Source organism: Mobula birostris, chromosome 4, assembly GCF_030028105.1.
Source record: "Mobula birostris isolate sMobBir1 chromosome 4, sMobBir1.hap1, whole genome shotgun sequence".
In the NCBI taxonomy this organism is placed as follows: domain Eukaryota; kingdom Metazoa; phylum Chordata; class Chondrichthyes; order Myliobatiformes; family Myliobatidae; genus Mobula; species Mobula birostris.
Window position 1 is genome coordinate 140554734 of NC_092373.1, and position 72089 is coordinate 140626822.

The window sequence follows — 72089 nt, forward strand, 5'->3', positions numbered from 1 at the left end:
ATAACCACATGTTGCAACATTGGGTGTGCAGAAGAACATCTCTGAAAGCACAACATGTCGAACCTTGAAATGGATGGGTTACAGCACCACGAACATACACTCAGTGGCCTCTTTATTAGGTACAGGAGGTACTGAATAAAATGGCCTCTGAGTGTATATTTCAATTCTGTAATGAGTTTGTTATATATACACATGGCATTGAGAACACTTCGATGATAGACCATGAAGCAGGAGGAATCTTTAGGTAACTTTAACCTCACTGTTTTGGCAATGTTGTCTGTGGTAACAAGATGGCAGATAGTGGTAGTTTCTCAGTTAATAAGACTGTTGGTTACCAGTAATCATGATTACATAAATTTAGTATTATATATCTTTCTTTTTAGATTATGAAGACACAGAGTCCTCTTTTATTGTCATTTAGTGATGCATGCATTAAAAAATGATACAATATTTCCTCCGGTGTGATATCACAAAACACAGGACAGACCAAGACTGAAAAAAACTAACAAAACCACATAATTATAACGTGTAGTTACAACAGTGCAACAATACCATAACTTGATGAAGAAGTCCATGAGCACAGTAAAAGTTCAAAGTCTCTCCAATGTCCCACATCTCATGCAGACAGGAGAGAAGGAAGAAAAACTCTCCCTGTCATACCCGACCACGGTCCGACTCTGAGTCATCCGAAAACTTCGAGCTCTGATCAGCTCTCCAACACCAAGTACTGAGCGCCATCTCTATCCGAATGATTCGACCTCCTTCTCGGTCACCAACAGCAGGCAAGGCTGGGATTTTGAGGCATACTCTCTGAAAGATTCCCGGCTGCGCAGTAACGACAGCAGCGAACGAGCGTTTCAGAAATTTCTCCAGATGTTCCTCTGTGCTTCAACGTCTAGAAGGGTAGTTTTGTTTATGCACAGAGTATTGCATTTCCTCAGTCTATTTATCAAATTGGTAAATACCTAAAAAAACAGGACACTGAGTTTACAAAACTACAGTGCCACCCTGACAACCATTCTGAATATTGACCTTTAACTAGGTATTTGTGAAAATGTGCCAGGAGAAATATATACACCCTGTCCATAAGTTAAAAAAGACCTTTAGTGTTATAATTCCAGGTTCATCTGTCAGTAATTATTTGATAACCAGTATCCTTATTAACTGAGAAACTGCCACTAGCAGGCATCTGTTACCACAGCCAGCACAGGAAAGACAATTAGAAGTTAAGATTAAAGTTACTTCAGAGTCTAACTGAAAATCCTAGCTGCATTTTAAAATGAGCTAATCCACTTGATATTCAAATAAAGCCAAATTCTGACCACAGCACTATGTTAAAAATCCTTAGTGAATGCTCATATCCTCTGTGGTGAAACGTGAGGTTATCGACTTTAGAAGGAAAAATAGCAGAACAAAATATTGTTTTAATAGAGAGACACAACAGAGTGCTTCATTATGGAGATACCCTTATACATGAAGCACAAAGTTAACCTGTAGTCAAGGGCGAAGGAAGAAGGAATCTGATAGAAGAGGAGAGTGGACCATGGGAGAAAGGGAAGGAGGAGGCCATGGGCAAGTGAGGTCATAGGCAAGAGAGAAGAGAAGGGGAAGAGGGGAGGCATAATTTGGGAATGGAAAAATGGAGAAAGGGAGGGAGAGGAATCACCAGAAGTTAGAGAAATTGATGTTTATGCCATCAGCTTAGAGGCTAGCCACATGAAATATGAGGTACTGCTCCTCCTGAATGTATCCTCATTGAAGCATTACAGGAGGCCATGGACTGGCATTTTGGAATGGGAATGAGAAGTCAAATTGAAATGGGTGGTCACTGGGAAATCTCACAGGTGCCTCAATCTATGTCAGGTCTCACCGGTGTCAAGGAGACCGCACTGGGAGCACCTGGTGAAACAGATGAACCCCCTGTAGGCTTGCAGGGAAGTGTTGCCTCATCTGGAAGGACTGTTTGGAGCCCTGAATGGTGGTGAGGTGTAGGGGAAAGGTAGCATCAATCTTCCTTGCGGACACATGAATATGCAGCGAATGGAGTTTAAAGCACAAAGTTTTAAGTGTATTTATTTAGATTCCTTTTCGTGTGGGCAATCACAGCAAATGCACGAAACACAATAGAATCAATGAAAGACCACATCCAACACCAATGTGCAAAAAACCCCATAAAAAACTGTGCAAATACAAAAAAGTAATAACAAATAAATAAGCAATAAATACGAGAACATGAGGTGAAGAGCCCTTGAAAATGAGTTCAGTTCAGTGAGAATAGTTCACTGATGGGACAAGTGAAGTTAACACCTCTGATGGTTGAGGGGTAAGAACTGTTCCTGAAGCTGTTGGTGTGGGTACTGATGCCCCTGCATCTTCTTCCTGATGGCAGTTGTGAGGACAGAGCATAGCCTGGGATGCTGGGGGTCCTTGATAACGGATGTTACTTCCTTGCGACAGCGCTCCATGTAGACGTGCTCAGTGGCGTGAAGGGCTTTATCTGTGATGGACTGGACTGTATCCACTACTTTTTGTAGGCTTTTCCGTACAAGGGCAAAGATGTTTCCAAGCCAGGCTGTGATACAACCAGTTAATATATACTCTCCAGCACATATCTAAAGAAGTCTGTCAAAGTTTTGGATGATGTGCCAAACCGACGTAAACTTGGGATACTGCAGTGCTTTCTTCATAAAACACTTATGTGCTGGATTCAGGACAGATCCTCTGAAATGATAACACCGAGGAATTTAAAGTTGACGACCCTCTCCACCTCTGATTCCCCAAAGATACGGATCATGTTCAGGTGGAAGGGATTAGTTTAATTTGGCATCATACTTAGCACAGACATCGTGGGCCAAAGGCCTTTTCCTTTTCTGTACTGTTCTATGTTCTATATCTATCCACTGGAGTTCAGTAGAATGGGGGATGATCTTTCTGATACACCTAATATTCACAGGAGGATTGATAAAGAAAGATTAGCCTACTAAGCTAATGAGGGGGAACGCTTTCCCTCAGAAGTTCATGAATCTTTGGAATTCTTTACACCAGAGTGTTTTTAATACGATTCGTTGAATATTAAAGGCTGAGATTGATTTTTTGAATACAGAGCTTTCAAGTGTTACAGGGAACAGGCAACAAAATGGGGTAGAAACCAAGATAAAATCAGCTGTGATCATCTTGAATTGCAAAGGTCTCATGCAATGTACTCTAGCTCCTTCTTCTTATGTCACTTGCTACACCTTTCCCACATAAATAATTACAACTGTTAGCCTCACTGCTATTTCGATAGCAAAATCTAGCACTAGTTGTCAAAAGCTTCAGGACTGTGATAGAAACGTGAACATTACTAAATCTGTTTTTATCAGTCATATAATATGAGTAATTGAATCAAAACAGTTTCTGCCACACATTAACTTTTCATCCAATCAATAAGAATACACATTGCTTTATAGTTTCTGAGACTGACCATCAGTGTTCTAAATCAAAATGCAAAGAGCGTGACAGAATAATGGGGTCTGCAAGAGGTTACAAGGATTTCCATGAATGAAAACGCAATACTCATGGAGCAGGCATTTGGCATGCCTTAAACAACAACTTTAAAGCCTTGATAACTCAAGTAATATTTTAGAGTTTTTCATGGAAAATATTAAATTTTGTGAGACCAAGCTGCATTCTTTTAAGGTAATAGCCTAGAATTCTGCAGACAACAATGGAAGAGCTGGACTATGATCCTCACAAGGATGTAGGTACAGACAGGAAATGGAGCTGCTGTCAAGAAGATATTTTCTGGCTTCCACACTGGTGACTATGAGTGAAGTTTAGGTTGGTGGATTGGATGCACTGGACAACAAAGATGTTTCTTCCTGAATACTTCTGGTTATATCATATGGATTTTAGGCTGCAGATCATGAAAACTACCATGAAATTTCCCTATCACACACCATTCTTTTGAAATTGTCTATATTTGTTATTTCAATTCATAATTCAAGTCAGTTGAAAAGTTTTCTATCTTGCCCAAGCATGCCTTGGAATGCTTAGGCAGGGCAAATACTGATGGTAGGACAGGCTTTAGAAAGACTATAAATTTCCATGAAGGATTTTAATATTTCAGACAGATATTTCCCAGAATAACTGATGCCAAGATTAAGGAAGGCATTTTTGTTTGCCCACAAATCAAACAGGCAATTCAAAGAATTTCTAGTGGGACTAGAGAAAATCGCATGGAAGGCATTCAAGAATGCTGTGGAAATTTTTCTTGGCAACTACAGAGCACCAAGCTCCATACAGCTGGTTGACAACATGCTTCAAACATACACAACTACAAAGTGAAACTTGTCACTGAAGATTCATTTTCTGCATTCCCATTTAGACTTTTTCCCTACAAATCTCGATGCCGTCAGTAATGAGCATGGTAAAAATTTTCACCGGAACATTGTTGTCAGTGAGAAATGGTATCAGGGCAATGAGAATCCACTTATGCTGGCTGATTATTGTTGGACACTGAAGCAAGAAGCCTCAGACACTGAGTACAAATGGAATTGATCAACAGAACATTTTAGCTTAGTTGAACTATTGCAAAATGTCAGCACCATTATGTAATTAATTGCATTATATTCAATAAAAGTTAATTTCTTGTTTCTCTAAATTCCTATGTGATACAAGTGGTCTGAAATTAGAAACAAAAAAAAATTCTGAGAAAGCAACATCTTAGAAAAAATTTGTTGACCAGTGATATCAATAGGTGGAATAAATTGTCCTGCATGTTATTCAGCTTGTCCAAGCAAGCCACAATTAATAGTGTGTTTCCAATAGTGAATCATGGCTAGTAAGGTGGCTGGTCACTTGTCACTGTACATCCAACATTCATTCTTTGGTATTGGTATTGGAGGGTAGGATTCAAGTTTGACTCTCTGGTTCACAATGACCTCCAGATTTCTGATGCTGTGAGACTCAGTGACTGTAGCATTACTGAATATTAAACTGTTTACTTTGCCTGACATTTTGAAAGACAGGCAAGTTATTGTTTGTATTCTGAATGTTGTCTAGGTCTGGCTGATCTTACCACTTAGACCTTTATTTTCTGAAGAACTCTAAATGGAACAGAACACTGTACAATTATTAGTGAGCCTTTGGCCTGAGGGTAGAAGGAATTAGATCAAAGATGTAGCTGAAGATGGCTAGGGGTTTTTATAGAGATGTCCACAGAACAACACTTCACAAACTTAATGACCTCTTTTGGAGGATGACTTCAGAAAGTGGGGAGATTTTGTCATGATTTGCTGTTACCATAAGACCATAAGACATCGAGGAGAATTAGGCCACTCAGCCCATTGTGTCCATTCCTGCATTCCATCATGGCTGATATATTATCCCTTCTCTCTGTACCCTTTGACACCCTGACTAATCAAGAACATATGAACCTCTGCTTTAAATATACCCAATGACTTGACCTTCACATCCATCCGCGGTGAGGAATTCCACAGATTCACTACTTTATAGCTAAAGAAATTCCTCCTAAACTGTGTTGTAAATGCACATCTCTCTGTTCTGAGGCTGTGCCCTATGGTGCTAGACTCAATCACTATATGGAACATCCTCTCCGCATCCACTTTATCAATATTCAATAGGTTTCAATGAGAACTCCCTTATTCTTCTGAACTCCTGTGACTACAGACCCAGAGACATCAAACACCCCACATACATTAATCCTTTCATTTCTGGAATCATTCTCGTAAACCACCTCTGAACCTTCTCCAATGCCAGCACATCTTTTCTTAAATAAGGGACTCAGAACTACTCATGATGCTCTACTGTAAGTGTGGTCTGATCAATGCCTTATAAAACCTCAGCATCAGATCCCTATATTCCACTGCTAATGAAATGAATGCTAACATTGCATTTGCTTTTCTTACCACTGACTCATCCTGCAAGTGAACCTTTAGGGTAGCCCACACAAGAACTCCCATGTCCCCCTGGACCTCAGATTTTTGAATTTTCACCCCATTTAGAAAATAGTCTATCCCTTTATTCCTTCTACCAAAGTGCATGACCATGCACTTTCCTAACTTTAATCAGTCTTCTTGATGCCACACTTGATTAACTTCTGCCTTGAGGTCAGTGGTAGACCTTTTCACTTTGCCTCTGAAATTCAGATCTTTTGTTTATGTTTGAACCTTAGCTGTAATGAGGTATGTAGCTGAATGCTCTTGCCAAAACCTAGAGAGGATGAGTGCTGTGTTTGTTGCAATGACAACAGAACCCATGACATCTTCCATTATCTTGCTCAAGACTGGTTATGTGGTAATTAGCTGGATTAAATTTGATTGTTGTTTTCTGCACTGCCTAAGCATCTTTCAAAATTGCTAGGCAATGTCAGCATTGTAACTGTACTGGAACAGGTTAGTTAGATGTGTAGTTAGCTCTGGAATGCTAGCAGTAGAATGTTGTCAAATCCCTCAGTCTTTGCAATGCTCAGTATTGTCAGCCGTTTCTTTATATCATTTGTAGTGATGAATTAAATTAGTTAAGGAATGGTTTCTGTGATGGTGGGGATCTTAGAAGCTGAGATGGATCACTTCATAATCAGAATCAGATTTATTATGGTATGTCATGGAATTTGTTGTTTTACACCAACAATACAGAGCCGTACATAAAAACATTCAATACGTTACAATATGAATATATAAAAAATAATTAGTGCAAAATAGTGAAGTAGTGTTCATGGGTTCATGGACCTTTCAAAAGTCTGATGGCAGAGTGAAGAAGCTGTTCCTAAAACGTTGAATGTCAGTCTTCAGGCTCCTGTAACTCCTCCCTGACGCTAGCAATGAGAAGAGGGCATATCCTGGATAGTGAATGTCCTTCATGCTGGATGCTGCCTGCTTGAGGCATTGTGTTTTGAAGATGTTCTCGATGATGGGGAGGCTAGCACCCATGATGGAGCTGGTTGGCTCTGCAACTCTCTGCAGCCTTTTCATTCAAGTGTCTGTTTGACACTCTGATGACAAGGGTGAAAATGTATTTGAGGTCTCCTTTCAAAGTTCCAAGTAAATTTATTATCAAAGCACGTACATTTCACCATATGCAACTTTGAGATTCATTTTCTTACAGGCATCCACAGTAGAACAATGGGAGGCAACCAATGTGCAAAAGAAGACAATGAGTGTAATTAAAAAGAAATAACAAGTAATAATAATAAGTACGTAAATAAATAATACTGAGAACATGAGTTGTGGACTCTTTGAAGTAAGTCTATTGGTTGTGGAATTAGTCCTGAGTTGGCAGCCAATCAGTAAAGGCCCCCATTATTCCCTCTCACTGCTTCCTGGCTGTCAGCCATTCCTCTATCCATGGCAGACTGTTTCCTGTAATGTGGTAGGATTTTATCTCGTTAAGCAGCCTCATGTGTGGCACCTTATCAACTGCCTTCGGAAAATACAAGTACCCGGAAACCTCATCTTTAATAATAAGCTCCGACATTTGGCCAACCACTGAGGTTAGGCTAACTGGCCTATAATTTCCTTTCTTTTGTCTTCCTCCCTTCTTAAAGAGTGAAGTGACATTTGCAATCTTCCAGTCTGGACCATGCCAGAATCAAATGATTCTTGAAAGTTCATGACTATCTGTTATCTCTCCAGCATCCTCTCTTGGGACTTTGTGATGTAATCCATCTGGTCCAGGTGACTTATCCAACTTAAGACCTTTCAGTTTGCCTTGTACTTTTTCCTTTGTGATAGCAGTGGTACTTATTGCTGCTGCCTGACATTCATGGACCTCTGGCACACTGCTAGTGTTTTCCACAGTAAGAAAAAACTGATGCAAAGTACTATTAAGTTCATCTGCCATTTCTTTTTCCCCCATTACTACCTCACCAGAATAATTTCCTGGTGGTCCAATATCAACTCTCACCTCCCTTTTACTCTTTATATAGATAAAAAACTTTTGATATCCTGATTTATATTATTGGCTAGTTTTCCCTCATATTTCAATTTTTCCCTTCTAATAAAAGGCTTATTAGTTGCCTTTTGTTGGATTTTAAAATCTTCCCAATCATCCAATTTCTTACTCACTTTTGCTACCTTATATGTCCTTTCCTTGGCTTTTATGTAGTCTTTAACTTCCCTTGTCAGCCACAGTTGCCTACTTCTGCCATTTGAGAACTTATTTCTTTGTGGGATATATCTATCCTGTGCTTTGTGAACTATTCCCAGAAACTTCAGCCATATCTGCTCTGCCGTCATCCCTGGAAATATTCTCCTCCACTCCATCTGGACAAGCTCCTCTTTCATGTCTCTGGAATTCCCTTTATTCCATTGCAATACTAATATATGTGACTTATGCTTCTTCTCAAATTGCAATATGAATTTAATCATATTATGATCACTTCCTCCTCAGGGTTCCTTAACATTAAGCTCCCTAATAAGATCTGGGTTATTACACAACACCTAATCTAAGATTGCCTTTCCCCAAGTAGGCTTAAGCACAAGCTGTTCTAAAAAGCATCTAATAGGCATTAAACAAATTCCCTCACTTGCCATCCAACACCAACCTGGTTTTCCCAATGCCTTGCATATTAAGGTCCTCCATTAATGATGCAATAAGTGTCACTACCCTTATTGCATGCCTTTTTCAGCTCCCTTTGCAATCTCAACCTCACATCTTGGCTACTATTTGGAGGCCTATATATGATTCCTATAATGTTTTTTAAAACCTTACAGTTTCTTAACTCCACCCACAAAGACTTAACATTCTGTATCCCTATGTCACCTCTTTCTAAAGATGTAATTCCATGTCTTACCAACAGAGCCACACCACCGCCTATGCCTTCCTGCCTGTTCTTTCGATACAATTTATATCCTTTGATGTTAAGCTCTCAATTATGGTTTTTTTCCAGCCACGACTCAGTGATGCCCACAATGTCATACTGACCAATCTGTATTTGCGCCATGAGTTCGTCCGCCTTATTCCGAAGGTTACGTGCAATTAAATACAGCACTTTCAGTCTTGTGTTTTTCACCCTTTTGAATTTTGCCTCTGTGGTACAATTTAACTCTTTGCTTAGTCTGCATTTGTACTCAGTCATTGGGTTGTCCTTCTTTAACATTCATATTCCATCCATCATCTACTTGTAAACCTGCTGGTTCATCCTCAACTCTATCATACTGGTTCTCATCCCCCTGCCATATTAGTTTAAACCACTCTCAACAGCACTAGTAAACCTGCTTGCAACAGTATCAGTCCCCCTCAGATTTAAGTGCAACCCGTCCCTTTTGTACAGGTCCCAACTGCACCAGAAGAGGTTCCAAAAATCTAGAATTCTGAATCTTTGCCCCCTGCTCCAATTCTTCAGCCAGGCATTTATCCGCCACCTCATTCTGTTCCTATCCTTACTGCCACGAGGCACAGGCAGCAATCCTGATATTACTACACTTGAGGTCCTGCTTCTGAATTTCCGACCTAACTCCCTATATTCTTTTTTCAGGACCTCTTCCCTTTTTTCCACATATGCCATTTGTACCAATTTGTACCATGACTTCTGGCTGCTCATCCTCCCTTTTCAGGAAATTCTGGACGCGTTCAGAAACATTGTGGACCCTGGCACCTGGGAGGCAAATTACCATCTATGTTTCATTTTCGCATCCACAGGATCTCCTACCTGTCCCCCTGATTATAGAGTCCTCTGTTATTGCTGCCATCCTCCTCAGTTACTAACCTTCTGAGTCACCGTGTCAGACTCAGTGCCAGAGACAAGACTGCTGCTGCCTCCTCCAGGTAGGCCATCCTCCCCAACACTACTCAAAATGGAGTACTCATTTTTGAGGAGGATGGACAAAGGGGTGTTCTCCACTATCTGACATTCTCCCTTCCCTCTCATGAAATCACCCATTTATCTGTCTTTTGTAGCCTTGGGGTGATGAACTTTCTGTAACTCCTGTCTATCACTGCTTCACCTTCCCTAACAAGCTGAAGGTCATTGAGCAGCAGCTCCAGTTCTCTAACACAGTCCCAAAGGAGCTGCAACTCGATGCACCTGATGCAGGTGTGGTCATTGGTGAGGCTGGAAATCTCCTGGAAATACCACACCTGACACCCAGAACAGAACACTGGCTGTTTAGAAATACCCCCTATTCTCTCAAGAGTTAAATTTAAAAAAAGAAATAAGGGAATGAACTCACTTAATTACCTTGCCTCCGCCTATTCTCGCCAAAGCCTTGTTGAGCCAAAGCCTTACTACTCTGACTCAGACTAATCCAACGATGACCACTCCCATGATGACTACTCCGCTAGGTGGTATCTCTCTTTTACAAAGTGGCTTTTTAAAGCTCTTCACCAGACCTGTGCAGGAGCGCTTCTGTTGCGTCTGCACAATACTCCAATCAATGACAAATCCTCTCATATGTTAATGCCAAGGAACTTAGTTTGGCTTTTGGTTTTGCATCAGAACCGGTAGACCTGCAGTATAGTCCCAATACTGACCAGAGTCTGTGGCTACAGGGCTGAAACACTGTATCTGCTTTTTCTTCCACATTTCCCAGCCATTGTCAGGGGTACAAGCAGCCAGTGTTAATAGCCCAGTATACAAATTTGGATTGCTTGAGATCTTTCTACAGTTCTTTAGTATCTTGGCTACTTATTGAAGAATAGGTGTTCGCTGTTTAAAAACTTAGAGCATTCACAATTCTTTTGAAAAGAAGTATTCTTCCTTTACAAGTTGTTTCTTATTCAGTTACACCTGAAAACTTGATATACAAATTAAACAATCCAGATATTCTCCAAAAACAGAAACAATATCAGCGTAAGGCTGGTAAGTTTAAGTGATAATAGGACTAACAATGTGTTTGCTATAAGATTGGGAACCAGTCAACTTTGATATATTCCATTTGTTGTGGCCCATAGTTTGCTGCAAATAGAAACAACAACCAATTTTATACAATGAAAAAAGAAAGACTTTGAGGGCCCCATTGTTTATATAAAGGTATTAAATACCCATGATGTATTAGATAAATATGAAGCTTGCTGCATAAAAAAAGGATTCTATGATGGCTTAATTATGGTGTTGGCTGCAAGGATTGTGTTGAAATACCCGCAGTAGAGTGCAGTCACCTAATTGTCCAGTTTTAACATTGAGATTTCACTGTGCAACCAGGTACGTTGTCTCTGAGGAGCATGGAAAGTATGAGTTCATTGTATATAAAATGTTGCAATTTTTTTTATTTGAAGGCAATGGAATGTTAAAAGTGGTGCTGTGGTTTTAAGACATTGAAAAGAAGCCAATATGGAGCCAATGAAACCGGATACTGGATCATTTAAAAAGTCAAACTGAGACTGTCACGAGTGAAAACTTTGAAATGGGTCTATATAACAATACCATGGGCTTTTTCTCTAATGTGACTGAACTTCAGGCATAAAATAAAATGAACCTACAACCAAATACACTGAGGTTGCTTAAACTGTATAGAAGTGTGAGTTGAGGGTCTAGAGCTGTGATAGAGTAAGTGCGATAATGATACAGCAGCTGACTTGCCTATCAGTTATTTTGGCCCTAACCCAATATGTGAATGTCTGCTCAGCTCCTGTATAATAAAAGAGAGCCAGTCTAGGTAATCTGTTTTGACAGAGAGCAGACAGAGCTACTCTGGAGTTACCTATTCCCAGTCCTTCAGCTTTTTTTTAAAAAAAGAAATTTATTGAATTCTTTTTGATCCTTTCAGTTTGGAGAAGAAATTGTGATTGATGCATCTTATGTGGAAAAATAATTCTCTCTTTTGAATACATTAGCCAGACTGTTTATGTGTGTTGTCATTGGCAAGTGTGAAATGACACAGAGATCACAGTACCAGTCAAGATTCCACAAGCAAAGTTAATTTCTTTATCAGGTTAAAGTATGCACATTGATATATAGACATGTGAGCTGAGTGAGCAAATGCAGAATATTGCATTAACAAGTTATGATAGTTATGAATCAAGGCACAAAGAAATTTGTGGTGAGATATGAGAATGTATGAAAGAGTTTTGAAAATGCCAGTAATCATATACCATTCTGTTCCTTGGGGAATTACATTAATCTTTCAGATTTTCTCTTACTCTCCTTTCTTTCTGGTGACTTACATTTGGGTACAATCGCATAGTGATAGTAGTTTTCCTTTGCTTCCTTCCAGTGGCCATTCTTCATTCATGAGCCTTGGCAGTGAGTGCTGCAAGATTCTGGAACTGTGGAGTGCGATCTTAAGTGTCTCCCTCATGAGTTTGTGTATAGTGAGGTCAGTTTTGGTTCTCCTTTTCTGCTTTGGCTGAATAGAAATTGAATGTGGGACTTTTCTTAGTCTGACAGCACAGTACAATGCCAACTCATTACACTTGTAATAATATTCTTTGGTATACACTTGGGTAATCAGGAAGCTTATGGATTTTGTAATATTTAACTCAGTATAAGCACTAAAAGAAACAATTAAGCACTTCAACTATCATGAATCACCTTTATGACAAATACATCTCCACTTTATGATCAGTAAAGATTTTATCATCTGGCATTGTCTTAGACAGCTTGTCATTTGCCAAGTTGGGAAACTGCAATGAGTATTTAGCTGACATGATATAGAAACATTACTGGAATGCAACTTGGAATTGATTTTCACCATTAGTGTGGTGCAGTGAACGGCAGTGGAAAAGAAAATCAGATGGATACAAAATAAGCACTGAATTTGCAAGAGCAATTTTCCATTAGCACTCGAATTAAAAATCACTCCACTGAGCTTCTAGTATTAGTCAGGTATAGAAACTAGATGGTGGAAGCGCAAAAGTCAATCTGCTGTTTTAGTGTTACACATTGGACGTGTGTTACGAGTAAGTAGGTTCACGGGTTTGGTAAGTGAGACAGAGGACACTGATTATGAATAAGCACATTAGTTATTTATTTATAAACACTAAATCATTCCAGCAAGCATCTAAGTCCCCCCTCCCAAGTTGCACAATTACCAAACTAAACATTCAACAAATGGATACTTATGTAAGAGTGCGTGTGGGCCCTCCTAAGTCTGGAGCATACTTTCCCAAAGGTTCTTCAATGCTGGTTGCAATGGCAGTATGAAGCAGTTCTTGGGGATGAAGAAAGAGGCTGAGACTCCTGCACACGCTGCCCTTATACCTCTGAGGTGCCTGAAATCGGACAACAGTGCCGTGCCACACAAGACAGCCAATGGCAAAGAGCTCTTGCATCCTTCAAAAGGGCCAACTGATGACAGGCACGGCAGAAGTGGCTTTCGACTGACAAGTAATCTAACCCTCATATGACAATATGGTCTGGGGCAGCATGTAAATGAGGAATAAAAGGAAGCCAAGAAACATGATTATATTGTACCTCCCTTTATGTTTTACAGCGTATTAAGTATTTTGAACAGTTGTAAGAAATATGGCAGCAAATTTTCAGAGAGCAAAATTTCATATTTAATCAGTATTTCAATAACATTACATGAGCAGTACATATTAGCCAAGCCACCATAGGTAATCCCCCTGCTTTTGCTCAAGATGACATGATGGAATTTATATGCCCTTCATCTGAGACAGCAAACTGTCGCTCAGTTCGACATCTCATCTGAAAAACAACACACCCTTAAGAGCAGAACTGAGGTGTGGGCTGAATTTTATTAATGAATCTCTGTTATGGGATTTAAACAAAGAATATTATAATATTAAGTTTAAGACCCTCCAAGTGAAGCTCATCTGAAACTGTTATCAACTGTATCAATAACAAATTTACTAATAATATGATGGTGTTCCATTCACTGTTTGCAAAACCTTAAACTCAAAAGGAGATTTTAGGCCCTGTCTGATATAGCTATCTATGTGGACCCTCACTGTAGGTTATCTTTTATCAAGCTAAATCTTCAAGAACTAGCTTACCTCCCTGTCTAGTTGCTGCAGTGAATTCTAGCTGCCAATACTCACTATTTGAGTGGACAGTTCCCTCCTCACCAAGGAGGAGATACTTCCAGTTAATGAATTAGTTTCCTTACTACCCGTTATGCCACTAGCATTTAGGGCAGCAATGAAGGTCCTCTATCTCTGTCTACCCTTGGCCATCTTCTCTAATGTGCCCCAAGTGTGCTTCATGGTATACTGTTGCAGACAGATATAAGATTCTTCATTGTTGCAGCCATACAGTTATGCTTGACTACTCATAGTTGTTAGCCCTGAACTGAACCCGCAAATATGGAGGACTGGTGGATAGTTTAAAGACATTTTATTTTATTTTTAACGACACACATTTAAATTTAGACAGATAGTTCTTAACACATATTTAAAGCTCACTGAGGATTTCTGGTTTATTAAAGACTTCCGAATTACAAAAAATTTATAAACTACAAGGAATTTCAAACACAGGTACAATTCTTACAAAATTAAAGAACATAGCAACGAGTTGTAGATGAAGGAATCATTTGTTACAGAAGCAAAGGTTGAGAAATGAATTCTAGGTCCTCTTTCTGTCACCCTGCCTTTCTGTCAATTTCCTTGTCATTCCTAATAATCCCCAGTGCTTTCTAACATTTATACTGTTTTGCTACTAGTTAATATTATCTGAATGTGATGTTTTTCAGATACCTTTTCTGGACAAAATAATTCATACAGAAGATCTAAAAGCTTCTGGAGACAGAGATCCCAGACACCTAAAATTAATGCTGTGAGAGCTGACTCTCTGAGTACACAAATATCCCAGCTATTAATTAATTAACTGTCTTCGTGACTGTGCTTGTTGTGATATGTGACAAATTCAGTCTGGCTTGCAAGTTTCCTTGAACTCAGTCACAATGTTGCAAATAGCTTAGCCACTGTGGTCTGGTTTGATGCAGGCCAAATGACATAATCCCATTCTCTTACGTTGCTTAAACTTGGGCCTACAAGAAACATTGTTGGGTTTACAACAAGAAACTGAGCAAGGAATGTTGGTTAGAAGTTTAACTTTGCCACAAATATCTCTGACCCTTTGGAAAGGTCATGCTGCTGTGCTAGAAAGCTGAGGTTAGCAATAGGCTTCTCACGTCATGGAAAGTGAATATCCAGCAAAATAACTGAACTATAAAGATTGGACAGAACATATGTACTGGGTCCAAATGGACCCTACTATGGCAAATCTTTCTAGATCTTTACATTTACCTTTTCTAACAACACTGTTCTCCTTAATGTATTGTTTTGATGGAACTTAAAAATGCTACTAATGGCAATAAAAGTTATATTTCCTGTTTGCAATGCAGTGCCCAAAGTCATGATATAATCATTTCCATAACTGTTTACTAGATTTGAATTGGCTGACTAAAGTCTGTATAAATCATTATCAGAATAACCTGGGGTTTTGATTCCCGTAGTTAACAAATTTAGTTCAAATTTTGTCAAAATTACTTCAGCCAGACGTTCTGTTTTTGTAATTTCTACAACCCAGCTTGGTTCTCTGGTATCTTTGTATAGCCAGAATCTTCCATTCCTGATACTATTTTCCAAGATTCTGGCATCCTTTCCAAAGTGTAGGGCACAATCTAACCCACAATAATCTTGCTGAGGCCTGGGTATTTCAAAAATGCTTAGGAAAATTCTTTACTTTTTTCCATGTTTTTCTGTTTATAAAACCAAGGATTGTTTTTTTAAAGTTTTTAACGCACAAAGTTCTGAACTTGTCCTGCAATGTTTGCGTCTGGGAGACTAATTGAGGCAGATTTCATATAGACATTTAGAAGGGATCTAGATAAGTCCATGAAATGGAGAAAAATGCTCGGATATGAGATGAAGTCAGGACAGGCATGGACATAGCACAGATCAATAATCCAAATGGCCCTCTTCTATGCAGTTTCTTGTCTGTGACTATGAAACTTCAAAGGCTTTTATATAAAGATAGGCGAAATGAAAATACAATGTAATACAGGTAGAGTTAAAGAGATACACTTTGAAAACATATAAGACAATAAAACATTGACATAAGATCAGAATTAGGCTATTTAGCCCATCTAGTCTGTTCTGTCATTTGATCACGGTTGATTTATTTTCCTCTCAACACCTTTCTCCTGCCTTCTTCCCAAAACCGTCCATGCGGGACAAACCCCCATTTTAAATATACCCAATGACTTTACTTTCACAGTTATCTGCGGCAATTAATTCCATAGATTCACCAGTATATGGCTAAAGAAATTCCTCATCACCTCTGTTCTAAAGGGATCCCTTTCTATTCTCAGGCTGTGCCCTCTGGCCGTAGACTCTATTATAAACATGTTTGTCACATCCTTTTGGTAGGTTTTAATGATATCCTGCACCCCCCCCCACCCTCATTTTTCTAAACTCCAGCAAGTACAGACTCAAAGCCATGAAATTTTCCATATGTGGCATGTTGTAAAAAGCCTTCTGAAAATCCAAATAGACAACATCTGATGTTTCCCCTTTATGCCTGACATATCTGTATGAATGATATGTCAGGCAAGATTTCCCTTTAAGGAAACCATGCTGACATTGGCCTATTTTATAGTGTGTCTCCAAGTATCTTGAAACCTCATCCTTACTAATAATAATGGACTCCAATATCTTGCCAACCACTGAAGTCAAGCTAACTATAATTTCCTGTCTTTTGCCTCCCTCTCTTCTTAGAGAGGGGAATAACATTTGCAATTTTCCAGTCCTCTGGAACCATTCCAGAATCTAGTGATTCTTGAAAGATTACTGTTAATGCCTCCACAATCTCTTCAGCTACTTGGGGTTTAGTCCATCTGGTCCAGGTGACATCTACATTCAAAACTTTCAGCTTCCTGAGTTCCAGCTCTAGTAATAGCAACTACATTCAATTCTGCCCCATGACGCTCTTAAATTTCTAACATGCTGTTGGTGTCTTTCACAGTGAAGACTGATATAAAATACTTATTCAGTTTCATCTGGCATTTCTTTGTCTTCCATTACTACCTCTCCAGAATCATTTTCCAGCCATCCAATGTCCACACTTGCCTCTCTCTTACATTTTATATGTCTGGAAAAAAATCCTTTTTTATATTATTGACTAGGTTACTTTCATATTTTATCTTTTCTGTCCTTAGTGATTTTTCGGTAGCATTCTGCTGGATTTTAAAAACTTCCTAATCCCTTAGCTTTTCACTATTTTTTGCAGTATTGCCCTCTCTTTTGCCTTTATGCTATTTTTGACTTCCACTGCCAGCTACAGTCGCATCATTCACCCTTTAGAATGCTTCTTCTTTGGGATGAACTGATTCTGTATCTTCCAGATTGCTCCCCAAAAAATCCAGCTATTGTTGCTCTACTGTCATCACTGCTAGTGTCCCCTTCTAATTAACTTTGGCCAACTCCTCTCTCATGTCTCTGAGTTACCTTTACTCCATTATAATATTGATACATCTGAGTTTAGCTTCTCCCTCTCAAACTGCAGGATGAATTATGATCACTGTCTCCTAAGCGTTCCTTCACCTTAAGCTCCCTAACTAAATCTGGTTCATTACACAATACCCAATTCAGAATTATGTTTTCCTTTGTGGGCTCAACCACGAGCAGGAGGAGAAGATGTCAGCATGACACAGCGCACACAGCTCTCCAGTGAAATGATATCGTAACCGTTAAATAGGGGCCATGGACAATTCTGATTTGATGGAGACAGACGTGAAAGCACAGAGGAACATCTGGAGAAATTTCTGAAATGCCGGTTCGCTGCCACTGCTACTGTGCGATCGAGAATCTCCGAAGGGAAGGCCCCAAAGTCCTCGGCTTTGCCTGCTGCTGGTGACCGAGGTTGAGGTCAAAGCGTTCGGATAGAGATGGTGCTCGGTACTTGGTGTCGGAGGGCTGATCGAAGTTTTCGGATGACTCAGAGTCGGACTGTGGTCGGGCATGGCAGGGAGAGTTTTTTTCCTTCTCCCATCTGCATGAGATGTGGGACTTCCGAGAGACTTTGAACTATCTTACTGTGCCATGGCCTGTTCTTCAAGTTATGGTGTTGTTGCACTGTTGTAACTATATGTTATAATTATGTGTTTTTTGTTAGTTTTTCAGTCTTGGTCTGTCCTATGTTTCTGGGATAACACACTGGAGGAATATTGTATCATTTCTTAATGCATGCATTACTAAATGATAATAAAAGAGGACTGCGTGTCCTCATAATCTAATCAAATCTAAGAGAACAATCTTGTAGGCATTATACAAATTCCATCTATTGGTTTTCCTCTCTGATCTTCCCAATCTACCTGCATATTGAAATCTCACATGATCATCAATATTTTGCTCTTTTTGCGTGCCTTTTCTATCTCCTGTAATAACTTGTACCTCACATCCTGGCTGGTATTTGGAAACCTGTATATAATATCCATCAGTCTTTTTATCCTTGCAGTTTCTTTACTCTACTCACTAGAATTCTACATCTTTTGATCTTATATCACTTCTTTCTAAGGACTTGATTTCATTTTTTACCAACAAAGCTACCCTACCCCTCTGCCCACCTACCTGTCCCTTTTGATATGATGTGATCCTTGGATGTTAATCACACAGCTATGATTTTTGCTATATTAGAGATACATCATGGTAACAAGCCCACGTCGCTCAATTACACCTATGTTACCAATTAACCTACTAACCATATGTCTTTTGGATTGTGAGAGAAAACCAGAGCACAGAGAGGAAACCCACATTGTCATGGACACCCCACAGACAGCGACAAAATTGAGCATATGGACTCACTTTCAAGGATTCTTCATCTCATATTCCCAGTATTTAATGCTAATTTATCTATAATTAACATTATAATTCATTTTTTTCTTTCTTTTTGTATTTACGTAGTTAGTTGTCTTTTACACAGTTGTTTGCCTATCCTGTTGTAACTATATGTTATAATTATGTGGTTTTTGTTAGTTCTTCGGTCTTGGTCTGTCCTGTGTTTCTGTGATATCACATCCTGCGGTGATCATAGAGATCCAGGAATCTTTTATCCTTAATCCTTACAGATTGCAGGGCTTAAATGACGGCAAGAAAACAACAAGGAACATTAAGTCGCAAACACGACGAAATCTGCAGATGCTGCCCATACTCGGGTTTTTCCTCCCATCCCCCTTTTCTTTCTCCCTAGACCTCCTGTCCCATAATCCTCTCATATCCCTTTTGCCAATCAACTGTCCAGCTCTTGGCTCCATCCCTCCCCCTCCTGTCTTCTCCTATCATTTTGGATCTCCCCCTCCCCCTCCCACTTTCAAATCTCGTACTATCTCCTATTTCAGTTAGTCCTGACGAAGGGTCTCCGCCCGAAACGTCAACTGTACCTCTTCCTATAGATGCTGCCTGGCCTGCTGTGTTCACCAACAACTTTTATGTGTGTTGCTTGAAGGAGCATTAAGTACAGAGATAAGGAACTTACAATGCAGTTAAAATTTGGTGTTTAGAGCCTCATCTGGAGGGCTATGATCAATTCTGGACACCCCACTTTAGAAAGAATTACAAAGTTTTTTTTGAAAGCATAAAGGAGTTTGAGCAAGCTGATATCAGCAACATCACATATCAGTGAAGTCAACTGGATAACCTAAACTTCCCTTCCTTAGAGCAGGGAAAGTTTGGGGGTATTCAATACTGTACTCTCTCACAAGGTGACAGTGCTTTCTTTGAGAAGTAAGTCACTGACAAATGTTCTCCTTATCCCCAGGATCTCAACTAAACCAAAAGTTCCCAAGGTTTTGTGTGATTCTTTCATAGGGTCTTACAGTATTTTTTAAGAAGTTCAAAGGTTTGGTTTGGTTACGTAGCAATTTAGACATTTATTGTGGCAAATCTTCAACTACCTATGCCTCATAGGTCATAGTTCAGGATTAAATCTTTCCAGTACATTAGCACATTGATATGGCTCAGACAGCACGGGGTCTTTCCAGTACATAATTAATCATATTGACAGAATAACCAGCACAGTTGGTGAAGTCCCCAATTTCTTCCTGTCCCTGTACACTGAGTTCGACATATGGATAAAGGTTTTTGAGATCTTTTTGCTGATTGACTAGTAAGAATATGGACAAATAAGAATCATAAAATCAGTTCAAGGTTATTTTGGAGCAAAGACAGACAGTTCTCTTATTTCCACAAGAATGTTGTAGGAATTTAGAACTGTCTGCTCCAAAGGACAGTAAATGCTAAAACTATTAGAGATTTAAAGGAATTGATCATTTTTGGTTAGGGAAGGTTATCAAGAAATACAAGGCAATATGGCCAAATATAACTTATATGCCCTTTAGCCAGGACCATATTCAAAGATGTTACAATATTGAAGTGTTAGATAATTTACTTCTGCCCCTGATGGCTCAATATATTGCCTCAAATTTTATAGAGCCTATAAAATGCATAATTTATGGTGAATAATAAAATGACATACCTCTGTCAAGATAATCCAATAGATGGAATATTTCAAAGTAAGGAGAGTTAAATGGTTCCTCTCATGACTAAGACTAAGGCTAATTTATTACCATCTCCATCCCAGCACTCCTTTTGAGGTTTTCTCCCCAATCATAAATTAATATGTCAAACTGTTTCAAATGAGCATTTCCTAAAATATTTGTGAAAACAACCCATGTCAAACAATTAGACACCTAAAGTTCCAGGTGATGTCACAGCTTCAGTCATGATATCATTTTGTTACAGCGTGCTCACTGTGATGTTTTATCATGCATGAAGCTATTAATTTAAACCGGGTCTGATGCTCTGCAAAATGTTTTCATTTGGAAAAGATTGGTTTTGGAAATTGCTTCTTGGAAATGCTTATAACTAGGATTTACTTTTTGGCAAAGAAATCACAGGATGTGAAAACCCCTCCTTTCAAAATTGTGCTGAATAGGATAAAAAGAATCCATCTGTCACATTGCTCATTAGTAAAGTTCAAAGCTGCAGCAGTGAACGATTCTTCAAAAATGTCATCATTTGATGGAAATTATGTGTTTAAGCTACAGCAAAGCTGGAAGCCAATGCCAAAATAAGCCAGGTCACTTAAATCAATCCCATGCTCAACATTATACTTAAATGTTTAATTTGAAAAGAAAAACATCACAAAATTGGATCAGTGTAGGGTGTAGGTGAGATCTGATTTTACAGTGCAGAACTTGTCATTTGCCTGCTGAACTCACCACTGCTTGAGGTTTTATTTTATCTTTAGCACCGTTTATGAACTCTTCAGACCTGGCAAACAATCAATCAAGAATAAGCTATAGGAAGCTTTCACACCATGAGTAATAACAACTGATTCTGTAGCATGTTAGATTATGGCTGAAGTCTTGTAACATCGCCGGCCTTGGCAGACAAAAATAAAGCAATCACTCAATATACTTTTAGAATTAACATTAAACCATACCTTTCAGTGCCACAGAAATTACTTTCTCAAAGGAAGGATGTAGAGGTAATTTGAGTGATCCACATACTTAAAATGAACTCTCGCCTGAGGTAATAGGTTCTACTAGCCCTAATGTTCTTACAATTGCTTAACTTTGCACTCAGATCTACACGGGGAGCAACAAAGTACCAAGTATATCCTTATTTAGTGTTGTTGTTAACATTAACAGTACAATGTAATGTGTGGTCTCAGATGTGTGGTGTAAGACTGACCGGTTGAAACTGGTTAATGCTTGGAAGGAATTTATTCAAGTGAATATCTGCAGAAGCATGGAACTTGAGTCTAAGACAAAACACAGAGCAAAGTGCTGATGAAATAAACTGCAACCGAGAGAAGACTTAAAAACTGGAATTTGTGTGAGAATTAGGTGTAGAACGGAAGAAAGCAAATTATTCAATTGACAAAACCATAAGAGACACGAAGAGAAGGAACTCAGAGAATTTGACTTGAAGAGATGTTGCCTTGGCTTCTTTCTCCCTCAAAACTATATTTTAAAAAATTTAAATGCAATTTGTGTGGCGATACTCAAGATGGTTGCACCATTTGAAGATGTGCCATATGCTGAAGCAATATAGCAGGCTGCCAGGAGAAGAGAGAGACACTTGCCAGGAAATTTAAATGTTCACTGATGTTTTTTCAGATCTACCCATGTGAAAGTTATGCTTCCTGGCCTCAATGCAATTATGCTTGTTCCTGTGCCTAATTGCACCACTCTGGAAATGGGTGCTGCCCATCACAAATCCTATGTCTATGAATAAGCCATTTTCCACATTGGATAATACTATAATGACATCATTTCTAATGCCACACCCATTTAGATTGCTGCTGAATGAAATTAGTTTATGTTGAACTCAGTACCTGACATTGGCCACCTATGACCTAGCCAAGTTTTCATACTGTGGTTTGCTCTGCAGCCTTGATTTAAAAGGGCCTCCCTAAATTAATTATCAACTTGGCAAGGTCATCTGAACTATTTGTTTGCAATCTTTTATCTTGCTCAGTCTCCCATCTCAACGTTCCCTCGGCATAATACTGACTCTCATCATTCCACAAGGTGAGAGTCCTTCCAAGCCACTAGACATCCAACACCACACCCATCAATTACTGTTCAAAATTATCATTGACTGATCAGTCAACATGAACACTGCTCCTGTTTTGCTGTTGTCCACCCATCCTGCCCTTGGCAAGCACCAGAAACTGGAAAGGCTTCACATCCCACATTCACTGACAGGTGAACCATGCCTCATGTCAGTCTGATCTCTGCAGAAGCTTCTCTCATCCTAGAACCTCTTTCTATCTTACTTGATATCTTTAATGCACTGTGAAGTAGCATGACATTAGAACTATAAATGTTTACACTGGCAGCAACAACCTGACTCTGCAAATGAGTTTCTAAAAGTATTATGTTAGTTTATAATTGCAATAACATCTACAAACCATTTGAGCTTCTAAAGAATTAAGGGTACTTCATTTTGGTCTAACTTCAAGGCAAATCAATATATGGTGCTCAGTTCAATTATACTCATGACGAACTTGTTCTAGATCACATGACTTACTTGTAGTGTCATGCATGAGTATATCACAGTGCTTTCTCCCTTTGACGCCAAATGTGAGCACTCTTTGGTTACTATGTATAGTCATAACAGATTCTGCCAGATAACAGCCTTCAGTCACCTCTGAGATAGTCTTTTTCCTGAACTAAGTAATTTGTAAACTCTTCACTTGCGGTAGTTCACTGTTGTACTCTGAATCTTTAACATATCAACATCAGGAGCAGATTTATCAATACACATCACTTCAAAATCTTCAGGCATGACTGTTGTACTGATCAATTGATCAATATGGAAATCTTTGCACAAGGGACTTGAATTTCTTCATTGGGGTATTTTAGTGCTTGTTCAATGTCTCACTTTATCTTTGTGAGAAATTACTCTAGTTAGAAACTTTTTGCTGTAATCACCTCCTCTCTACCCTGCCTTCTATAAGTGGGAAAATTAATGGAAAGTTAGAGGATTGGGAAGCTTTTAATAACCAACAGCAGGCAAGTATAAAAGTCATTAAGGTAAAATGGAACATGAAATTAAGCTAGCCAATAATATTAAATAGGATACCAAGAGCATCTTCTGAGACATAAAGTGCAAAACAGAGGCGAAACTGGATATCAGACTGCTGAAAAGCAATGCTGGAGAGGTAGTAAGGGGGGACAAGGAAATGGTAGATGAACTGAATAAGTATTCTGCATCATTCTTCACTGTGGAAGACAGAAGCAGTATGGTGGAAGTTCCAGGTGTCAGGGGTCATGAAGTGTGTGAAGATACCATTATTAGAGAGGAAGTTCTTGGGAACTTGAAAGGTTTGAAGGTAGATAAGTCACCTGGACCAGATGATGTACATCCCAGGGTTCTGAAAGAGGTGGCAGAAGAGATTGTAGAGGCATTAGTAAAGATCTTTCAAGAATCAGTAGATTCTGGAACGATCGGAAGACTGGAAAATTGCAAATGTCACTCAACTCTTCAAGAAGGAAGCGAAGCAAAAGAAAGGAAACTGTCAGCCAGTTAGTCTGTCCTCAGTGGTTGAGAAGATGTTGGAGTCAATTATTAAGGATGAGGTCTCAGGGTACTTGGAGGCACATGTTAAAATAGGCCGTAGTCAGCATGGCTTCCTCAAGGATAAAGCTTGTCTGAAAAATCTGTTGGAATTCTTTGAAGAAATAACAAGCAGGATAGACAAAGGAGAATTAGTTGATGTTGTGTACTTTAATATTCATTGGATGGTTTAACAAGCTATGAGTCCATGGTATTTACAGGAAAGATTCTGGTATGGATAAAGCAGTGGCAGATTGGCAAGAGGCAAAGAGTGGGAATAAAGGGAGCCTTTTCTGGTTGGCTGCTGGTGACCAGTGGTGTTCCATAGGGATGTGTGTTGGGACTGATTCTTTTTATGTTATATGTCAATGATTTGGATGTTGGAATTGCTGGCTTTGTTGCGAAGTTTACAGATGATATGAAGATAGGTGAAGGGGCAGGTAGTTTTCAGGAAGTAGAGAGGTCACAGAAGGACAGACAGATTAGGAAAAGAAATGACAGTTTGAATACAGTGTTGGGAAGTGTACGGTCATGCACTTCAGTAGAAGAAATGAAAGGTTTGACTATTTTTCTAAATGGAGAGAAAACACAAAAACTGAGGTGCCAAGGGATTTGGCAGTCTTTGTGCAGGATTCCCTAAAGGTTTATTTTCAGGTTGAGTCTGTGGTGAGGAAGGCAAATATGGTTAGCATTCATTTCAAGAGGACTAGAATATAAAAGCAGAGATGTTATTCTGAGACTTTATAAATCACCGATGAGTTCTCACTTGGAGTATTGTGAGCAGTTTTGGGCCCCCTGTCTTAGAACTGGAGAGAGTTCAAAGGAGATTCACAAAAATGATTCCAGGATTCAATGACTTGTTGAATAAAGAGTGTTTGATGGCTCTGTGCTTGTATTCACTGGAATTCAGAAGAATGAGGGGTGACCTCATTGAAAACTATTGAATGTTGAAAAGCCTTGTTAGAGTGGATGTAGAGAGGATGTCCCTATGATGGGAGAGTCTAAGATCAGAGGACACAGACTCAGAATAGAAGGGCTTCCTTTTAGAACAGAGGTGTGGAGGAATTTCTGTAGTCAGAGAGTGATGATTTTGTGGAATCCTTTGCCACAGGCAGCTGTGGTGGCCAAGTCTTTATGTATATTTAAGACTATGGTTGATAGAATCTTGATTGGTCAGTGCATGAAGAGATACGGGGAGAAGGCAGGAGAAGAAAATTGCATCAATTATGATGCAATGGAGGAGCAGACTTGATGGGCCAAATGGCCTAATTATGCTTTTATATCTTATGGTCTTATGCATTGTGCTCATGTGCAAAGAAGAGAATGCATTAAAAGGCCTATTGGATTAAAACTAGCAGTAGTGGGTAATATTATAGTATTTAAACATAGAAACATAGAAAATAGGTGCAGAAGTAGGCCATTCGGCCCTTTGAGCCTGCACCGCCATTCAGTATAATCATGGCCGATCATCCAACTCAGAACCCTGTACCAGCCTTCCCTCCATACCCCCGATCCCTTTAGCCACAAGGGCCATATCTAACTCCCTCTTAAATATAGTCAATGAACTGGCCTCAACTGTTTCCTGTGGCAGAGAATTCCACAGATTCACCACTCTCTGTGTGAAGAAGTTTTTCCTCATCTCGGTCATAAAAGGCTTCCCCTTTATCCTCAAACTGTGACCCCTCGTTCTGGACTTCCCCAATGTTGGGAACAATCTTCCTGCATCGAGCCTGTCCAATCCCTTTAGGATTTTATACGTTTCAATAAGATCCCCCCTCAATCTTCTAAATTCCAACGAGTATAAGCCTAGTTCATCCAGTCTTTCATCATATGAAAGTCCTGCCATCCCAGGAATCAATCTGGTGAACCTTCTTTGTACTCCTTCTATGTCAAGGATGTCTTTCCTCAGATGAGGGGACCAAAACTGCACACAATACTCCAGGTGTGGTCTCACCAAGGCTCTATACAACTGCAGTAGTACCTCCCTGCTCCTGTACTCGAATCCTCTTGCTATAAATGCCAGCATACCATTCGCCTTTTTCACCGCCTGCTGTACCTGCATGCCCACTTTCAATGACTGGTGTATAATGATAGCCAGGTCTCGTTGCACCTCCCCTTTTCCTAATCAGCCACCTGTCAGATAATAATCTGTTTTCCTGTTTTTGCCACCAAAGTGGATAACCTCACATTTATCCACATTAAAATTGCATCTGCCATGAATTTGCCCACTCACCTAACCTATCCAAGTCACCCTGCATCCTCTTAGCATCCTCCTCACAGCTAACACTGCCGCCCAGCTTCGTGTCATCCGCAAACTTGGAGATGCTGCATTTAATTCCCTCATCCAAGTCATTAATATATATTGTAAACAACTGGGGTCCCAGCACTGAGCCTTGCGGTACCCCACTAGTCACTGCCTGCCATTCTGAAAAGGTCCCGTTTATTCCCACTCTTTGCTTCCTGTCTGCCAACCAATTCTCTATCCACATCAATACCTTACCCCCAATACCGTGTGCTTTAAGTTTGCACACTAATCTCCTGTGTGGGACCTTGTCAAAAGCCTTTTGAAAATCCAAATATACCACATCCACTGGTTCTCCCTTATCCACTCTACTAGTTACATCCTCAAAAAATTCTATGAGATTCATCAGACATGATTTTCCTTTCACAAATCCATGCTGACTTTGTCCGATAATTTCACTGCTTTCCAAATGTGCTGTTATCACATCTTTGATAACTGACTCCAGCATTTTCCCCAGCACCGATGTTAGGCTAACCAGTTTATAATTCCCCGGTTTCTCTCTCCCTCCTTTTTTAAAAAGCGGGGTTACATTAGCCAACCTCCAATCCTCAGGAACTAGTCCAGAATCTAAAGAGTTTTGAAAAATTATCACTAATGCATCCACTATTTCTTGGGCTACTTCCTTAAGCACTCTGGGATGCAGACCATCTGGCCCTGGGGATTTATCTACCTTTAATCCCTTCAATTTACCTAACACCACTTCCCTACTAACATGTATTTCCCTCAGTTTCTCCATCTCACTGGACCCTCTGTTTTCTGCTATTTCTGGAAGTATATTTATGTCCTTCTTAGCGAAGACAGAACCAAAGTAATTATTCAATTTGTCTGCCATGTCCTTGCTCCCCATAATCAATTCACCTGTTTCTGTCTGTAGGGGACCTACATTTGTCTAAACCAATCTTTTTCTTTTCACATATCTATAAAAGCTTTTACAGTCAGTTTTTATGTTCCCTGCCAGTTTTCTCTCATAATTTTTTTTCCTAACTAATTATTGATTAACTAATCAATAACTTACTGTGAAGCCAGAGGAAGCTTGGAACATTTGCTTCTTCCAAATGTTTTTGAACTTAACTACAGATATCTGTAGTCTCATTGGAAGCTTGAAGATATAGAGAAACAGATGACTGATATCTTTGTGTCATACTAAACTCTCAAGTCAATGCAATTAACCCTCTTTTGCTGGACACTACTTTCCCCAATAACCCATGTCTTGCAAAGTACCATTTTAATTTACTACCCAAAATGTACTTACATTGATTAAATGCTTCATGTTGTATATTGGTCCAATTTAATTTCTCATTCTTCTTGAGGCATTCAAGTAAGGGTGGTGGACAGGATGCTTGAATTGACAGATGATGTATGTGACATGAGAAAGTGCAATGATACTGTATACTATATACAATACAACTGTTTCCTCTCTTTTCATTAGACAGAACACAGTAGCATACAGAGATGCACCTCATACAAACACCGTCCCAGTCGCAGAAACTTCAAAACCTTCTAACCTCAAAATCCTGTTTGAACACGAACCTAGCACTGCATGTATCACAAGCCTGAAGAATCCTGGAGGAAGAATCCTCAGGAAGTTGGTTTAAAAGTCTTTATAAACAATAATTCAGCAATAAGTTTACTAGTCCTAGATAGCCTTAAACTGGATACAGACTTGTCACTCAACCTACAAGTGATGCCTTAAAACTTCAGCTTCCTGTAATGAAACTATGGGATACATAATAATGTCTTTCTCCTGATCAAGTTGCAGGAAAACATCCTGGATTTGCATTTATTCTGCAGCAAAGCACTGGACTTGTAAGCAAACTTGAACTTAAAGTTTGATGACAGCTTCTGTTCCTAAAGCCATACAAAAGAATTTTTAAACTGAGCTTGCAATGACAATTTAATATACAAAATATTATTTTACATTTTAAAAATAGGAGGATGTTAATGGCAATCTGTTTCCTGTGAAGTCCTGTATTGTTCTACAGTGTGTTTCATAGCATTGTAACTGAATATATTGTAAATATCTATAAATATCTGTTGGTGTGGAACGGATGTACACTTTGTAGATTACAATACATAAATGTTTCTAATTGCTTCAGCTAGAGCACTATATATAAAGAAAATGAAGTACTAATCATAACCCACTTGCAGATCTTTGAATGCCATTTGGGAGTTAGTGTTGAAAGTCAGCCAGCAGAGCACGCAGAATAAAGCAAAGAGCTGTGGACCTTAATCAAGTATTGAATATCAGCCTTGCGTATGAAACCCAGCAGCAGGGAGAAGTCTACGATCCAAAGCTGAGTCACGTCAGTCTGTAGCCAGCAAAAACTTACTGGCAAATCCCTTGTTTCCTTTTGATGGTGGACAACCTGCCCTAACTATGTAATTTCAACACAGATAAAAATGGTATACTTTCAAAATCTAGGCTGGACAGAGATTGTGTTGCTTTTGTGCAAAGTGTGCAGATAAGGACTGCTGTCCTTGTTCTACTCTTCAGTAGCCAATGGGCTATTTGTTTGTTGCTATTTAGCCAATAGTGTTGTAAACTGATTACATGGGATCATAAGTTGAACCCTTTCCATCTTTCTGTCCTACTTGGCTTCTAAAACTGGTAATAGGATCCATATGACAAAATGTCTTTTATCAGCCCTGTCTTACCTTGCGGTGATCCAAATTTCATTACCGTGTCAATTCTGTTCCCTGCATAGCAATGTGTGACATATTCCAGCCATTTACATCATGTGCAGATTATAATTGACATCTCCTATCATGGGCAAAAATCTTAGTACATTCAAAATAGGTAGCTAACTTGATTTTTTTTTTGTTTCGAAATTTAATAGAATTGATTTTTGGATTTCAGAACTAGTGGACTGCAATGATTTTGATCACATTTATATCAAAGTTGGACAAATATATTTTCAACATACTTATTCAGCCTTAACATGCAATTATTTAAAATTACCAGAATTTAAATAGTTGAAACTGCAACCAGTTTAAAGAGGGTTTTTATTAGGTGAAGATGTCTTGTGAATAATATTTGTAGTATAAAAGGAAAATGTAGAAAAAAAGCTAACACACTTACAATTAAACTTCAAAACTGAATAAACAACAAGACATAAATAGTATGAATGTATTGTCACCTGTTTTTCAAAAGTAATTAAACAGTTTAAAAGCTGAATGAAACAAAATACTGTAAATACACTGTAGGTCAGGCAGAATCTGTGGAAAGAATGTCTTAAATCAATGACTCTTTATCAGAATCAAAAACTGATGACTATTGTCGGTTATCAAGAAGTTCAAAAGTTGAAAGTAAACTATTATCAATGTATATATACCATATACTGTACAACCTACATCATTTATTATTATATTATAATTTTTCCTCTACTGTGCTTATTGTCTTGTTTATTAATTATCGCACTGCCCTGCTCTGTTCTGTGCGCTTTATGTAGTCCCAAGCAGGTCTGTAGTCCAGCGCAGTTTTTATGTTGTTTTACGTAGTCTAATGTAGCCTTGTGCTGTCTCACATAGTCTAGTGTAGTTTTGTGTTGTTTCATGTAGTACCAGGGTCCTGGAGGAAGGTTGTTTCATTTTTACTGTGTACTCTACCAGCAGTTTATGGTTGAAATGACAATAAACTTGACTTGACTTGACCTTGAAATTCATTTTCTTGCAGGTACCCACAGAAAAACAAAGAAATACAATAGAATCCACAAAAAAAAACAAGACTGACAAATATCTAATGTTTCAAATAGGCGGGAGGAGAGATAGCAGAGCGCCGTGCGCGCGCAGCCCTCCGGTGAAAATTATATCATATCCATTAAATAGGGGCCATGGACAATTCTGATTTGATGGAGACTGACGTGAAAGCACAGAGGAACATCTGGAGAAATTTCTGAAACGCCCGTTCGCTGCAGTCATTACTGCGCAGTTGGGAATCTTCCGGAGGGAAGGCCTCAAAATCTCCGGCTTTGCCTGCTGTTGACAACCGAGATTGAGGTCGAATCGTTTGGATAGAGTTGGTGCCCGGTTCTCGGTGTCGGAGAGCTGATCGGAGCTCGAAGTTTTCGGACGACTCAGAGTCGGACTGTGGTCGGGCATGGCAGGGAGAGTTTTTCTTCCTTCTCCCGTCTGCATGAGATGTGGGACATTTGAGAGACTTTGAACTTTTTAATGTGCCATGGACTGATCTTCATCGGGTTATGGTATTGTTGCACTGTTGTAACTATATGTTATAATTATGTGGTTTTGTTAGTTTTTTCAGTCTTAGTCTGTCCTGTGTTTTGTGATATCACACCGGAGGAAATATTGTATCATTTCTTAATGCATGCATTACTAAATGACAATAAAAGAGTCTTCATAATCTAAAAAAAATGAAAAAAGTAAACAAACAATATTAAGAATGCTTGGCAAATTTCCTGAATGTGAATCCACAGACTGCAAAGTCAATTCAGTGCTGAAGTGAGTGAAGCCAGTCAAGGAGCTTGAGGACTGCTAGTAACAACTGCTCTAGAATGTGGTGGTGCAGGTCCTAGGAATCCTGCATCTCCTACCTGCTGGTAGTAACAAGAGAGGGAGGCAGGACAAATGCAGGCAGGTGGAACAGGCTCAGGTGGGGAATCTTGGCTGGGACAGAGTAGTGGGTCTGTACACCAGTTCATTTTCTGCTCTCAGGCTTCAATGCATTAATCAGGCTCAGTGATTTCCAACAGGGCAGTTACGTGTCCTAAGGGGGCTTTAAGGGAAATAGAAATCTTCAGGGGAGGCATTCAAGATTCTTGGGGGTGGGGGAAAGGAGAAAGCAGCATCCTAATGAAGCACGAGATCTGACTGACCGAATCAAGTTGCTGCCATCGTCAGCATCTGATAGGCATTCCCAGTTTGTGTTATTTTTTATTGTGTTATTTCTTAATTTTAATTTGGCTCTGTTAATGATGGATAAATACGTATGGCATCACCTCCATGAGCCTGAAGGTGGTGAAGCCTTGAATTCCAATCCTGCTAGAAACAGAAACTACATAAAGTGTGTCAATATGATGTTCTATACCTAGAGTATGGTTTTATTCCATTCCTGTCAGATCAGTGACACCCCATGTATTTGTAATACTGTACTGTCTAATGAAGCCATGAAACCATCAAGATTGCAGGAACACTTCTGTAAAAGGCACCCTGAAAAAGCTATTTATGGTATTACTCTGTTCCGGAAGACGAAGGAAGCGTTTGAAAACTGTTGCACACTTGAGACATTTGCCAAGAAAGCTAAAAATGACCTCGATAGCGGTCTCATTGCTTCCTTAACATTTCCAAAATGATTGCAAAATGATATTATTTAATGCTGTTACTTAAAGGGAAATTGCAGGCTGTGGCTTACAGCAATCGTAGTTCAGAAATAATACGTCTCGTAGTTTTCTGAGTTGCCCTCAGAACATCACTGTATATCAGCAGTACCATCTTGGAAATAAGAGAACTGCTATAGTAAACTGGAAAGATTGAAATAGTTCAAGAAGACAGCTGACTTCACCTTCTCAAAGACAGTTAGGGAGATGCAATACATTCTAGACATGACACATTGCCCAGGTTCCGAAAGATGAATACATGAAAAAGCAATTAATACTTATTAAGTTTGATGACCAGCATGCTTATCAAGATGAAAATACAAGTGACAGAATGGTTATCTATCATTATTATTCACAATTATATTGAGCCGATTCTAGCTTCAATATCTGCCTTCAGTATTTAATTAGCTGTTGGCCTCCTAAAAATAATGGCATGCAAAATGGAAGTCAGAGATGTACTGTAAGGCAGAATCCTCCTCCACTTACCTGCTGGGCACCTCACCTTGGACTCAGTCCTATAACTTTGTATAACACGCTGTAAGGTTTCACTGCTTAACAACGAAACCTTACGGCGTGTTATATTTGCATGACCTATGACTGATGTACAAACAACAAACCCATTTATTTAAAATATGGAACCTGATTTTCATTAAGATACCAGCACATTTTGATTATTCACTTTTACAATTCATATTTATTTTTATTAGTTGATAGTAGTTTAATGCATTTTAGCTATTTTGAAAAATAATTCCTAAAGTAATGCTTTGCTTTTTAAAAAATCCATTTAAACTACAAATATCAGACATTTGAAACAGTGAATCTACCTTTGTCTGCCACTTCCAGCCTTCAGCATGAACCACGGCCCCCGTTGTAATGTTTCCATTAGTGTGGGAGTCCATCTAGTCGAAGGATTGAGATGGTTTGAAAATACAGCTCATCACCACTGCTCAAAGGCAGGTGGGATGAGCAATAAATTTTGGCTCTGGCAACATTATCCATATGTTGAAAGGTGAATAAATGAATAAAAAGATTAGTGTATGAGCTCAGTGCAGGAGGCCAATCAGATCTAGCACAATCCAGAACACTGTCTCTGAAGTAGCATGATCAATCTTGACTTGGCTAGTGTTAGGCATAGAACTTCAATGAATGGTCACCAACAGAGAAGTTTCTGAATCTCCCCACTGATACTGTATGGTTTGCTGGTTTTTCTTTGTCTAAGATCCTGACAATCTAAACTTATTTGCAGAAGTTAAGTATCCGATGCATGCATGTTAGGGAAGGTTCTGTTTAATTTTTATGTGCTTTGGATAGAACACAGTTAAATTTGCAGCTGCATTTTGGCAGAATTTCATGTCCATAATCAGGTACATTTGTAGCCAGTGCTTATTGAAGGTATAATAATGATCTCTAAAATCTCACTTTAATACAGCTTTAGCAGCCTAGTCATAATGAACTGAAAGTTGATAGAAGCAAGCTGGCTGGTGGCACATTATTCAGTGTCAAAAGGAGAATAATTAGCCAGCAAGAAGGATCATTACTTTGTTCTATGGCAGTATAAACATGCTCAGAAACTCATTGCTATCTGATTGCATCCAAGTTGAACGAAAGATTTGTGAAGGGTTTTGAGGTCTAACAATAGCAGAAACAAATGAATCCACAGAGCTGAAAGAAGGCAGAGGGAGAGAAGTCATTTCAAACGATGAACTGTATCTGTCCCTTATTCCCCATTTAAGTGAAACAACTTGAAGTTCATGAAATAAATAATTGAAAATTGCTGCCTCTGTAGTAAATTACATCTCTGAATTTGTAAAATGTGACAATAGGCAAGTGATTCTTGCAACTTCTTTGATAATATCACAATTAATACCATACTTCTTTGCTTCAAGTATTTCATTATTTAGTCCTGGGTATGATGCTAAACTGCAACTGGTGATGAGGGTCTGATTGGGGACTTTCAGAGCTTTGGGGAAAGTGGAGTTACCCCCTAGTCATTTATTGCACCCAGGGCTGCTCTGACCCGCAATGGTAGCACCTGCAAGGGTTCCTGCTCAGGATACGAACGAAGGCCAATGGCAGATCCGGAAGGTTCAGTAACTGAACTTATGATGGAGAAGGCAGGTGAGCTACGACCTCAAATGTCAATGGCTATAGTACAGGCGGATGAACATTTGGGAAGAGAAATGGCGATTTCTTTAGTTCGCCCAACGGTAGGCAATAGCAAACCACCGTTGCTATTTGCCAAGAAAACCATGGTCAAACTCACAAAATGTATCACACAACAACAACGTCAAGAGGACCTTCAAGACAATTCTGAAGATGCTTCACTTGGTAGGGTTGATTCAGGTCAGCAGGGGATCCCCGACCATCATCAAGCTACTGTTCATAAAATTCAAGTAACACAAAAGAAAATTATTGCCACTTGGAATGTAAGAACCCTATATCAAGCAGGAAGATTGGACAATGTGGTAAATGAAATGGAAAGACTAAAGATTAACATCATGGGAATTAGCGAAGTTCGTTGGATAGGTGTTGGAACATGTCAGATTAGAAATAAAACACTAGTTTATTCTTTTGGAACATCCCATACGAATGGAGTAGGAATTCTTATGGATGAAAACATGGCAAACAGTGTTTTAGGACATTGGGCAATATCAGAAAGAGTGCTCCTTGTTAGATTCAGAGGACAACCATTTGATTTAGCAATTATACAGGTATATGCACCAAGAACAGATGGAACAAATGAGGATATAGATAAATTCTATGAAGAGCTTGAACATGCAAAGAATGGGTGCAAATCTCAAGATATTGTTATTGTCATGGGAGATCTGAATGCTAAAGTAGGACAAGGTGCTGATGGAAAATACCATAGGAAAATTTGGACTAGGGGAAAGAAATGAAAGAGGTGAGAAATGGGTAGAATGGTGCAAGGTGAATAATCAGGTCATTATGGATACCTACTTTAAGAACTATCCAAGACGCTTGTGGACCTGGAAAAGTCCAGGTGATAACACTAGAAATCAAATTGACTTTGTTACTATAAAACAAAGATTTAGAAACTCAGTGACTCAATGCAAAACATATCCAGGTGCAGACTGTAATAGTGACCATAACCCAGTAGTATTTCATGTAAAAGTAAAACTTAAAAAACTAAAGAAGCAAAAACCTGAACAATCCCTTGACTACTTGCAATTAATTAAAGAAGAAAACTTAAGACAAAAATTTAGAATTGAATTAAGGAATAGATTTCAAAGTCTAGAAATAGAATCATTTGAAGATGGTAGCAATCATGTAGAAATGAAATGTAACTCTCTAAAGGATGCCTTGGTAGAATCAGCAAAGTCAGTCATTCCTAAAAAAGAAAAAATCACAAAGAATAAATGGATGACAGATGAAATAAAAAATCTAATGGAAGAAAGGAGACAGAAGAAAGCAAATCCTATAGAATATAAGTCGTTAGATAAAAAAGTTAAAAGCTTATGTCAAAAAGCCAAAGAAGAATGGTTAAACCAGAAATGTGAGCAAATAGAAAGAATCCATATTACTGATCCAAAAAGGTTACATCAACAAATCAAGAATATGACTGGTAAAAAGCTCCTCTGTTCTTCAGGTGGATGTTTGAAAGCAAAGGACAGTACCATTATCATGGGAAAAGGTGAGATTATGAACAGATGGACTGAGTATATTCAGGAATTGTTTGAAGAAGATCGAGACGAAAAACCAGCAATTAAGAAAAACATTGAAGGTCCAAGTATTTTAAAATCTGAAGTTTGTAATGCAATAAATAAGATGAAGAAAGGAAAGGCAGCAGGTCCTGATGAATTAGTAATAGATCAAATGATCACCCTTGAAGATTATGGAATTGAAAAACTTACTGATTTAATCAATGACATTTATGAGACTGGAATAATACCAGGACAGATGAAAAAATCAGTATTTATCACTCTTCCTAAGAAACCTGGAGCAATAGAATGTGAATTACATACAACCATAAGTTTATTGAGTCATATCACCAAGATACTTCTAAGAATTTTGATGACAAGAGCTAAAAGTAAGACACATGCTGAAATAGGCAAAGAACAATGTGGTTTTGTGAAAGATAAAGGTACAAGAAACTCGATACTGATGTTAAGGATACTATCAGAACAAGTTATTCAAGTGCAAAAAAATTTGTTGTTTGTTTTATCGACTACACAAAAGCATTTGATAAAGTGAAGCACAATAAGTTATTTGAAATATTACAGAAAACTCTAGATCTAGATTTGAAAGACCTCCACCTAATCAGAAATCTGTACTGGGAACAAACTGCCGCTGTAAGAATAGATGGAGAAGTGAGTCAGTTTACGAAAATCAAGAGAGGCGTTAGACAAGGGTATGTTTTCTCCCTTGATTTATTTAATGTGTACAGAGAAACAATATTACAAAAAATAAGAGACATCTTGGGAATCAAAGTTGGTGGTGAAAACATCAATAATTTCAGATATGCAGATGACAGTGTGTTAAATGCAAGTACAGAGGAAGAACAACAAAACTTAATTGATATAATTGTTGAAGAAAGTGCAAAAATAGGTCTATCTATCAATTGCAAAAAGAGAGAATGTGTGGTGATATCCAAAAAGAAGGAGAACCCTATCTGCAGGCTGAGAATAAACTGGGAAGACATAAAACAAGTACAGAACTTCTGCTACTTAGGAAGCTGGGTGACATCAGATGGCAGGTGCGACTTGGACATCAAAAGAAGAATAGGGACGGCAAAAGACACCTTTACAAGAATGAAGAGTATACTGACCAATACTAAACTAGGCATGTTAACCCACCTCAGAGTACTGAAATGTTACGTTTATCCAGTTATGTTATATGGCTCAGAATCTAGTAACATGAGGAAATGAATTGTAGCAGCAGAGATGTAGCTTTTGAGGAGGATGCAAAGAATATTATGGATGAAACGAATATCTAACGAGGATGTCATGAACAGAGCAAACACAGAAAGAGAAATAATGTATGACATCATGAAAAGGCAAGGTAACTTCATTGGACATGATTAGTAAAGAGGAGTTAGAATGCATGGTAATTATGGGAAAGATTGAAGGAAAGAAGGCAAGAGGAAGTCAAAGACAAATGATGATGGAGACAGCAGCCAGAGAACTGGAAATTAATACCAATGAATTGATCCACTTGACCCGAAACAGGAGTGCGTGGGGCATTGCAGTCAAAGCCCAAACTGGGTATGGCACCTGATAATGATGATGATTTCATCATTAGGAAGAGACCATTTCTATTTTTTTTAAATAGTGTCATTCTTCTACTTCTATCCTCTACAATTATATAAAAAACAATTTCCAGAGTTAACAATCCTGTGTCTCTTGCCAAGCATGCTTAGAAAAAAAAATTAAAAGCTGTTCTGTTAGAAGTAACATATGAAATCATTGTGTTGAGGGCCAACATGAAACCCAGATTAATGCCTGGATATTGTATGGCTAAATTACAACAAGTCATTCACTTGATCAGACTTTAAGATAGTTGTCCTAAATTAGATCTGAACCACGCTGGAGGTCACCAGTGTTAAGACTCAGTAGCTGCACAGGAAATGCAAACCAATCATTTCCCAAGTCGGCATGTTGGGTAATAATTAAAAACACAGTAGAGTTATTGAGATTTTTTAAAAAGAAAATTTAGTTTAAAGTTGGACAGCATGACATTCATATTTGGCCTCATTACTGCTGTTGTTATGGTTTCCTGAGTGGAATGATTTCACTGATGGCCCCATTTGGTGCAACCTGAACAAAAAGTTGTTCAAATTGAAGAAAAACCCTGAGCATTTGATAATTTCTACTAATTTGCTAATGTAGCTCAAAAACAGACCATAAGATATTGGAGCTGATTTAGGCCATCTGGCCCCTTGAGTCTGCTTTGCCATTTCATCATGGCTGATCCAATTTTCCTCTCAACTCAATCTCCTGCCTTCTCCCCATATCCCTTCATGCCCAATCAAGATTTATCAACCTCTGCCATAAATGTACATAAAACTTGGCTTTCTCAGCTGCCTGTGGCAAAGAATTCCACCAATTCACCACTCTCTGGCTAAAGAAATTCCTCCACATCTCTGTTCTAAAAGGATGCCCCTCTATTCTGAGGCTATGTCCTCTGGTCTTAGACTCTCCCACCATAGGAAACAGCCTCTTCTTATCCACTCTATCAAGGACTTTCACCATTCAATATCATTTGAACCCTCTCCAGTTTCAGCACATCCTTTCTAAGATAAGGGGACCAGAACTGCTCACAATACTTCAAGTGAGGCCTCACTAGTGCTTTATAAAATCTCAACATTTCATAATTGCTTTTATATTCTAGTCCTCTTGAAATAAATGCTAACTTTGAATTTGGCTTTCTCTTCACAGGCTCAACCTACAAATTAACCTTTAGTGGATACTGCATAAGAATTCCCAAGTCCCTTTGCACTTTTTTTTGTGTTTTCTCTTCATTTAGAAAATGGTCAACTCTTTCATTTCTTCTTTTCTTCTACCAAAGTACACGATCACATGCTTTCCGACACTATGTTTCATCTGCCATTTCTTTTCCTATTCTCCTAACCTGACTAATTCCTTCTGTAGCATCTCTTATTTCCTCAAAACTACCTGCCCCTCCACCTATCTTAATATTGTCTGCCAACTTTGCAACAAAGCCATTAATTCCATCATCCAAATCATTGACATTATGTAAAAAGAATTGTTCCCAATACAGACCCCTGTGGAACACCACTAGTCACAGGCATCTAAACTGAAAAGGTTTCTTTTATTCCCATACTTTGCCTCCTGCCAATCAGCCACTGCTTTATCCATGCTAGAATCTTTTCTTTAATACCATGGGTAGTAGCTTATTAAGCAGCCTCTTGGGGCACCTTGTCAAAGGCCTTCTGAAAATTTAAGTGCTCAACACTAACCATATCTCTTATCTATCTTGCTTGTTATTTCTTCAAAAATTCCAACGGATTTTTCAGGCAAGCTTTTCCCTCAAGGAGACCATGCTGACTACAGCCTATTTAATGATGTGCCTTCAAGTACCCTGAACCCTCATCCTTAAAAATCATCTCCAACATCTACCCAACCACTGAGGTCAGACTAACTATAGTTTCCTTTCTTCCTCTCTCCCTTCTTGAAGAGTGGAGTGCCATTTGAAATTTTCCAGTCTTCTTGAACAAATCCAGAATCTGGTGATTCTTGAAAGATTATTCCTAATGCTTCCACAATCTCTTCAGCCACCTCTTTCAGAACTCTGGGGTGTGCACCATTTGATTGTGATGACTTATCAACCTTCAGACCTTTCAGGCTTCTAAGAACCTTCTCTCTAGTTATGGTAACCTCACAAATTTCATTCTGTATGACACCTGGAATTGCTAGCATACTGCTGGTGTCTTCCACAGTGAATACTGATGCAAAATGCTTATTCAGTTTGTCCACTGTTTTGGTGTTCCCTATTACTACCTCTCTAGCATCATTTTCCAATAGTCCGATATCCACTGTTGCCTCTTTTACACTTTATATATCTGAAGAAGCTTTTGGTATCCTCTTTAATATTATTGGCTAGTTTACATTCATGTTCCATCTTTACCTTTTTAATTTTTTTTAGTTGCCTTCTGTTGGCTTTTAAAAACTTCCCAATCCCGTAACTTCCCACTAATTATAAACCCTCTCTTTGGTTATTTATGTTGGCTTTGACTTCACTTGGTAGCCATGGCCGAGTTATTTTTCCTTTTGAATATCTCTTGTTCTTTGGGGTGCATAAATCCTGAGCATTCTGAATTGCTTTCAGAGATTCCAGACATTGTTAATCTGTCATCATCCCTGCCAGTGTTCTTTTCCAATCAATTCTGGCCAGCTCCTCCCTCATGCCTCTGCAATTCCCTTTACTCCACTGTAAGACCAATATATCTGACTTTAGTGTCTCCTTCTCAAATTCCATGGTGAATTTGATCATATTATGATGTTAAGGGTTCTTTTACCTTAAACTCTGTAATCAATTCTGGTTCATTGTTCAACACCCAATCCAGAATAGCTGATTGTCTAGGGGGCTCAACCATGAGATGCTCTAAAAAGCCATTCTAGAAATTCCTCCTCCTGTAATCCAGCGCCAACCTGATTTTCCCAATCTACCTGCATACTGAAGCCCCCCATGACTATTGTAACATTGCCCTTTTGGCATGCATGTTCTACCTCCTGTTGTAATTTCTAGACCACATCCTTACTACTGTTTGGGGGTCTGTATTACAACTCCCATCAGGGAGTTTTTCCCCTTGCAGTTCCTTAGCTCTAACCACAATGATCCAACAACTTCCAACCCCGTGTCACCTCTTTCTAATGATTTAATTTCATTTTTTACTGACAGAGCAATTCTGCTCCCTCTGCCTTCCTGCATGTCCTTTCAATACAATGTGTATCCTTGGACATTAAACTTCCATCTGTAATCTTCTTTCAGCCATGATTTAGTGATACCCACACCATCATACCTGCCAACCTGCAAACGTGCTACAAGTTCATCTACTTTATTCCATATAGTGTTCACAATCAAATACAGCACCTTCAGTCCTGCAGTCACTCTTTTCAATTTTGTCCATCTTCTACCTTGTAGATCATACTATTGACTGCAATTTTGTCCTGTCAACAGCCTCTCCTCACTAGACATTGTCTCTGTTTGTAAGCCAGTTACCTCATCTTCAGCACTATTATCCACCTTTACTACAATACTTCTGGTATTGAAATATAGGCAACTCAGGACAATTGTTGCAGCACACTCAACCATTTGATTCCTAGCTTTGCCTGAGGACTTAACAACGTCTGCCTCCACAAGCTTTCCACCAACTCTTCTGGCACTCTGGTTCCCATCCCCCTGCAACTCTAGTTTAAACCCTACTGTGCAGCACTAGCAAACCTTCCCACTAGGCTATTAGTCTCCCTCCAGCTCAGGTGCACACTGTCCCTTCTGTACAGGTCCTACCTTCCCTGGAAGAGCACAATGATCCAAAAATCTGATGCCTTCCCTTCCACACCAACTCCTTAGCCACATATTAAGTTGTATAATCTTCCTAGTTCTGGCCTCACTAGCGCATGACATTGATGTGCAATGCTGCAACTTATTAAGACATTAACAGAACCATGCAGACAATTCCGAAGTCTTTGTTAACCACGAGGTGATGATATCAGGAAATGGAGGTCTGTCTCAGATTTGTGTTCCCTGGCTTTAACTTTAGGAATGTGGGATTAATGAATCACCTCTTGTTATCAATATAGAGATCACTGAAAACCGTTTTTTGTGTTGAGCTTAAAAATAAATAATACCCTCACTTACCTTGTCCTTTATCATATCAATATTTTTGGAATGGACTTCGCAAACTTAAACTGTTTCTGAGGAATCCAGTCGTTGATGGAGTATTAAATAGTGTTATGGTCTCACAAACATCAATAACATCCATGCGCACTTCATAGAAAAGATTTTGCCAGGTCATGTGGAGAGAAGCATGCTCCTTTCTATGTGTATTCAGATTGGGTACTGAGTGCTTTCAAGTCTCCAAAGTAACACAAGCTGTCTGTGTGCAAAGGATCATGAAATTTATCAGCATACCAGACTATTTGTTGCCAACATTAGTATTTGGGAGCTCAATGCCCTCGCATTCTGTTAAAAGAAAAAGAGAGATTTAAATGTGTATGACACCATTTAGGCCTTTTTCAGGACTGCCCAAAATGCCTACAGTCAATGAGGTATTTGAGATATGGACACCAATTCAACATGCCATTTAAAGACAAGAAATTTGATAAATTTGACTCTCAGGTGCTGAACAATCATGTAGTCTGGTCTTATTTTGTTGACTGAGAAATAAATATTTCCCAAAATACCAGAGATAATTCCCATATTGGATTTTTTTATCCATTTAATGAGAAAGATGTGAATGTGTCGTATTGAAAACTCTTGTTCTTCCATTGATGAAGTACTCAGTTCTGTATTTAAAGAACATCTAAGAGTATCTGTACTCATGTTCCTAAATTGGGATTTGAACTCACAAACGAAGTTCAAGTTCATATTCATTGTCATTTCAACTGTTTACATGTATACTGCCAAATAAAACAATGTTCATCTGGACCACTTATGACACAAATTAAGAAGGAAATAGTATAATGCTAATGGTGCTTCATACATGGTGAGATCTGGTTGGTGGCAGAGAATTCAGTAGTCTCATTGCCTGTGGGAAGAAGCTGTTTTCCATCCTAAGAGTCCTTGTCCTCAAGTTATGGTACCTCCTTCCTGATGGTAGGGGATCAGAGATTGGACAGTTGGAGGAATCATTGATGATGCTAAGGGCCCTGCATATCTAGTGCTCCTGGTAAATATCTCAGATTGATGAAAAAGAGACCCCAGTGATTCTCTCAGCAGTCCTTGCAATCCTTTGTAGGATTTTGTAGTCAGATGCCTTGAGATTCCTGAAGGTGACTTGGATGGCTCAGGGACAGGAATGATTACTTCAAGTGCCGGGTTTTAGTTGTTTCAGGAAGGACAGAGAGGGAGACAAAAGAGGTGGGGGCATGGCATTGCTGATCAGAGATAGTGTCACGGCTGCAGAAAAGGTTGACATCATGGAGGGATTGTTTACGGAGTCTCTGTGGGTGGAGGTTAGGAACAGGAAGGGGTCAATAACTCTACTGGGTGTTTAATAGTAACAAGGATAGCGAGGAGCAGATAGGGAAACAGATCCTGGAAAGGTGTAATAATAACAGAGTTGACGTGGTGGGAGATTTTAATTTCCCAAATATCGATTGGCATCTCCCTAGAGCAAGGGGTTTAGATGGGGTGGAGTTTGTTAGGTGTATTCAGGAAGGTTTCTTGACCACAATATGTAGATAAGCCTACAAGAGGAGAGACTGTACTTAATTTGGTATTGGGAAATGAACCTGGTCAGGTGTCAGAACTCTCAGTGGGAAAGCATTTTGGAGACAGTGATCATAATTCGATCTCCTTTACAATTGCATTGGAGAGAGATAGGAACAGACAAGATAGAAAAGCATTTAATTGGAGTAAGGGGAATTATGAGCTATCAGGCAGGAACTTGGAAGCTTAAATTGGGAACAGATGTTCTCAGGGAAAGGTACAGAAGAAAAGTGGTAAATGTTCAGGGAATATTTGTGTGGAGTTTTGCATAGGTACGTTCCAATGAGACATTGAAATTATGGTAGGGTACAGGAACCGTGATATACAAAGGCTGTAGTAAATCTAGTCAAGAAGAAAAGAAAAGCTTACGAAAGGTTCAGAGAGCTAGGTAATGTCATAGTCATAGTCATACTTTATTGATCCCAGGGAGAAATTGGTTTTCGTTACAGTTGCACAATAAATAATAAGTGGTCATAGAACCATAAATAGTTAAGTAGTAATATGTAAATTATGAAATAAGTCCAGGACCAGCCTATCGGCACAGGGTGTCTGACCCTCCAAGGGAGGAGTTGTAAAGTTTGATGGCCACAGGCAGGAATGACTTCCTTTGATGCTCTGTGCTGCATCTTGGAGGAATGAGTCTCTGGCTGAATGTACTCCTGTGCCCACCCAGTACATTATGTAGTGGATGGGAGACATTGACCAAGATGGCATGCAACTTAGACAGCATCCTCTTTTCAGACACCACCGTGACAGAGTCCAGTTCCATCCCCACAACATCACTGGCTTTACGAATGAGTTTGTTGATTCTGTTAGTGTCTGCTACCCTCAGCCTACTGCCCCAGCAGACAACAGCAAACATGATAGCATTGGCCACCACAGACTCGTAGAATATCCTCAGCATTGTCCGGCAGATGTTAAAGGACTTCAGTCTTCTCAGGAAGTAGAGACGGCTCTGACCCTTCTTGTAGACAGCCTCAGTGTTCTTTGACCAGTCCAGTTTATTGTCAATTCGTATCCCCAGGTATTTGTATTCCTCCACCATGTCCACACCGACCCCCAGGATGGAAACAGGGGTCACCGGTACCTTAGCTCTCTTCAGGTCTACCACCAGCTTATAAGGCTAACGGGAAGGAGCTTAAGAAGGAAATTAGGAGAGCCAGAAGGAGCCATGAGAAGGCCTTGGTGGGCAGGATTAAGGAAAACCTCAAGGCATTCTACAAGTATGTGAAGAGCAAGAGGATAAGACGTGAAAAAATAAGACCTATCAAGTGTGACAGTGGGAAAGTGTGTATGTAACCGGAGGAAATAGCAGAGGTTCTTAAAAAAATACTTTACTTCAGTATTCACTATGGAAAAGCATCTTGGTGATTGTAGTGATGACTTGCAGTGGACTGAAAAACTTGAGCATGTAGATATTAAGAAAGAGGATGTGCTGGAGCTTTTGGAAAGCATCACGTTGGATAAGTCGCCAGGACCAGATGAGATGTACCCCTGGCTACTGTGGGAGGTGAGGGAGGAGATTGCTGAGCCTCTGGCGATGATCCTTGCATCATCAATGGGGACAGGAGAGGTTCCAGAGGATTGGAGGGTTGCAGATGTTCCCTTATTCAAGAAAGGGAGTAGAGATAGCCCAGGAAATTATAGACTAGTGAGTCTTACTTCAGTGGTTGGTAAGTTGATGGAGAAGATCCTGAGAGGCAGGATTTATGAACATTTGGAGAGGTATAATATGATTAGGAATCGTTAGCATGGCTTTGTCAAGGGCAGGTCATGCCTTATGAGCCTGATTACATTTTTGAGGATGTGATTAAACACACTGATGAAGGAAGAACAGTAGATGTAGTGTACATGGATTTCAGCAAGGCATTTGATAAGGTACACCATTCAAGGCTTATTGAGAAAGTAAGGAGGCATGGGATCCAAGGAGACATTGCTTTGTGAATCCAGAACAGGCTTGCCCACAGAAGGCAAAGAGTGGTTGTAGACAGGTCATATTCTGCATGGAGGTTGGTGACCAGTGGTGTTCCTCAGGGATCTGATTTAGGACCCTTACTCTTCATGATTTTTATAAATGACCTGGATGAGGAAGTGGAGGGCTGGGTTAGTAAATTTGCTGATGACACAAAGGTTAAGGCTGTTGTGGATATGTGAAGGGCTGTCAGAGGTTACAGCGGGACATCGAAAGGATGCAAAACTGGGCTGAGAAGTGGCAGATTGAGTTCAACCCAAATAAGTGTGAGGTGGTTCATTTTGGTAAGTCAAGTATGATGGCAGAATACAGTATTAATGGTAAGACTCTTGGCAGTGTGGGGGATCAGAGGGAACTTGGGGTCCGAGTCCATAGGACACTCAAAGTAGCTGTGCATGTTATGATTATGATTATGAGGACACGCAGTTCTCTTTTATTGTCATTTAATAATGCATGCATTAAGAAATGATACAATGTTTTTCCAGAATGATATCACGGAAACACATGACAAACCAACTTAAAAACTAACAAAAACCACATAATTATAACATATAGTTACAACAGTGCAAAGCAATACCGTAATTTGATAAGAACAGACCATGGTCACGGTAAAAGTCTCAAAGTCTCTCGAAAATCCCATCATCTCACGTAGACGGTAAACCTCCAGCGCCGCCAACTTGCCGATGCATCATACTGGAAGCATCCGACCACAGTCCGACTCCGAAATTCATCTGAAAACTCCGAGCCTCCGACCAGCTCTCCGACACCGAGCACCGAGCACCATCTCTGCCAAGCGCTTCGACCCTGGCCCTGGCAACAGGCAATAGGCAAAGCCAAGTATTTGGGGCCTTCGTCTCCGGAGGTTCTCAATCGCACAGTAGCAGCGGCGGCGAAGCAGGCATTTCAGAAGTTACTCCAGGTGTTCCTCTGTGCTTCTCACGGCTGTCTCCATCAAATCCGGATTGTGCATGGCCCCTATTTACACATACGACATTCATTCAGAATGGCTGCGTCGCGCCACCGTCTTCTCCTCCCTCCTTCACTCCTGTTGACTCTGTGGTTAAGAACGCATATGGTGTATTGGCCTTCATCGATTGTGGAATTGAATTTATGAGCTGAGAGGTAATGTTGCAGCAACATAGGACCCTGGTCAGATCCCACTTGGATTACTGTGCTCAGTTCTGGTCGCCTCGCTACAGGAAGGATGCGGAAACCATAGAAAGGGTGCAGAGGAGATTTACAAGAATGTTGCCTGGATCGGGGAGCATGCCTTATGAACATAGGTTCAGTGAACTTGGCCTTTTCTCCTTGGAGTAACAGAGGATGAGAGGTGACCTGATAGAGGTGTGTAAGATGATGAGAGGCATTGATCGTGTGGATAGTCAGAGGCTTTTTCCCAGGGCTGAAATGGTTGCCACAAGAGGACACAGGTTTAAGGTGCTGGGGAGTAGGTACAGAGGAGATGTTAGGGGTTAGTTTTTTATGCAGAGAGTGGTGAGTGCGTGGAATGGGCTGCCGGCAACGGTGGTGGAGGCAGATACGATAGGGTCCTTTTAGAGTCTTTTGGATAGGTACATGGAGCTTAGAAATACAGAGGGCTATGGGTAACCCTATTAATTTCTAAGGTTGGGACATGTTCAGCACAACCCTGTGGGCCAAAGGGCCTGTATTGTGCTGTAGGTTTTCTATGTTTCTATGTGATGTAGCTGGTCAGGACACACTCAAAGTGCTCCTGTAAGAATTGGTTAGAATGTGTGAGGTGAGGGGGAAGGAGACTTACTTGCCTCAATCCCTTCAGGAAGTGGAGACACAGCTGTGCTTTCTTGACAGAAGTGGAGTTAACGGACCTGAAGAGGTCATTTGTTATGTTCACTCCCAGAAACTTGATGCTCCTCAGTCTCCATGGAGGAGATGTTTATGAGAAGTGAGTGGTTAGAATACACCTTCCTAAAGTCTCCAATAACCTTTTTAATCTTGTCCATGATGAGATTCATGTTGTTGTGCTTTCACCATTTAGCCACTCTACTTCCTCTCAACATTTCATCATTGTTGTTATCGAAGCCAACCACTACTGTATCATTGGCATACCTGATGGTTCAGTTTCGACTGGATCCAGCAGTACAATCATGCATTAGCATTGAGAAGAGTAGGCTCTGTCAAAAACCTGACTTTGTGTGTCCTTTTTATAGGACAGGGCACCTCTACAACCCACACCTCCAATTTCATCTCATTGATTTGAACAGCTGACTCCAAATAGCTTTTATTTTAAAAAACAAGACATTACCCCAGAGGTTCACATACTTTTTGAATAAGTACATGTAATATTGGATCAATTTTCTCAATAAATAAATGAACAAGTGTGATGTTTTTTGTTTTATTTATTTAATTGGCTTCTCTTTATTTAGTTTTAGTATTTGCATGAAGATCTGATCATATTTTAGGTCATATTTATGCAGAAATAGAGAAAATTCTGCAGGGTTCACAAACTTTCTAGCACCACTGTACAAAAGATTCTGCTGATAGTAGAAATATTGTGGGTCCTCAGCAAGTCAGACACCTATGGAGAAAATAAACAGTCAACATTTCAGGCTGAGACTCCTTATCAAGACTGGAAGGAAGGGGGAAGAACCCATATTAAGAAGGAGGGGGGAGGGGGCCAAGTACAAGCTGGGAGGAGATAGGTGGAAGAGGTAAAGGGCTGAAGAATTAAACTGTCAGGAGAGGACAGTGAACCATGGAATAAAGGGTTTCAGAAGTGGGGACAGAGGAAGGTGCTGGGCAAGCATTGAAGGTTAGGGAGTTGAAGAGAAGGGATGAGAGGGCTACTAGAATAAGGAATAGTGGAGGGAAAGGTAGGGGTGGAAATAGAATGGGTACCAGAAGGTAGATAAATTGATGTTCATCTTATTCTGTCTTCTGCTCTTTCCCTTTCCATTTCTGATGAAAGATCTTAGCCTGAAATATCACCTCCATTTCCCTCCATTTATTTGCCATGGTAGTTAATTGATCTATAATAATTATTTTCTTCAAATTAAATATGAAAATGATAATGTCCATTCAATTATTTTTCAAGGGCAGAAGAATGCCAGCTTGTGATGGTTGTTTGTTAGACGGCCGGAGAAGTTGTGGAATGCATCCATGGAGCACAATGAAACTGTAGCTTCTTGTAATTGCTTGATCTTCTGTTGTCATTTTTTAGGAGTATAACATTTCTAATATTGAGATACTAACCCATCTAATGCTTCTAAGATGCTGACTAGCCATGGCAACATTTCAGGGATTTTGTTTTTGTCTACTTTGTAGTGATATCGCTAATTTTGATTTCAGTAAGAAAGTGCAATATCTTGTTCATTTATTAATTGATGCATAGGGCTTGACAACTTACCAAATTCTTTCTCGTCTCATACTGATGCATGAATCACTTGCTATCAGCAGAAGATAGCAAAGAAGAGTTCATTAATATTTTTTGATGGATGAGGTTCAACTTTTAGACCTTGGTTCAATTCAAGGCCTAGAGCAATACCTTTCGTTTAGTGTACTGGGTACTTTTAGATCCTTATATAAAAGTTCCTTTTTCATCAATATGTGGCACATTTGTCACTCCCGCTTTGGCACTGGTGAGCTCGCTCGTAGTGGCAAGGTTCCTATCTTTTATCCCATCATAAGGCTGTGGTAAAAGCTCAATCTCAAATGTTTTCCATTGGGAACAGGAAGATTGAGCCCTGAATCATGGTGGTGACATCTGATCCAAAACCATTCCCTTCTTCATTAACGTGTACACAACAAGAGAGAGCAATCAAGGGTTGAATATTTTCTCCTTTATGACACTTTTAGTGATTTCATTGCTCTAAGCCAATAGTTTACCAGGAAGCTGATGCTATTGTCACACTGATGGTAACACCAAGCTTACGAGATATCTAGTGAAGGGTGATTAACCTTCTGTTTATTATTTTTCTGTTTATTATTCCATTGTCAATAGCTCAAAAGCAGCTCGGGTTATTATATACTTTCTTAATAAATTCTGGACTGCATTTAAACAAGAGTTATCATATACCATTATAGCAAAATTCTCGAAACCTTTTTTAGTCTTTCAGAAAAACATATTCACTATAACCAAGGTTGGTGGGGCTTTTGAAACCATAAGATATACATAGGAGCAGAATTAGACTGTTCAGCCCTCTCACCATATCCATTGATGCCCCAACTATCAACTATCAGGAATCTATCAACTTCCCTTTTGAATATACCCACAGGTTTGATCTCCACCACAATCTGCGGCAGAGCATTCCACGGATTCACCACTCTTTGGCCAATATAATTCCTCCTTACTTCTGTTCTAAAAGGTCACCCCTCAAATTTGAGGCTGTGCCCTTTAGTTCGGGATGCCTCAAGCAGAGGAAATATCCTCTCCACATCCACCTTATCTAGTCCTTCCAACATTTGGTAGGTTTCACTGATCTCCCTACGCATTCTTCTAAATTCCACTGAGTACATGCCCAAAACTGCCAAATACACCTCATATGTTAACCCTTTCATTCCCAGAATCATCTTCATGAACCTCCTCTGGACTCTCTCCAATGACAATACATTCTTTCTGAGATAAAGGGCCCAAAATGGTTGACAATGCTTCAAGTGCAGCCTGAATAGTGTCTTAAAGCTCCAGCATGATATTTTTGTTTTTACACTCAATTCTCCTTGAAATAAATGCCAACATTGCATTTGCCTTCTTTACCACAGACTCAGCCTATGAATTAACCTGTGAGGACTCCTAAATCCCTTTGCACCTTTGATGTTTGAACCTTCTTCCCATTTAGATAATAGTCTGTATTATTGCTCCTTTTACCAAAATGCATTATCATACATTTCCCAACACTATATTCCATCTGCCACTTTTTTGCCCATTCTCTGAACTTGTCCAAGTCCTGCTGCAATCACATTGCTTCTTCAGCACTACCTACCCCTCTACCTATCTTCGTATCATCCGCAGAGTTTGCCACAAAGCCGCCAATTCCACTATTTAAATCATTGACAAATAATGTGAAAAGTAACAGTCCCAATACTGACCCCTGAGGAACACCACTAGTCACTGGCACCCAACCAGAAAGGCCCCCTTTATTCCCACTTGCTGCTGCCTACCTGTCAGCCATTCCTCTTTCTATGCCAGTATCTTTCCTGTAACACCACAGGAATTTACCTTGTTAGGCAGCCTCATCTCAGGAACCATATAAAATGCTTTCTGAAAATCTAAGTAAATGACATCCATTGCTCCTCCTTTTGTTTGTTACTACTCCCCTGCTTGTTGCTTCCTCAAAAAGCTGACAGATTTGTCAGGCAAGATTTCCCTTTACAGAAACCATGCTGACTGACTTATTTTATCATCAGTCTCCAAGTAACCCAAAACCTCATCCATAGTAATAGACTCCAACACTTTTTCATCCACTCTGGTTAGGCTATCTGGCCTATAATTTCCTCTCTTTTGTCTTTTTCCCTTCTTAAATAGTGCAGTGGCATTTGAAATTTTCCAGTTCTCTGGAACCATTACTGGCTCAAGTCATTCTTGAAAGATCATTAGCAATGCATACATTATCTCTTCAGCAACCTCTTTCAGGACTCTAGGGTGAGTCCATCTGGTCCAGGTGACTTATCCACCTTAAGATCTCTCAGTTTGCCTTGCAATTTTTCCTTTGTAACAGCAATGGCACTCACTCCTGCTCCCTGACACTCATGGACCTCTGGCATACAACTAGTGTCTTCCACAGTGGAGACTGAAGCAAAGTACTTATTAAGTTCATCTGCCATTTCTTTGTCCCCCATTACTACCTCGCCAGCATCATTTTCTAGTGGTCCAACATCAACTCTCACCTCCCTTTTATTCTTTACATAACTAAATAACTTATAGCATCCTGCTTTATATTATCGACTAGTTTGCCCTCATATTGTATCTTTTCTCGTCTTAGAGCTTTTTCAGTTGATTTTGTTGGATTTTAAAAGCTTCCCAAGCATCCAACTTCCCACATACTTTTGCTACCTTATATGCCTTGGTTTTTATGCAGCCCTTAACTTCCCTTGTCAGCCATGGTTGTCTAGCCCTGTCATTTGTAAACAATTTCTTCTGTGGAACATTTATATCCTGCCGCTTGTGAACTGCTCCCAAAATCTTTAGCCACGTCTGTCCTGCTATCATCCCCTCCGGTATCCCCTTCCAATCCACCTGGGCAAGCTTATCTCTCATGCCTCTGTAATTCTCTTTACTCCATTGTAATACTGATCCATGTGACTTATGCTTCTCCCTCTCAAATTGCAGTATGAATTTAATCAGTATGTTCACTGCCTCCTAAAGGTTCCTTTACATTAAGCTCACTAATAAGATCTGTGTTATTACACAACACCCAATATAAGATAGCCTTTCCCCTTCTGAAGAATGCGTCTACAGATTGTAGCATACATGTAATAATCAACTGAAGATTTTGCCATAGAAAGCAAACAGTGCAGTGCTGTACTTTTCAATGCTATTGATTGATGACATTTGATTGAAATGTGAAGTGATATCTACTAGTTCTGAAAATTTGACCATGCATTCCCTGACATGATCTGATGTTATTTAGCATTAGATGCACATCAAGTGATATCTTGGACCATTGAGGAAGAGTTAATCCATATTATTCTGAACAAAAGCATTAGTAGACACTATTGGTCCACCCATATTTTTCTAGTAGACTGATGAACTAGTACTCTCAGAATCGGAATCAGCTTTACTAACGTATGTTGTGATGCTTGTTGTTTTGTGGGATTAGTACTCATAAGTTAAATGCCAACCCACCAACGATATAATGATATTAATGCTTCCCACCTCATTCTTTGTCCCAAGCCCATCCTCTGATTTCCCAGTGCACTAGTGAGAGAAGCACGTGTTTGACATCTTTGTGCGGTCACCACTACTTTTCTCTCCACCCTGCCTCCGCTTTCTGGTTAACAGCTGGAAAACTTCACCAAAATTTGGTGGAAAATACAGATCACTGACAGATTACAAATCTCTCTTAACCATACTTGGATTAACGTTAACAATGCTAAGTTTGCCGCTTTGCAAATGAGAATACAGCACCGAGCCTTGACCTTGTTGACTTAAGACTATGAAATTAGGTCCAGACATTCTCAGGACTATATAAATGCTGATGCGTTGATGGTGAAGTACTTCAACTTTAAAAAAAAACATTTACCGTGCATCAATTTATCATGTTCTTGTAACTTCACTGTCTTGTGTTGATGTGGTATAATGTCAGTGGATGCTACTGAGTTAATCCTCTCTGTGCGACAATACAATTTATTATTAACTGCATCCATAATGATAAATGCTACAAGTTTGGTCTTTTAAAACAATTGGGAGTGGTTTTTCCTTCCACGTCAATCATCATTTAGAAATCCTCTGACTACCCAAAGCCATTCTTAAAGATAGAAGCATATCTATCAAGCACTTCCTTCAGTGCAAGTTGTAAAATTTTTGGCTTTGCGAGATGAAACTCTTTTCCTTGTTAACTTTGAATTGTCTCAGGCTGTTTTTCCTATTGAAGCAAGGGAAATACCTAGCTCTTCCCACAATAAGAATTCTGTCCCTGGTAATATAACAAGGGACAAATGTGTAATGACAAGGGATGCGTGAGATTCTTCTTGTATATGCGCTGTGGAACAAGTGATGCAGATACTTTAATGTCAATTGTTTGCTTACCACTTTGCTTGCCAGGTTCTTCTGGAGATAAATTCCAACTTATGCAGGACCCTGAATCTGATGCAGGATTCTCACACCAAATGTCAACAGATCTTTTCACCCCATCCCACCCAATCAATTCTGCTCGAGCCACTGAGTTCCTCCAGCAGATTATTTATTGCTCCATGGCTGCTTAGTTGGGTTGTACAGATGGGTAACACAAGTTCTTCCACTTTTCAGTGCCTCTTTGGTTTCAATTACTATCTGTGTATAAGCAATGCATTTTGTTCTATTGCATACTCTCTGTGGGTGGCATATTTTACACAATTTTGGCATCTTTGCTTAAGAAACCCACAGGAAATTTGTTGGCGAGTTCCATCACAAGTTATATGCTTGCTTATGTCATGCATGGTAGTTAGAGAAGTGTGCTTCTGAGGGCTCTGAGAAAATGGAGGAGGCCCATTTTACATTTTGACACCAAGCTTATGTCTAGTGTTCTCAAAGGTTTCAAAGGTACATTTAATGTCAGAGAAATGCATACAATACACATCCTGAAATTCTTTTCTTCACAACCATCCTTGAAAACAGAGGAGTGCCTCAAAATATGAATGACAGTTAAATGTTAAACCCCCATAGCACCCCCAGCGCACCCCTCCCACGTGTAAGCAGCAGCAAAGCAATGATCCCCCCCCACCAGCAAAGAAAGCATTGGCACCCCCCACTGAGATCTCACGTGTGCAGCAAAGCATCAATAAAGACACAGACTTGCAGTACCCCAAAGGTTACTCGTTCACCTGGTAATTCTACATACCACAGGCTCTCTCCCTCCCTAATAAGGAAAAAAAAAAGGTGTTCCTGTTTCACAGCGAGAGGGGAGACATAACAACTCGCTGGTTTATGATGTTCACAGTCTGTTGCGTCACTTTTTCTGAGCTTTGTGCCCAAAGAACTCGGATCTCTAGGCACACAACCAACGGCCAACAGCCAGCTTGCTGCTTTCGATCTTCCACCTCCTACAACACACCAATTTCCTGTGGAGGCACTAAGTTAGAGTCCACCCACCTCCAGAGCCACAAAGTCCCAGAACCCTGAAGGTGTGCTGGTCTTCTAGGCTGTGTCCTTGGCATGTTGAATAGCGGCCAGTCGTGAGATCAAGAGCAGGTCCCATTCCTGTAAAAAAACAAAGTCAGCATATAACTCTAGGTCAGGGTCTTCAAGAGAACCCTGAAAGGGAAAAATAGAGACATTAAAGATAGAAATAGAGCTGTCTCCGAAGATGCAAGCAAAGGAATCGCCGTTCTCTAGACCTTTTGAATAACACCTCTGATGGTTCAAAGTTCCATAGCCATTGTTAATCACTGGATGACTAAAAATTGTCTTATGAAAACACCCATTTGTGTTAGAAGACCACAAACAGATTGGTCTTAGAGGGCATCGTCGTGGAACCCATTCACAGGAGCTTACCAGAGGCTTGCTATCAGCAAGGCCCATTTGTTCCTCCAGAATGCCAACTGCAAAATCAGAAACATTCTCCATTGAGACATTGTTTAGATTTGAAATGTTTAGCCAGTACTTTCATTAAGTTTGACGTACGGCAAATCAATTCCTTTGCTGCACTTGGATCTTTGAGAAACTCAACATCTGCAGGGTCCAAAATGTGGAAAATATACTTTCCTTTTCCTCAATTGCAGTATAATTTGCTACCAATCATCATTTATAGCATTCCCAACAAGAATCAAAGCCTTCTTTCGATCTCCCGAAGTGTGATCCATAGCCTATTGTTGCCATTTTATTGCTGCATGATTTTGTGTTTAATTATGATATTTAATTGTAAGAAATAAATATTGCTGTTCACTTAAGTACTTAAACATAATGTACAACATGTTGGTAGTGGTCAATTCAGATGAATTTCACCTTCTGCCTTGTAATAATCTTTACTCTAAGCACCAAAGGGAGAGAGAAGCCTGCTTGTTTGTCTATGTACAGCCATCATTAACTTTCCCTTGGTTAATTGCTAGTAAACTAGCATAACATCAATCCACTGCAGACAAGCACAACAAATTGCACAACTCAGTATGTTATAATTTCTTTTTAAAAATGTTTATTGCCTCTTAACGAGTGAATTAATTGTAGCAATATGGGATCACTCTTCAAGTTGTTCTCCAGTGCAGTGAAACAGCTTTGAATACCAACAACATAGTAAAGAGCCGCACATAAAGCATGATAATTGCTAGATGTGATAAAGATTCAATGACGTCGATTGCGGGCAAAATCTTGGCCAGAGTTCTGTTGCTCCTTTATACTGCATAGTACCATGCAATCCTTCACATCCACCATGAGGGGCAGCATTGACATTGATTTAGTGTCACATCTTAAGGGGAAATATAAGAAAACCTCAAGATTCTAGCAGCTTCCGGCTTGCCTGATTAAGGTTAAAGTAATAGAGCTAAGTACACGACACTGCCTAATTAATATGAATATTCACCACCTATGATGCTTCCAGACCAACCTGAAGGAGTGATTGCCATTGAAGTAAATAGAACTACTCCAAGACACCTGCAACCTATAGTAATAGTGAGTCTTTGGATTGGTTTCCATTGCTGGCGCAAACAGATAGCTAAAATATTCTGAGAAGCACAGTCCTAAAAATGGAAATTTCAGTTGCAAGATATTTTTTCCTTTTCACTTCTTGTTAAAAATTGTTCCATTCTGAAGTGCGTTTGGACAGATTTTTTCCCCTTCATTGAACTGTACCTTCCATCTGGAGAGAGATAATTTTACTGCAAGCAGAAATTAAACAAGGCAATGATACCACTCCATATACAGTATGGTCCATATACAGTATGTGCTTAACCTTGTAGTTAGGTCAATATTTGAGGGCAGAATGGGATGTACCATGTAGCATGCATGGCTGTCACTGTAACTGTTTTTAATTCACTTCCACTCTAGAATTGGAATTCCCGACTTCCATACCATATGGATAAAATGGGTCATTCTCTTCACATCAAAAGTTCACACAAGGAACATACAACATAGAAATCTGCAGCACATTACAGGCCCTTCGGCCCACAATGTTGTGCTGACCACATAACCTACTCTAGAAAATGCCTACAATTTCCCTACTGCATAGCCCTCTATTCTGCTAAGCTCCATGTACCGATCCAAGAGTCTCTTAAAAGACCCTATTGTATGCATCCTCATCACTGCTGCCGGCAGTGCAGTCCACGCACCCACCACTGTGTAAAAGACTTACCCCTGACATCCCCCTTGTTCCTACTTCCAAGCACCTTAAAACTATGCTCCTTCATGTTAGCCATTTCAGCCCTGGGAAAAAGCATCTACTATCCACATGATTAATGCCTCTCATCATCTTATTTGCCTCTATCAGGTAACCTCTCATACTCTGTTGCTCCAAGGAGAAAAGGCCAAGTTCACTCAACCTATTCTCATAAGGCATGCCCTCCAATCCAGGCAATATCCTTGTAAATCACCTCTGCACTCTGTATATAGTATCCATATCCTTCCTGTAGTGAGGTGACCAGAACTGAACACAGTACTCCAAGTGGGGTCTAACCAAGGTCTTATATAGCTGTAACATTACCTCATGGCTCTTGAACTGAATCCCATGGTTGATGAAGGCTATCACACCATACGCCTTCTTAACAACACTGTCAACCTCCATAGCAACTTTGTGTGTCCTATGGACACGGACCCCCAAGATCTCTCAGATCCTCCACACCGCTAAGAGTCTTACCATAAATACTATATTCTGTCTTCAAATTTGACATGTCAAAATGAACCACTTCACACTTATCTGGATTGAACTCCATCTGCCACTTCTCAGCCCATTTCTGCATCCTATCGCTGTCCTGCTGTAACCTCTGACAACCCTCCAGACCATCCACAACACCCCCAACCGTTGTGTCATCAGCAAACTTACTAACCCATCCTTCTACTTCCTCATCAAATTCATTTATAAAAATCACAAGGAGGAAGGGTTCCTGGACAGATCCCGACAGAGCACCACTGGTCACCAACCTCCATGCAGAATATGACCCGTCTACAACCACTCTTCACCTTCTGTGGATCCACAAAGCACAGTCTCCTTGGATTTCATGTCTCCTTACTTTCTAAATGAACCTTGCATGGGGAACCTTATCAAATGTCTTACTGAAATCTATATGCACTACATCCACTGCTCTACCTTCATCAATGTGTTTTGTTACATCCTCCAATGTGGAAAAGATGGGTGGAGATGGGTGGGGTGGTGGCTCAACATCCAAGTATTATGGGCATAGCACGGGTAACATATTGAACACAATTGGACCATCGTCCAAATAACTAACAACTTGTTATTAATCTGGTAGGCTCAAATTACACTGGCATCTGAGGCGGTATGGCATAATCAGGAGAGAAGTTATAATGTTTGGAATGGAGAAAACCAAACAACCAGGACAACTTCTTGGTCAGATATACCTTTAGAGAGTAAGTGTCCTACTTTTGGTTAAGTAGCCAGCATAACCAAAGACCACTCTCACCAACTACATTCTCTCTTCACCCACCTCCATAGAACCATAGAACCATAGAAACTACAGCACAGAAACAGGCCTTTTGGCCCTTCTTGGCTGTGCCGAACTATTTTCTGCCTTGTCCCACTGACCTGCACACGGACCATATCCCTCCATACACCTCCCATCCATGTATCTGTGCAATTTATTCTTAAATGTTAAAAAAGAACCCGCATTTACCACCTCGTCTGGCAGCTCATTCCATACTCCCACCACTCTCTGTGTGAAGAAGCCCTCCCTAATGTTCCCTTTAAACTTTTCCCCCCTCACCCTTAACCCATGTCCTCTGGTTTTTTTCTCCCCTTGCCTCAGTGGAAAAAGCCTGCTTGCATTCACTCTATCAATACCCATCATAATTTTATATACCTCTATCAAATCTCCCCTCATTCTTCTACGCTCCAGGGAATAAAGTCCTAACCTATGCAACCTTTCTCTGTAACTGAGTTTCTCAAGTCCCAGCAACATCCTTGTAAACCTTCTCTGCACTCTTTCAACCTTATTTATATCCTTCCTGTAATCTGGTGACCAAAACTGAACACAATACTCCAGATTCGGCCTCACCAATGCCTTATACAACCTCATCATAACATTCCAGCTCTTATACTCAATACTTTGATTAATAAAGGCCAATGTACCAAAAGCTCTCTTTACGACCCTGTCTATCTGTGACGCCACTTTTAGGAAATTTTGTATCTGTATTCCCAGATCTCTCTGTTCCACTGCACTCCTCAGTGCCTTACCATTAACCCTGTCGGTTCTACCTTGGTTTGTCCTTCCAACATGCAATACCTCACACTTGTCTATATTAAACTCCATCTGCCATTTTTCAGCCCATTTTTCCAGCTGGTCCAAGTCCCTCTGCAGGCTCTGAAAACCTTCCTCACTGTCTACTAAACCTCCAATCTTTATATCATCAGCAAACTTGCTGATCCAATTTACCACATTATCATCCAGATCATTGATATAGATGACAAATAACAATGGACCCAGCACTGATCCCTGTGGCACACCACTAGTCACAGGCCTCCACTCGGAGAAGCAATTCTCTACTACCACTCTTTGGCTTCTTCCATTGAGCCAATGTCTAATCCAATTTACCACCTCTCTATGTATACCTAGCGACTGAATTTTCCTAACTAACCTCCCATGCGGGACCTTGTCAAAGGCCTTACTGAAGTCCATGTAGACAATATCCACTGCCTTCCCTTCATCCACTTTCCTGGTAACCTCCTCGAAAAACTCCAATAGATTGGTCAAACATGACCTACCACGCACAAAGCCATGTTGACTCTCTCTAATAAGTCCCTGTCTATCCAAATGCTTGTAGATTCTATCTCTTAGTACTCCCTCCAATAACTTACCTACTACCGACGTTAAACTTACTGGCCTATAATTTCCCGGATTACTTTTCGATCCTTTTTTAAACAACGGAACAACATGAGCCATTCTCCAATCCTCCAGCACCTCACCTGTAGACAGCGACATTTTAAATATTTCTGCCCGAGCCCCTGCAATTTCAACACTAGTTTCCTTCAAGGTCCGAGGGAACACCCTGTCAGGTCCCGGGGATTTATCCACTTTAATTTTCCTCAAGACAGCAAGGACCTCCTCCTTTTCGATCTGTACAGTTTCCATGATCTCACTACTCGTTTCCCTTAATTCCATAGACTTCATGCCAGTTTCCTTAGTAAATACAGACGCAAAAGACCTATTTAAGATCTCTCCTATTTCCTTTGGTTCCACACATAGCCGACCACTCTGATCTTCAAGAGGACCAATTTTATCCCTTACAATCCTTCACTTTGACTGCCAAGGCAACCTTATGTCTTCTTTTAGCCCTCCTGATTTCTTTATTAAGTATTTTCTTGCACTTCTTATACTCCTCAAGCACTTTATTTACTCCCTGCTTCCTTTACATGTCATACAACTCCCTCTTCTTCTTTATCAGAGTTGCAATATCCCTTGAGAACCAAGGTTCCTTATTCCTATTCACTTTGCCTTTAATCCTGACAGGAACATACAAATTCTGCACTCACAAAATTTCTCCTTTGAAGGCTTCCCACCTACTTCCCTTCAGTCTGAAGATAAAAAATCCTGAAAGCATGTAGCACCAGGCTCAAGCACAGCTTCTATACCAGTGTTATATGACTATTGAATTATCCTCTGGTACAATAAGATGGATTCATGGGGTTCAAAATCTACTTTGTCATGAATATGCATCTTATTGTCTACCCATTCTGCACTTACTCTAACTGTAATACTACATTCTGCATTCAGTTACTACTTTTCTCTGGTACTAAGATCAATCTGCTGATGAGTGAAGGCACAGAAAACAACTGGCCCTGAATGTGTCCCTGGCCATGTCCTTAGGTCCTGCACAGATCAGCTGGTGGAAGTACTTGCAGACATTTTCGTCCTTTCCCTGCTTTAATCTGAGGATCTCATCTGCTTTAAGATGAGCACTCTCATATTATTACCCAATAAAGGCAACATAATATACTTTAATATCTACTGCATGGTGGCTCTGTTATATTTTGAGATGTTGGTCGTGGCATCCTTTAACTCCAGCATCAAACAACCTTGAGTCACTGGAATTTGCCGACTGTTGAAGCAAGCCCATGTCTGATGCCATCTTACTCTACACTCATCTCCAGAGCATCTGGACAGTCAAGACACTACATTAGACTATTGTTTGTTGACTGCAGCTCCACCTTCAATGTTATAAATCCAAGGACACCAATGTCCAAACTCTGAAACTATGAACCCACCCACCCCCCCCCAACATCCTTGACTTCCTGACCAAAGGAATGCAATCAGCAAGTGTAGATAACAATACATTCACCATGAATATTCTCATCACTGGCAGTTCACAAAGCTGCATCCCGAACCCCAACTTTGTTCTTTATGGCCAGATTCTGCTCTGAATCTATCTACAAGTCAGCAGATGATACCATTGTGGTTGGCTGTAGACACCACCAACAACATTCTCACTTAATATCAGCATAACCAAAAGAGCCAATTCTTGACTATGAGAGGAAGAAATCAGGGTCATGAACCAGTGCAGATTGGGGGATTGGAAGTGGAAAGGGCCAATAACTAATTTCCTGAGTTTTAACATGTCAGAGCATTTGTACTGGGATGAACATCCAAGTATCATTTCTAAGAGGTTATCTCTACTTTCTTAGTAGATTGAGCAGCTTCAGCATGTCATCTGAAACTTTGCGAACTTATACAGATGCACAGTGAAGTGTATCCTGACTGGTTACATCATAACCTGATATGGAAACACCAATGTCCAAGAATAGAAATGCCTACAGAAAATGGTGGACACAGCCCAGTCCATCGCAGGAATTGCCCTCCACACCTCTGAGCCCAGCTACAAAGAGCGCTGCCAACAAGGCAGCAGAATCTATCAGCCAGAACACCCAGCATTCTTCTTGCTGCTGTCATTGAGGTGGTGGTACAGGAGACTTAGGTTCCACACCACCAGATTTAGGAAGTTATTACCCTTGAACCATTATGGTTCTGAACCAGCATGGAGTGCTCCACTTACCTCAACACTGAGCTGATCACTGAACACAACTTATGGATTCACTTTCAAGGACTCTACAAGTCATGTCTTAGTATGATTTGTTTACTTAGTAATTTATGATTCTCATTTGTTTTCATTTGTATTTGCACAGTTTTTCTTCTTTTGCACATTGGTTGCTTGGCAATGTGTGTAGTTTTTCATTGATTCTATTGTATTTTTGTTCTATTGTGAATGCCTGCAAGAAAATGAATCTCAGGGTGACATACATATATTTTGACAACAAACTTATTTTGTAGTGTTTGACCTCATGATCTACCTTGCTGTGACCTTACACCTTACACCTGCATTGCACTCTCTGTATTGAACACTTTATTCTACCATTTGCTAATGTTTTACCTTATACTATCTTAATGCATGGTTGTAATGAATTGATCCGTAAGGAAGTTTTTACTCTATTTTGCTACATGTGACAATAATAAGCCAATTAACTACTCAATCCACTAATGTGATGAAATGATTTGTATTGATGGCATGCAAAACAAAGTTTTTCACTGTTCCTCAGTACATGTGACAATATCAATCCAATGACCAGTTATCATTCTCTTCATCTTCAGAGTAGATAAGGTTGGGTCCCTTCAGCTGAAATGGGCAGGTCTCAGCTCTTCAGTTAAGAAGCGTTCTCTGTGAGTGCTCCACACGATTCGCAGGCCTAGTGTTTGTATGTGAATTTTGTGCAAGTCACGTGTAGGTAATTCAGAATAAATACTAGAAATTCTGTACCTTATGCTTAATATCTTGTATATCAGTGAGACCCGATGTAGATTGGGAGACCACTTCACCTAGTACCTATGCTCTCTCTGCCAGAAAAAGTGGGATCTCCCCGTGGCCACCTGTTTTCATTCCACTTCCTATTCCAATAGATCTATCCTTGGGCTCCTCCACTGTCGTGATGAGACCACACTCAGGTTAGAGGAGCATCTTATATTCTGTTTGTATATCCTCCAACCTGATGGGATGAGCATCGATTTCTCGAACTTCCAGTAATACCCCCCCGCCCTCCCCATCTTCACCATTTCTCTTTTCCCTCTCTCACCTTATCTCCTTGCCTGCTCATTGCCTCCATCTGGTGCTCCCCCCCCCCCCATTTTCTTTCTTCCATACACTTCTGTCTTCTGTGATTAGATTCCCCCTTTTCTAGCCATGTATCTATTCCAGCTATCAACTTCACCCCTCCCCCACCCAATTTCACCTATCACCTTGTGTCTCTCCCTGCCTTCCCTCCACCTTTTAGCTCTTCTCACCTTTCTTTCTCCAGTCCTGCTAAAGGGTCTCAGCCCAAAACGTCAACTGTACTCTTTTCCGTAGAGTAGCCTGCTGAGTTCCTCCAGCATTTTGTGTGCGTTGCTTGGATTTCCAGCGTCTGCAGATTTTCTCTTGCTTATGTTTAACAATCAGGTTTTAAATTAAATTTCTATGTCCTGTGCACAAGAACAGAGTGAATTCACAGGTGTTGCCATGCTTTGAGTTTATAGTTCTGTTGTCCAAATATGCACTTAAAAGACAATCTCCTTAAAATTGCCATTTCCTTAACACTTCTTTAAAATGAAGGAAAACATCTGGACCATCATTTTATTCTTCAGATACATGGTAAGTGCAATCAGACATGTGCCACAAGCTACAACTTACTTGGGTATATTTTTTCAGCAGTCTTGACAAGTTAGTAGGAATATAATGTTGATGAAATATGCTAACTATAAAGGGAAAAGTAGTTGTTTTTTTCTAGCTACCTCCGATGATTTACTGTTTAACTAACTTTGTCACTATTTAACAGGACACTCATTTTGAAAAACAAATGTTTTCTTTGCATCAAAGATGAAGTGTTGATATTCTTCAATTTTCACAAGTAATGTAAACTGTATTGTTAGTTTGCACTTCTAGTCTTTTGATTATTTTTTTCCAATGTTACTCTTCCTTACAATTTTTAGATGTTGGTTTTTAATGGGAATTAATTCTGGAGGTATCAGGTACTAAACAATAACTAATTAGTCTACATTTTGCTGACATTGATGGAGGAATAACAGCAGCTAAGAAATCAAAAGGAAAAGTCATCAATTTCATCTCCTTTGCTGCCAATTTTTTCACCAGGCTCATTTTATTACCTGCTATATCAATGACAACAATCTCCAGTGTCAGCATATCTTCTCTAAGATAATGGGCCCAAAACTGCTCACAACACTCCAAGTGAGGCCTCAGCAGTGCTTTATAAACCCTCAACATTACATCTTTGGTTTTATATTCTAGTCCTCTTGAAATGAATGCTAACATTGCATATGCCGTCCTCTTCAGAGACTAAACCTGCAAATTAACCTTTAGGCACGAGGACTCCCAAGTCCCTTTGCATTCAGATTTTTGAATTTCCTCTCCATTTAAAAATACTCTATCCTTTTATTTCTTCGACCAAAGTGCATGATTATACGCTTTCCGACACTATGTTCCATCTGCCACTTCTTTTCCCATTCTCCTAATCTGTCTAAATTCTTCCGTAGTCTCTCTACCTCAAAACTACCTGCCCCTCTGCCTATCTTCATATTGTCCGCAAACTTTGCAACAAGCCATCAATTTTGTCATCCGAGTCATTGACATATAACGCAAAAAGAAATGGTACACCACTAGTCACTGACAGCCAATCAGAAAAGGCTCCCTTTATTTCCACTCTTTGCCTTCTGCCAATCAGCCAATACTCTCTCCATGCTAGTGTCTTTCCTATAATACCATGGGCATTTAACTTGTTAAGCAATCTCACGTGTGGCACCTTGTCAAAGTCCTTCTGAAAATCCAAGTACACAAGATCAACTGATTCTCCTTTGTCTATCCTGCTTGTTATTTCTTCAAAGAATTCCAACCAATTTGTCAGGCAAGATTTTCCCTTAAGGAAACTATGCTGCCTATGGTTTATTTTATCATATGGCTCTAAGTACCCCAAAACCCTCAACAATCGATTCCAACATCTTCCCAATCACTGGGGTCACCATTGTTCTGAACCATTTCTATTTCAGTTCTTTTGATCTGCTCTTACACATGAGATTTAATTCTTGACTCATTCCCATTTTGACCTTGCTGTAGTCACCCCTTTACAAAGATTAATCTCAAGGAGTAACCTTTCATTTTTTAACCTGGTATATGCAGCTCTCAGGACATGACACTAGATTCAACTATTTCAGATAACCAACCTTTCTAGTTTGTATCAGATTTGGCCAGTCCTAAAGAAAGGTCAAGGTATCAATATTCTGCTTTTTTTCTCAGATGCAGCCTGACTTGCTGAAGATTTCCAATATTTTTTTAATTTCAGATTTCCAGCATCTGCAGTTTTTTTTAAAAAAACCACAATTCTAACACCATATGGTTTCTTTTCCTCCTGCCTTTGTTCTCATTCATCTCCAGTCAAGAACAGTCATGATTAATAGAGCTTCATCTTCACTCAGTTGACATCACCACCCTCATGTGTGTCATTCAAACACCCTTGCTCTCCATTTATCACAGGTATTCATTTTCCCTTCTCCACTCTTCTCTGTAACTAAGTGTTTCTAACTTTTCCTAATTCTGATGAAAGATCATTGAAAGATTAACTTTGTTTCTTTTTCCACAGATCTATTCGTGATTTCCAATATTTTCATTTCCCTTCATTTTCCATTAGAGAAATAATACCTCAGTTCTTCAAATTTGGTCCCAAAGAATATTTTAACTTCATATGGAAGGACACGTGGGAGTCTAGCTGAAATTGCATCGAAAAGGTAACAATTCAGCAATCATTCAAGTTTCTAAAATGTAATTTGAACTTATAACCTTCTAGGTCAAAGGCAAAATTGCTATAGCCAACATTAAGAGCAGATTATATTGAAGCAATATGGCTTTTCTTACTGGAACAGCCATTGTTTTTCTATATTGTGTTGTTACTTCAAACAATTTACTAAAAAATCAAACAAAACAAAAAAAATAAGGAATTCAAAGAGGAAAATCTGGATGAGAGCCCTCCACATAAAACTGGCTGCATCTCCATATGAATAATGAGCTTCCAAAAGGTTCTGACAATTGGCTTTATTTCTTTTTAGATGCAAAGGAATGAGTAAGTATGTTTTCAAAGCTTTCTGGTACTTCTATCAATTTGCAAAGAAAATGACTATTATACACCAAGATAGCTAGTAAATTATTTTATAAGTATCTTGAAAAGTCATTTTCACTTATTTAGAGCAACTTTGCTAACAGGAGGTGGATTAATTGAAGTATTTGTAATAAACTTATTGACAGCTTCATTTGCAAAGCAGGATCATGTTATCAATATTAAATACCATTAAGAAATATTTTAGTGCTGATTTTTCTTAGAAGTTGCATTCTAAAATGTTGACTGATTGCACTGATTAATCACATAGTTGATATTCGGAGCTATGCTAATAGTTTTGAGGGAAAATGAGATTTAAAAATATAATTTTGCAAAACTTCAATTACTCAGAACACAATTTGCACTGAGTCACTCTTTGTCAGAGGAGAACTCTTAGAGTGTTCTTGTTATTGATGGTACACTGAATGAGGAGTCGAATACCCCTTCAAGAGCAGATTATTCATCTTCTGTAGGAGGGAAGTACATTCTAATATTGCACACTACTTTTGAGTCATTAGGGCTATGAAGAAGAAGAATGCCTAGTCTTGAATAGCAATTAGCATACACTATTGAAAAGAAACAATGAAGTTGGTGGGACACAGATTTCATTTGGACAGGCCTGATAGAAATCTTTTAACTCAGCATAGCCTGTTACACTCCTGGCTCCATTAACACAGTAGAAAATGCATCTGACCACTCAGCAGCTTATACATGCAGTAGAAGGCCATTGATCTCAACAAAATAGCAATCAGAAAACCCACTTATTAAGCTATTCTCATCATCCAATAAGCTATTGGTAAATTATAACTTCAAGTATTTACCTGTGCCAATGACATACAGCACACATGTGGTCAATAATGAAACAGAGTCGTGTGATTTAAATGGGAGAGCACTAGAATTCCAGCATGTTTTAATAGATATCTTTCTTTCATATTTAACAATCTTCATTTTGCCACTTTGGAGGAACATGTTCAAGTATACAACAAATGCACTCTTTATGTCAATTGCAAGAGGATTTTGAAGCATGTTGCCAATGCCCTACAGAAAGCTAAGTACCTGAAGTTGATTTTAGAATATGAAAATTCTCTCTTCCCTTCCTCTCTTCCCTACCTCTCTTCCCGTTGCCCTCTCTCTTCCTCTCTCACATACACAGACTCTCCGTCTGTCTCATTCTCCTCTTCTCAGATGGAGGCAATAGGAAATTTCTGCAATGAGAATCTGGATGGCTGTTGGATTTACAGTATGTCTATGGCATCAGCTGCTCTTTTATTCAGTTGATACGTTCCATGGCAGCGTTAAATTCAGAAATAGAATATCCTGCACCAGGAAAATTAGCTTTGCAAGCTTCTGGTAAGGTCAGCAACATGACAGAATGGGAACCATTCACACACCTGTAAAAATTCTACAGTCCAGTAGGTAAAATTTTGGTCATACTCAGACTGGATACCGGTTATCTAGACTGCTTGATGTTCCTTTCTAACAAATAAATTCACAATGAGGCCAAGGGCTAGCTTCCTAACTAGGTCAATATATACTTTTCTGTATTGCTGGCCACTAGTGTAAGCTTTATAGTTCAAAATTTTGAAGTACAAACATGTCACCATACAGTACAAACATGTCACCATATACAACCCTGAGATTTGGTTGCTTGTGGGCATACTCAATAAATCCATACTCAATAAATCCATAATAGAATAAATGAAAGACTGCACCAACTTGGGCATTCAATCTGTATGCAAAAGACAACAAACTGTGCAAATACAAAAAGAAATAAGTAATAATAATAAATAAATATTCAATAAATATTGAGAACATGAGATGAAGAGTCCTTGAAAGTGAATCCACAGGTTGGGCAAATACTCCAATGCTGGCACAATTGAAGCTGAGTGAACTTATTCCCTTTGGATCAAAAGCACGATGGTTGAAGGCTATTAACTGTTCCTGAACCTAGTAGTGTGAGTCCTGAAACCCTGAAGCTCCTATACCTTCTACCTGATGACAGCAGCGAGAAGAAAGCATGTCTTTGGTGGTGGGGGTCCTGGAAGATGGATGCTGCTTTCCTGCAACAAATGCTTTGTGTAGATGTGCTTAATTGTGGGGAGGGCTTTAACTGTGATGGACTGGGCTTTATCCACTACATTTTGTAGGATTTTCCATTCAAGGGCACTGGTGTTTCCATACCAGACTGTGATGTAGCCTGTTAATATATTTTCCACTACACATCTATAGAAGTTTGTCAAAGTTTTAGATTTCATGCCGAATCTTCTCAAACTCTTAAGGAAGTAGGGACTGTCATGCTTTCTTCACAACTGCACTTACATGCTTAGCTTAGGTCAGGTCCCCCCGAGAAATTTAAAGTTATTGATCCTCTCCACCTATGATAATCTTCTGAGGACTGACTTATGAACCTCTAGCTTTCTCCTCCTGCAGTTAATAATCAGCTCCTTGATCTTCAGTAAGAGGGTGTAATAGCATCACTCAGCCAGATTTTCAATCTCCCTCCTACATGTTGATTTGTCATCACCTTTGATTCGGCCTATGACAGTGATGTCATCAGCAAATTTGAATATGACATTGCGCTTAGCTACACAGTGGTAAGTGTAAAGTGAGTAGAGCAGGGAGTTAAGCACACAGATTTGGGATGCACCTGAGCTGATGGAGATTGTGAAATTGCAAAAGTTCATTGATTAGTTTTGAGGGGATGATGGTATGGAATGCTGAGCTGTAGTCAATGAAGAGCAGCCTGATGTACTTATCTTTGCTGCCCAGATGATCTAAGTGTAACCACAGAGCCAGGATTACAGGCAGATTCTGTACCTCTTTAAGGAAAGCAGTTTAAAGTTATAATAGTTTTATTTACAAACAGCAGTTTTGTATTTAACCGGGTGACCGTTGGATCTTATCCAGTATCATTAAAAGTGTACTGAGGCATCCATCTGGGTAATGCTAGAATAGTTGTCTGTGCCTTTAAGGGAGACTGTGATGTCCTTACACACGCACGGGATAGTGGGGAGACCATTTTGTTTCTGCTGAAGACGCTGGTGGGGCGTTGGAACTGAGTTCCTCCCCGAGACTGGGCATGGTGAGGAAAGATTTGTATGAGTGAAGAAATCGACGCTGGGTAGCATGGCTTATGCAAAGTCCCTCACCATCCAAGTAAGTCAGTCTTCCTGTAATTTAACTACCAGGCAATAGCTTGTAAAAATTGTGCCAAAGTGTACCTTTTGTCTAACTTTATTGTATCAGGAGCGATTGTGCATGTAACTGCGTAACGTGAATGTTTAGTCTCTGTTCAGCACGTGTGTACGTCTTAGATGAGATGTATTCGCTTACATTTTTTGCTGTTATGTTTAAGATGCAGGGTGGGTGGGATTCTAATGTTGTTTGTATTGTGTTCATTCAGGATTGTCACTACCATATTAGTACCGTATTAGATCTGGTATTTTTATACTGCATATGCAATGCTGTTAATACACAAGGGTCTGGATCGAAAGTTAAACTGAGATTGTAACGGCAAGAACTGGTTGTAAATCCGTCCATTTTGTTTTGCGACCCTCTTCTGGCACTTAAACATCTAAGTCAGAAAAAGGAATTAAAACCCGAAAAAGTATTTGTTGTCCTGTGCGTATACTTTTCCCCAGGCTACATGTAAAAAACATTACACATAGAGATGCAAGTCCAATTTCACATAAAATACAGCTCCTGAGTTATCATCAGACCAAATAAATTGTGTTAGGTAAAGTTACTACACCAGTATAAAAATGCACATCAGTGCTTCTGATTTACATGGAAATTTAAGATGAACCATTCAAATATCACAAATTCAAGTTAAGCGAAAGACATTGAATAAAAGGCTAAAGCAGTGACCCACACAAAGACCTACATTGTCCCGCAATGCACAAAAGGAGTTGCATAAGTAACACACCTCATGTGCGTACACAGTCACTAAAATAAATTAACAAACGGATCAGCAGTGCAGCCACTCACACCCCACCCCCATGGACAAGGCAATGGGCCAAGCATGTGTGGGGGCACGCTTTTAAGGCCACCTGGGGAGGATGGTTCCATCCTAATTTCCCTCATGCCAGAAACAACAGGCCCAATTCTCTGCTCTACCTGGCTACACAGGGTTGAGATGAGATGGCACTTGCTGTACACCTGTGGCTTCAATAGACAAATTGGAGCAGATCCAAGACACTTCTCAGGCAGGAATTGATATGTTTCATCACCAGCCTCTCAAGGCACTTCATCACTGTGGATGTAAGTCCTATTGGATGATAATCATTGAGGCAGTTTATCACGTTCTTCTTAGGCAGTTTTTGGGGTGGAACAACTCAGGTTTCCTGAAGAAGCATCCATTCTGCTTCCTTAACTCATCCCTTTTCCTGTAATATAAATTCAGTGTAATGGCTTCTCTGTAATGTTCGCTGCGGAGGAAACGGTTTCTCTGTAGCAGCAATGTTTGGGTTATGGCTGGAGATAATAGGATTGTAGCATGCATGTTAGCCAATCAGAGATTGTTGTTATGTCTTGTGTATCTGGAAGGAAGTTGTTTTCGCTGTCTTCTGCCGAGGAGAGATGAAGAGGGAGGACGCATGTGGAGAGAGCTGATAGACCACCAATGGTGTGGACTGGGATCTGAGGGTCCGAAGGTCGGCGGCACTCGGAGAAGACCGATGGTGGAAGAATGACTACTGAGTGAGCTCCAACGTGACTTTGACTTGACTTGGGCCCTTTTTTTATTTTCATTACTAGCCCTATATTCAGATTAAGATTCATAAAGTTCAATCATTTAATTGCATATGGTGTACTGTCTGATATTTTGTGTTGTGGGTTTGTAACTGGGGGTACATTACACAGCATCCACACAAACATGATTACCCAGTTTGGTGGGGCCGAAGGCTGATTCCTCGAGACGAACACAAGCTGGGTGAGCCTGAGGGTTACAATTGTGGGGGCTACTTCCTGGATTGATTCTGTTGGATGTTGTGTGATTGCCCTGTTAAATCTGTGCTGGTATGGATGCTGCTGGGGTACAGCAGTGGTGTGCCTCTCTGGGATTGCCGGTAATTAACGTGTGCATGTTGAGAGGGTGGATATTCTACCCCAGATGAATTGTTAATTTGATCTTTGAGTATTATTAAAGCTGTTGGCGAAGTTGAAATCGTAGCACGAAGGTTTGATAAAATGGCGGGCTCTGACCTTGTTTTAGTTCAGACTAGCGCTGACGTAACGGTGGTGGGACTGCCAGGGTCTATCGGTGCCATGGCCTGTCCATACTGTCAGGGAGGAGGAGAAGGGATCCCAGCAGGCTGGGTCACAAGCTGAGTTGCCCGCAGTTGGTGGTGGGGGGGGGGGGGGGAAGATTTCAGAGACAGTGTTCTATTGTTTCTGAGGACTGAGGGGAAGGAGTGGTCAGATTTGAGAAGTTTAATTAGTCCCCGTCCCCCAGTGAAGAGTGAGGGTTCTGAGTTGGCATCAGCTCTTACCTCCCCGGCGAATAAGTGGCCCAGTGCACAGGCAGAGGGTCCCCGCCGGAAGCCAAGAATTTTCTCGGGAATAACGCCCACCCCTGAGGGGGAAGAGGACTATGAGACGTGGGTGGAGAAGACCTTTCAGTTGTTAGATGAGTGGCAGGGCTCTGATGACGAAAAGCGACAGAGATTGGTTGAAAGTTTGAACGAGTTGGTGGCTGATGTAATAAGAGACATGACAGTTAACCACCCCTCTGCTTCTCCTGCTGAGTATCTAGACGCATTAGAGAGCACTTTTGGTATGACAGGGAGCTCCCTGGAGCTCATGGGGGGGGTTTCAAAACATGCGTCAGGAGAAGGGAAGAAGCCTTCCGGCTAGAGAGGCAGCTAAATTGTTTGCGAAGCCGGGGGCCATTCAGGCAGCTGAGGTGGATAAGTTAAGGATGGACAAGATACCCAAGGGCGCCCAGCCCCAGGACATGATCGCTTGGGGTCTCCGGCAGTCCCGTAAAACGCACCCCCTTCCCTCATTTGTTCAGCTGACCAGACAGATGCGGGAGGAGGAGAACGCTTTGGGGGAAACGAGAGGACTCTGTCAGCAGATTACAGTCCTCAGTAGTAGCCCCTTGTAGTGAAGTGACCGGGGCCAACCCAACTCAGGAAATGGAAAAGAAGGCTAGTAGAGAAGATGTTGAAGTTGGAAGGTGTCTTTTCCATTGGCAAATTTGATGTGAGTTGTTCTAACAGCACTCGTCACACTATCCGGGTGACCGAGAACACCCTGTTTAGAGAGAGGTCGCGACGACTGGCTCCTGCAGACATGGAAGACATACGGCAGCATTTGTGTAAGTTGAAGAAAGCTGAGAGTCCTGAAGCCCTTACACGTCCCCAATAGTAGTGGCCTGGAAGAACGGGAAGGTACGCATGTGTGTGGACTATAGGACCCTGAACAGGCACACTGTCCCTGACCAGTATACGGTCCCAAGGGTCGAAGACGCGCTGGCCTGTCTGAGTGGTGCGAAGTGGTTTGTGTGCTGGATTTGAGAAGTTGATATTACCAGATCCCGATGAGCGAGGCCGACAAAGAGAAGACGGATTCTTCCAGTTTGAAAGGATGCCCCAGGTCATATCGGAAGCCCCTGCAACCTTCCAGTTGGTCATGGAGAAGACCATGGGGGATATAAACTTGCTTGAGGTGTTGGTGAATTTGGATGACCTCATAGTATTTGGATCCATTTTGGAGGAACATGAAGCGAGGCTGCTGAGGGTACTCGGCCGCCTGAAAGCTGAAGGGTTAAAACTTTCCCTGGACAACTGCCAGTTCTGCAAAATGTCTGTTAGCTATGTCAGACACATAATCTCACAGTATGGAGTAGTTACACACCCAGCTAAGATAGAATTCGTGATCACTTGGTCAAGGTCCCAGACTGTGAGCACTCTGAACTCACTCCTTGGGTTCTGTGGTTATTATCGGAGGTTCGTGAAGGGCTACGCCAAAGTGAATCACCCTTTGAATCAGCTTCTGTGTGGTTATGCTCCCTTGGGGAAGAAAGGGAGGGTAAAAAAGGACAGGAGGGTGGAGCCCTTTGGACAGAGGTGGGGTGTAAAATGTGAGGAGGCTTTTCAGTCACTGAAGGAGTTGCTGACCCAGGCGCCAGTGCTGGCTTTTGCGGACCCCCGATTGCTATATGCACTGCACACAGATGCCAGCCGAGAGGGTTTAGGGGACATCCCGTATCAGGATCAGTGCACTGGGTTGAGGCCTGTGGTGTTTGTCACCCTCAGAGGGAAACTATCCCACGCACAAGTTGGAATTCCTGGTGTTCAAATGTGCGGTGGTGGATAAGCTGAGTGACTATCTCTACGGGGCGAAGTTTGAGGTGAGGATGGACAACAACCCCCTAACTTATATCCTGATCTCGGTGAAACTGGATGCCACAGGCTATCGGTGGCTGGCAGCGTAGTCTGCCTATGATTTCAGCCTGAAGTACCGGCTGGGAAGCCGGAATGTTGATGCAGTTGCTTTGTCCCGACGGGTGCATGAGGGACTGGACATGGACGAATAGTGGGAGAGTGTTCCTGCCCCTGGGGTGAAGGCATTGTGTCAGTTTTCCATCACTGTGAAGGCAGAGGAAAAGGAGAGGCAGGATCGAGCAGTGGATCAATTTGGGG